Genomic DNA, 72,089 nt, shown 5'->3' with positions numbered 1-72,089 from the left:
GTTTTGCTTCGCAAGTAGATTTTTTGGTGTGTTTTAACCAGAAAGAAAGATTCTGATGAAAAACTTGTAACTTTTTTTCTTGTAAAAATAGTTTTTGCACAGAATAGGGCTGTTAAAGTTAACTAAATATAAAACCATAGATTTTTTTACTTGAAATAAACTGAAATAAGATTACATTTTTTAAAAAATAAATAACTAAACATTATATTTCAGATATTTGTCCATTTCAATGATAATAAAATAGCACTGACACAGAGGCATGAAAGTTATTTTAAACTTGTATGTATTCCTGGAGGTCTATTGCTGCATGGTTATTTGAAATTACCCCAGTAATTGTAAAGATTTTTTATTTATTTATTTATTGTACAAATGCTTGATAAAACATCTGACTACGTTTAGCTTGTCCCTCTCCCCCCTGTAGCATGCTTTGGAAAGGATCTGAAACTTTCTCTTTTCTCTAACTATCTAATTGCTCTTGTGTTCCTAGAAAAACCACACAAACCATGGTTTCTAAGTGATATTTAACATTATAGAGAGAGATAGACAAAGAGTCTGTGTGTGTGCTTTCTGACACGCGTGTGCTCATGTTTAGTGTGTAAGTGTTGGCGCGTGCTGTGTGTGTGTGTGTATGTGTGTTGGGGGTGAGGTGACTGCTGCTCCTGCTGCTGCTCAGCATCTTTTGTCAGGCGTGGCTGGGTTATAGAGTGGGCAGAGCTTTAGCATTCCCCGCTGCAGAGGCAATGCTTACAGCAGCCAGGAGTGACGCACATCGTCCTCACTGGGGAGGATTAGACACTATCAAGCTCACCACACATTAGATGCCTGCACTAACAAAAACCAATGTCAGTATTTAAATCATACTTGGATCAGTACTTCAAAAAAAAAAAAAAAAAAAAAAAAAAAGAGAGATTGTTTATGTGAGTGTTCTTCTATATATTGTTTGGTTTGTATTTCAAAGATGAACACAACAATGTTTATATGTACTGTATGTATTTATTCATCTATTTGTCTATATTTATTTTGTACTGTGTTTATTTAGTTGTCTATGTATGTATTAACATTTTGTGCATTAAAAAAGGTCAAGTGCAGAATCTTTGCAAATATCTTTTGGAAATAACTGGACTACATGGACCTGTAAATATAATTATTTATTTTTATTTAATTAAATATTAGTTGTGTTTCATAATATGTGGCCATTATTTATTTATTTATTTATTTTACTTTTATTTGTCTATGTATGTATTTATAAAAATTGTCAACCCAATGAAAATGTTGACTTTTCATGCTGAATTCACAGGACACTTTATTTATTTTAATATTTTTAAATAATTGGATAAAAAAAAAAAATCATTGTTTCCAATCAGTTTTCAAAAGTTCCAAACCCCAACTATCTTTCATTATTCTAACAAGTAATTTGACATTGAACCACTCATACAATAGAAATATTGTAAAAGTGCCATAGTATTTGCACTTTTTATGGAAATTAACCTAAAATGGCTTAATTACGTTTATCTCTCTGCACATTTAAGCTGCAAACTAAAAAGTATTTTAACTGAAAAAAATCACACTTCACCTTTAAGGTCACAAATCTGTAAAAAATGATGGATAAAAGTCATATTTTGAGGCAGAATAATATTGATAATTATTAACCACCTGTTAAAATTGTAAACCTTTCATAAACAGCTGCATTTTTTTTACGGCCTTCTTTTTTTTTTACTGCACAAAGCTGCTACTGTTCTCATGTAGTGCTTTAACTCTGAGCTCTGAAACTCAATTCTCGAGTGGCTATTTTTAGCGTGGAAAACATCCCTGAAGGGTACTACACTTTTACGATTTTTCATTCATCTCCACCCTGTCAGCTTAAAGTGACCAGTGGTTCCCATGACGTCACCTATGAGTGGCCAACGGGTGGTGTGTGTGTCTGTGATGCCACCAGTCTGCCAAGTAGTGTTGCACTTTTAAAAAGCATCTCATTGCATTGTTCCAACCAACATTTGCTGAACATGTAATCACCCTCATGCACTCCAAGATGTAGATGAGTTTGTTTCTTCATCAGAGATTTGGAGGAGTTTAGCATTCCATCACTTGCTCACCAATGTATCCTCTGCAGTGGATGGGTGCCGTCAGAATGAGAGTCCAAACATCTAATAAAAACATCACAATAATCCACACCACTCCAGTCTATCAATTAATATTTTATGAAGTAAAAATCTTCAACAAATCCATAATTAGGATGTTGGATGAAAAATTGGTCTTGTCTGAAATAGGAGAGAAATATGCACAGATCAAAAAATGTTTGCAAATGAAAATGGTCAAAAATAGTTTTAAAATATGTCAGTGGATTTTGATGTGAGAGGACAACAGAGGGGAAGGACCCTTTCACTGGAGGTTAAGCATTATTCTTGATTATGGACTCATATTTTGTCCAGAAGCAATGGTTTCAAATTAAAACACCTAAATGATGAATTTGTTTCTTGCAAAAGTTTCATAAGAGGTTAACTGATGAACTGGAGTCATTTTGATAACTTATGAATTATTGTAATGTTTTTATCAGCTGTTTGTTCTCTCATTCTGTGGTCCATTGGTGACTGTGAGCAAATTATAAAATGCTACATTTCTCCAAATCTGTTCCGATGAAGAAACAAACTCATCTACATCTTGGATGGCCTGAGGTTGAATACATTTTCAGAAAATTTGAGTGGATTATTTTTTTTATTTGCATAAGAGTTTCAGTAACTTCATGTTTTGTGTCCATATGTATTTTTGTGATAACCATATGGACATCATAAACTGACTTTATAAATCTAAAGTTGCTGGGGAACCTATTGCTTGAGCTTTATCCAGACATTTTGATTTCATTACCAACTCCTCTAGAATCAAAAGACACTTGAAATGAAGTAAAACATATTTTTTGGGAAACATAAGAAAGGCGTTCACACAACCCAACCCAGCCCAACAATGACTTAGTCACTTTGTTCAAATTAAAGGAAATGATTTTCAGTTTTGGGGCTTTTAATGCTATAAAGATAGCCCTTTTCCAGCCCAGTGTTTTAATATTAAACTAGTTAACTATATATTTCACTGCCTCTACACGGTTGAAGAACTGGAGAGAAAAGCGATGGTTGAGATGTTTGTAGTGTGATTTAAGGTAGCTCTGAGATGACCTGAGATCAGTTTCTGTTTATTCTGGATAGTCTCATGGTGAGGGCTGGCGGCCACCCACATGTGTGACAGATTTAGTTTGAGCTTGTAGGAATCTCTCAAATATGAGGCGAGAAACACCATTATCCAAGGTCCGGTTCTCATCCTTGGGCAGACTTTCATTTAGACATTTACATTATTGACTGTGACTGGATACTTTGTACCATTGCTGGTAAAATCTGTTTTTAAAAAACAATGTGCTTTGATGAGTCTTATTTTCTAAAAATACCTTTTCAATAGACATTAGACAGGGAAGTTGACATATACAGTTTTGCAAATGGAATCTTTTCAATGGGTTGTACAGTCTTAAGGTCCAATTCAGTCTCATGCCAAATCAAAACTATATTATGTTTTGATGAATTGGTGGCTAATTCATATAATTTGTTGATCTTGTTTATACATATGATCTGCTTACGCCCCACTGATGGTTATGGGGTGGACTTTCATGCTTGTGTGGTGGGAAAGCCCTTTACCTTACCTTATAATTATATGTAGATCGTAAGCCAATTGGCTGTCACCATGGGGATATAAAGTGCGATAGACCTGTGCTTTAGGTCAGCGTCATTTGTTGACGTCACTGACGCACCGCAAACACTTTACTGTGGCTGCTTCCGGCATCAGGTGTGGACATTAGAGAGGTAGGAACGCTTGGTGACTTCATAAGATTGTTTTTAAATTTAGTATGCACGCATCATATTCATCATTGGTAGGTCTAACCGGCGTTTCACTAAGTTTGGGTGAGGCTCAATAACAGTAATATTAAATGGTGACATTCTATTTTTTTCCAGGTGCTCGCCATAAAACGTTGGAGAGCGTAAGCTGATTGCTTGATCGCCATACCCTCTCGTATGATTCAAATCAACGGATTCGTTTCTCCTGCAGATCTCGCACTGCTGCTGCGACTGCTAGTTGGGCGCGTTTTCACGATAACATTGCTGTTTTGTGTTGATTTTTGTTTTACCTTTTCTATTTTTTTTTTGTTTTAGTCTTCTTTAGTTATATTTGAATATAAGAGAGATTCTTTGCCCTTTGCATATCCTGATATAGTTTTTTTTTTTATTACTTGGTTTTCTATTTTGCAAAGAGTTATCTTTTTTTGGGGTTCTTTCGCAGTGCATTTATTTCGTGTGGCTTATTTGATTTATCTTATTAAATGCAACTTCATTATTTTTCTTTTGTATTTTTCTAGTTTGTATTTTCTTTTTTTTCTTGCTTGGTTAATTATTGTAACTTGATTGAGATCGGTTTGGTTTATTTTTCCGTAAACTTAACACCAGTTTGCTGTATTTTCCTGCAAGCTGTTAAAACCAGTTTAGTGTATCTTCCTGCAAACTGTTGAGATCAATCTGGTTTATTTTTCTGTAAAGTAATCCATTGTCTTGCTTTTTGCTTTTTTTTTTTTTTTTTAAATATATATTTATATATATATATATTTTTGTAATTTGGGGGCAAATGGGCCTTGTACATTTCTCTTCCAGTTTTGTTAATTCTTATTTTGGGTTGTTTAATTTAAATCAATATATGGCAATTCAGCGCCTTAATTATTCTGTGTGCATTTTTAGTGACTCGTATTAAGATTGCTCTGTTCTTGTGCCACAGGATCTGGGTGCCAAAGGCAGGGAGGCCGGCTCCATTCCCTTCTTAGTGGTTATGTGTTCACAGTGTGCCGTGTCCATCCGTGGAGTATGGTGTGAGTGCGTGTGTTTGCGTGCACTGGTGAAAGGAATGATTTCTCTGCTATAGGCAGCCTAATCTCTGATAGCCTGACCCTGCTGGTAAGCCCCAGTTAGCTGGTGTCTATGTGACCTTTTCAGTGTCAAACCCTTATGATGAGCTGTGCTTGGCTGAGGCCTGATATATTTTAATGCGTGTTTTAAAGTGATTGTAACTTAATAGAGTCAGCTGTTTTGTATCGTCACCCATGTCTCTGAGCGATTATTGATGAACGAACTTGCGTGTCCTTTTAGAGACCCTAAATTCTCTGGGTGTAACTGCCTGAGTGGCCAATTCAGAGGAAATCTCCACCCCAAAGTATGTATGCTTTCTCATGAGATCCAGTTGTAAGGTAGGTCTTATGTCATGTCTAAACATCACAACACGTTTTGAAATTCATATTTAAGTGTTGCATCAGCTTTGTTGCAGCAACGTGCTTCGTTAAAGTCTAGCTTTAGAGTTGCATACTATAACAGACTAGAGGATGCCACATGGAGGACGGCCTTTGGAGTGTAAAAAACTGACTAATGGACTGAAGAGTTTCCTGGACGTAGTGCAGTGAAATCGACCACAATGTAAAAAAAAAAAAAGAAAGCAGACTTGACCCCCAGAGTCACATTTAGGCTCTCAGTGAATATTTTCTTCAGACCAGTTCCAAATTCCCATATAGGCTGCTAATATTTTACCATTGTTTATCAGAACTGAACTATAGCTGATCCTTTTTTGAAGGGCATTCTAAAAGTCTTGGAAATGAATTTAGAAGAACTTTACTATTTGGCAGAGACTTTGGCAGAAATGTTGGGATATTTTAGCTGTATACTGGAACAAATCCATTAGAAAAGTTAGAAAAATAAGACTTTATGCTGTTGGAGGGGAATGTGTTTCTTTACAGATTCCTTGACACATTCATTATGATAAGTTTGGTTTAATGTAAAAAGATTTTGTCGTCAGCCTGGTATTTTTTATTTTTTATTTTTATTTTTTTCTCTGAAATGGCTTAAGTTTTCTGTCCTGTGTCCTGACATATTTTTCTGTGATTTAGGAGCATGCTAACATGCAGATGATCACAGCATCAGCAGACATTTACTCAAAGGCACAAAGCTCTGTTTTCTAAAAAATGTTGATTATACTTTGCTGGGTTGAGGGTACTAAAAGTCATAAACTTTCATGCTTTTCACATTTAGACTTCTCTTTCTTTCAGTGAAATAATGCCTTGGCACAAATCTACTTGGCAAATGTGTTCAACTTTACTTGAATTTCTTCATGCTCTCCATGTACGGTAGGTCAGTAAACATCAATTCTCCATGGATTTACCAGTTTAGTAAGTTCAGAATGGCCACTGCTTGTCATAATGCAATGCTTGCTTCCAAATTTTACCCTTTATTTGTTATGTTGAATGTAAAAAAGAAAAAAAGTGTTATCTGGCACCGTTTTTTTTTACTTCTTTTTGACTAATTATTTGACTGAACTACCAACATTTAAAAGAATAAATTATAATCTATTTAACTTTTTGAAAAAATAACTGTTGAAACAACTGCATGTTTTTTCTATGAAAATAGTAATAGTAAAAAATAGTCTACACTGTGCAGTTTGCACTAAGTAGCATGCTGTCGTTTGCCAAAATAAACAACTGCTTCCCATTATACAGTGCTCTCAACTTGTATTAAACATTATCAACCACCATTTTTAACTACCTTACTCTGATTATTTGACTGTACTACCAAAAATTTTAAGATATTGGAATTAAAAATGGGATTAATTATTTCTCAAAGTAACTGAAACATACATTCACAATCTATTTTTTAAATGAAAGAAAAATGTTAAAATTGTAGGCTAGCACATTAAGTAGCACACTGGTGTTCCACTGCAATACAATGTTTGTTTTTAAAAATGGTCAACTGCTTTCCATGAGCTTGCAATGTGCTCGAGTGTGACACATGCCGCTAAAATGTTATGAGCCAGCATTTTCTTGACTCATTCGATTATGCTACCAATATTCAATTAAAATGGTTTTATTTATTTTTGAGGGAATACTTTTTAAAACGACTGCATACTGTTTCAAATTCCATTATTAAAGAAAATGTCTGATATAGTAGTAACCTGTACTGTAGTATGCACTTAGCAGCATTCTAGTCTTCCATTTCCAATATAACCATCATTTTGAGTTGTTTGAGGGCTGACAGTGTTGTAGACCATGTGAGTGTGGATCTCTGTTTACCCATATCTGTTACAAGTAGACAGCAGAAGATGTGAACATCAGATAATGTGCACAATACCCAGGTGTGCTGCCATGTTTCTGGCAAATCACTCAAGTATATGTTGTGAAACTTTGTTCCAGGCTAGGATTAAGTCATAAACTGTGGTTTTGCATTTTGATGGACAGCTGGTGGGGCAGTTTAGTGATGAGTAGTGGCAGAGGGATCGTTGGGATGAAACCGGGTCTGAATCGAACTAACCTTCCCATAGCGACTTAACGGATCAAAGCGATGACTCATTCATTTCCTCTCTGGATGATTTTTCACTCTCTCTTTCTCAGGGGTGTGTTTGAGGAGTTTTTGTAGTATTAAAAGGCAGTTTACTGGACTCGCTCAGTTTGAAAAGTATTATGAATGCTGTACTTAAGGTTTTTGGCCAAACATTGCATGACTCTGTGCTTGGCCTGTAACTCGTCTTGCTATAGACATTCATGATGATTCAAATCATACAGCCTGTTTAGGACAATGTTGGGTAAAGCATGTCAGACTGGGTAAGTTTGATATCGGATTCTCTGAGCAGGGCAGGCATAAACTGTTCTTCTGTAAAACTACAAGTGTCTGTGCCAACAGAAACGGTCTGAAATCTCCTGCCAGCAGAACAGTTTTATAGGCCTGCTGTTTGGGAGAACGTGAGAATTCACACCAACACATTTTTTTTTTTTTTTGGTTGATTTTGTAGTTCAAATGTCGCCACGAGGATATCTCATTATTGTCACATGACAACTTTCTGAAAACACTGTTAAATCATAATTGCGGTGCGTTTATTATTTCAGGCTTTCTACTTCAAAATGTCATGTTGTTACTTACAGTTTCTATGTAATTCTGTGAAATTTGCTAGAAATTTCTGAGTAAAAAAATTTAAAGTGTTGGTTAGATCAGTAGTTCCCAGTTGGTTTTGTCTCAGAACTCAGATTTTACATTGAAAATCAAGTGACAACATAGTAGCCTACTATGATTATTAAGAATACAAAAACTTTTTTTTTTTTTAATATAATCACAAACTCCATAGGCCCAATAATATTCAAAATCATTAATATGGCATATGCTAAGAAAGAAAGTTTTCTTTAAGAAACTTAGTTTTCTAAATGTCTCATGATGGTATCATACTCTCGAAAGTCAATAATTCCCTTCACAAAACACATTGCGGTCTGCACAAACCAGGTTTATCCTGGCTGGAGTTAACCCCTATTTAATAGAGCCTAGGTCATATTTTCTTTTATTATGAGTAGTTTTGTTTATGGTTTTAGTGGAGAAGGGCATTTCAGATGAATATGCACTCAAAACCATGGAGATTGACTGGCCTTTGATGTCACCAACTAACATAAGATATGGAATGCAATGCTTTCTTCTTTCTATTAGCTTATTTGATTAGCTATTTAATTTTTTGCCATCCATACATTGATAATACAGTTGGATGGATGTTTTTTTTTTTACATTTAGCACTATTTTGGGGCCATGTCTCACCAGTTAAAAACCTACAAAAGCAAACAAAAATCTCCTGAGAATTACAAATGTATCAATTTGAACTGACAAGCCCTAACAATATGCAAAAGTATTCCCATCACTAAGAAAATGTTTCTAAATGTCTGTTAAAAAAAAAGAGATCTCTTTCTAAACTGAATTTTTAGTGCCCTCAGCAGACAATAATTTAACATTGTGGTCGGCTCAAACCATGTTTATCCTTGCTGACGTGAACCCATATTTAGTGTAGTCTAGGTCTGATTTTCTTTTACTTTGCAAAGATTTGTTCTTTGTTTTGGATGAGGATGAGGGCATGCCATGCAACCTGTCCATGTTGACATTCACCTATTTTAATTTATTTTTGCCATTTATGCATGATTATAAAGTTAGTTTTTAAGTCTTAACAGTTGAGAATATGCAACTTGCTGCAAAATATTATTTATTATGCATTATTTCATGACTTATTGCACTAAATATGTACAATAGTCAGTCCAAGGTCTAAGTGTGTTACTGAAAGACATTTTATGAAAGACAAGCAACAGTGTTATTTGGTATCATTGCAATACTACTATTAGTAGTATCATTATAGTAGTATTATAGTTTTACATTTAAATAAAAATTTTTGGGGTTTAGTGATTTTGTTGTATGTTTTTATTTATTTATTAATTTTATGTATTTTTTTCTTTTTTTAAATGAGGTTTTTTACGGTTTTAATTTGTTAACAATAACCCTGGTATAAATTTCATTATCAGTTTACATGAATATTTGGCTCTCATTACATCTCTCTCTATAATAGAAGAACAAACTATCCCTATAAAAAATGAAACCATATTCAGTGCTTATGAAGTGAAGCAGTGCATAGGAGCAGTATTTGCCATTTAAACATTATCACTGGCACTTTTCAAAAGAAATTCAATATTTGTTTAATCTGTTATGCTTTCACAGTTGCCTATCACTCTAGGTACGCTTATTAAAATAGTTTATTTTCTCTAGATGTGGTCCTTGTTTTGCATTTAGAACCAGTGCTTTTTGAAGAGAGCTGTAAAAAAATATAAAAAATATAGAACTATTTTCTATTATCTGAAGAAATGAAATGCATGCACCATTGCTCGACAGATTTAATTTGAAGTAACAGAAACATTCTAAGCGCTTCTTGGCAACAAAATCACATTCCTTGCATAAATGCAAGGTTTATTCAACAGCCCCCTTAAGGCAAAATTGACTGATTAAGATAAAGATGAAATATTTTCTGTCTTTAAATGAAATATTTTGTGTACTGCTTTCAGCTTTCTCAATCTTGGCTAGGTGTTTCTTTTTCTGCTTTTCATTTTCACCAAAAACAAACATGAGGTCTGAGGTTCCGCCATCGTCACAACATGCTTTGAAAGAAGATGAGGTGGGATCATCAAGAGCAAGCAATTTTTCCCAGGAGATATTAATCCAGACTAAGGTGTCCTTAAACGTTCTGAGCACCAACTACTATAAATGCACATTCATAAACCTTTGAAAAAAAGCACAATGAAAGAAACCAGAAAAATGACGCTCTCTTGCCAGAGAAGAAACCACACAAGTCCTGCTTCATGATGGAATTTAAGCATACCTTGGCAGGACAGTTGCTAATAGAGCCTGGCTCCCTCGACACATAGCGGCCCCCTCTGTTCTGGCTTTGCACTCTTCAGCATACTCGAGAGACGCCAGTGTAAGCGCACATAAATACGACGGCCCTCTGATTGCGGCTTGGGCCCACCGTTGAGCTGAAACATGTTGTGTAGCTAATCCTCCTCTCTGAATTATAGCGCTGGCATGCTTGTGCTATTAGCCAGGCCTGATGACAGCTGGGAATGTGACAGCATTTCAGGTTAATGTTCCAGGCGCCCATGTCACGTCGCTGGGATGGTGAGTGTCATTGAATGACAAAGAGCAGGGGGGTGTGGGGATGAGACTGTTTTGGCATGAATCTGTCAGCTTTTATGTTGCTGCCGCTCACTGACATGGTTGTAGCGGAGCAGAGGAGATATTCTGAGACATTTTATAAAAGCAAATAGGATTCATAAAACATTTTCAGCACACTATGTATCATGTTCAGCCTTGACAATAATGTATACACAGTAAAAATGTGAGTAATGTTTACAGAAAAACGCACTACACTGTGAAAAATGTCCACCATCCACTTCCACCTAGTTCGTTTTCCACCATAAAATAAGTATAACCTTACAACTTCTAATTGAGTTGAATCTTTTATAACTTGAATATTATATAAAAATTTTAAAGTTGAAATTGCTTTAGTATGTCATATGCCATGAATTACTGATCATATATTTTTTTTACATTGGACAGTAGTTATTGGTTAACCGTAAATTACCTTGGCATGTAAATTATAAAGCTATAAATGGTTTAACATTGCATAATATGTATAATCTTACTGTAAACACTGATAAATGTATGGTTTTTTTGGAAATAAAAATGGTCAATTACTGTATAATGTATAATTCAAAATTGTAAGAGGAAGTCCCTGCTTGAGTGACCCATCACACTATATTTTATAAAAGTAAATTTATTTCTTCTCTTTTCTTTTATATCAATAGAGTAAATTAGGGTATTTTGTGTTACTTGTCATTTAGTTAACATTTATAGCATTACTTTAGTGTTACACTTTGATGGTATTTATTAGCAAATTTTAAGGTAAAAACAGATTTTTGTACTACAGTAAGTTTGGTTTATTAACATTATATCACTTAATAAAATAAACAGAAGGTAAACAAAATGTCACACTGTAAAACTGGAAATATTGTTACAGTGAATTTCTGACTTACAGATTTTTTTTTTTTTTTTTTACTTTTACAGTGTATGACAGTGTTATTATACAGTAGTTAAGTAACACTTAAATGAGGGCGGGGTATAATAAAGGGGGGTTTTGGTCATTTTGTTTAATTTTATTACCTCATTTGCATTATTTTTGAAGTGAATTAGGTGCATTTACAGTAAATGACTATTATGAGTTGCAATTTATTCTTATTGTTTCTGTAATGTTTTGTACTTAAAGGCCATGTACTAAACAGAGCACTTTGGTTTAATGTGAAGTTCTCTCAGTTATCTTTATCTGAACATTCAGAAAAAATAAATTCTGTATGTCAGTGAAAATAAAGGCAACTCATCCAGTCTAAACATCTTTCTTGGTGTGGGTGATAAATTCAGAGCTGTGTAGCTGCCCCTCAGTTAAATAACTGACATTGGCCAACTTTTCCAGACAAAAACACTCTGAGCAACTGTGGATATGCGATAAAGATAGTAGCCATGTGGACATAGTTCAGAAATTATAATGTGTAACCAGCAAAACTTCCCAAAGCAAACACTGATCTTTAGGAGAGTTTGATGCGACTCAGTCCATTATCTCAGCTCTTGAGTTCATACTTATCTACTGGTCTTCCACAAACTGAGCTCAATTAAGCATTCCTTAATGAATAGATTTGAACCTGATCAGCATATGTGGAATTAAACACGCTTACACCACCGAGTCAGACTGACCTAAATCTCATTCGCTCCAAAGAGAAGCTCCAGCATTTAAGATCTCAGTCATTCTAACACCGATGGGCGTCCTTGTGATGGATGCCAAACATTTGGAGTGGTTTAACCATCCCAGCTAGAATAACTTATGGGGTGCCTATCCGATTCTAACAGAGTGTTTTGGATAGGCCTTATTCCAGATAAATAGCCAAGATAATGGAACACGTTGTTCAGATCTAGTATAAAGCTTGGAAAATCTGTTATGACCTGAAAGGCTTAAATTTTTCATATATAAAAACAATTATAATAATAAATCTATCTATCTATCTATCTATCTATCTATCTATCTATCTATCTATCTATCTATCTATCATTATTTTTCTAGAAATTTGTTTTAGTTTTTTTGCTGTTACCGAATAAACATTTATTATAAATCATTTTGTTTGTTTATTTTTCTGAAAAAAAATTGGTATTTTTTTATGTTATATTATACTATGTTATGATATGTTTTGTTATGTTATAAAACAAATCATATTAACCCACTTTAAATATTAATATTATATTATATTAACTCACTTTATATATACAAATATATATTATATAGAATTAAAGAATTATAGATTTGTTTATTTATTTTTGTAAATATAAAATAATATTTTGTTAAATTAAACAGGTTTATCATTATTATTATTATTATTATTAATAATAATAATAGACAGACAGACAGACAGACAGAATGTAAGGTTATGTATAAAATATATATTTATACTATATACATACATATATATATATATATATATATATATATATATATATATATATATATATATATATATATATATATATATATATATATATATATATATATTTGCATATAAATGACGAATAGCTGCTTCCCATTAAACTGAAAAAAACAAAAACGACAACAACAACATCTTGTTCTGTGACTACACTTTTGTGTCTCTGTGGTGGAATGAATGAGGTGTAGCCAGTTTTAAATGTGAACATGTTTTCCAGAGGTACGAGTGTAGGTGAGCTCAAGGAGTGCAGGTGCAGTTCTGGCGAAGGTTTGCCGTGGTGATTGATGCTGTGCTGGTGTGCATGTGTAAAGTGTCAGTCGTGGCTTTCACTTGGGGGTGGGGGGATTGTCAAGTGTTGTTGTCAAAGTTCTAGGCAGCCAGTCTAGTATAGAGGAAATGAAATCATATACAGTATAAGTGGCGCAGTGGAGCAGTCACCCAACTGAAGTGCTGGATCTGCTTTGGTCAATAAGAAGCAGCTGTGGCCTGATGAACATGAGCCTGTGTTTTGGTGGTTACCAAGGGTGAAATTAATGCATGCTCAGAGGACTGCCTCACGGTCTCTTAAGATTAAATCACAGTTGGGCTGTTTAGAGTTTAAGCATGGTACAGCAAACCCAAAATAAGTTTCTGGCATTTTTGTTGATACACCACATATTTCAATACATTACAATTTTTATTAAACTATTCCATTTTATGTGTGATGTTATACAATTTGCATTTAAAGCAACTGTATGGAGTTATTTTTGCGACTTTGAAGCCCCCTACAGTTTTTGTGGAATTTCATACCATTTGGAAAGAAACAGAAGCCATTCTCAAGTCAGCATCATCAGAATGATTTTGCAACTGATATTTCAAGGTAAAAACGTACATATAGTTGCTTTAAACAACAACATTTAACCTATAATTACCTACAGAATAAACAAATAAGGTTCACTATATAACACTTTACATATTGTACAGTATTAAGCATTAGGTATAATATGTATACTGAACATACTACAAAATGAGCTGGACTTGATTTTATCTGTCAGAAATTGAATAAGTTATAAAAAAAAAAAAAAAAAAAGCTTGCATTGTTGCTAATAAGTGATTGGAGAGAAGTGGAAATTGTCATTCAAAAGAGAAAGTCAATTCCATGATGTAAGATTAAATAAAATAATATGCATCAATGAGTCATTAACAATAAGGCCAGGAACATTTGTTAAGAAAGTTTTGATTTCATGTTGAGTTAAATTCAGAAAAGAAGATTGGTTATATATAAGAGACATTTAGCCATTTTAAAGACTGTGTTTTTTCTTTGTGACTGCATCACTGGCTTTGAGGCAGTATTGGGAGTCTGCTTGTGCATTTTCATGTAGTGTTTGATAATGTGCACTTTCTGACACCAAACTGTACAATGTAAGATCAGCTGTTAGTGATTATTTTCGGCAGTCTTCTGAGTGCACTACAAAAGTATTTTCCCGCCAAACTCTGACACTGTCTGCAATCAAGTGTACGTTATGATTTTCAGAAGAAATATTTAGCAAGAATGAATCACTCATCCTGTTCCATTTTCACAATTGATCATCCTATAAAACTTCTGAGTATTAATAAATTACTCTTTCATTTCTCAAGTTTAGTCATTTTAAGTCTTAGCTGAATAATTCTTTGTAAAGTCACTATTGTCATAATGAAAACAGAGAAGTTACTTTTGCTGGGGACTCATGGCAGTGGATCCGTAACACATATCGATACATATATGAATCACTGTTTGATTGGAATTGTAAAAATAGAATCACTTATTCTTTAGCTTCAGCAGAAACAAATGCAGATGTATTTTGAGACCAAGAGCCAATTCATGAAAATCTAAGTAAGCTAAGTTAAATCTAAAGTAAAAAAAAAAAAAAAATTCCATTGTCCCTAAGTTTTTTTAAGCAGCCCTCAGATATTAAGACCTTATTTTTTCATAAGAAGAAAATGACAGGCTTTGTTTGTATTCTTAAGTAAGTAAATGTGTAATGCATTTTTGTGTGTGTGTGCACTGATGCACTGATGCTCTGCTGAATGCTGCCAAAAAAATTAGGTCCCTATTTTGTCATTTTGTGAATTCTGCCCCATGCTGTAGGCAACTGTCCCACAATTCTCTACCTTGTTTTACTTGCCTGTAGGACCTTTTATCCTGTTGTGCTCCTGCACAGCTTAAGAATCAGTGGAAAAAGAAAACATCCGTTGAGTCAGTAAAAGAAGGTTCCTTTCGTGGGCCTTGCTTGTCAAAATGGGTGTCAGGTTTCCTTGTAAAGTCCTTCCTCTGATCCTCTTCACCTCTGAAAGGCGTTTAAAGAGACAACTGGTTATGCATCTCAATTTGTGCAACGGAACACAATCTCTGTAGAATACTGGAATCTGATTGGTTAATCTTATTGCTGCAGTCAAATATGTTTGTATAATAACTCTAGATTAAACGCTGTCCCCAGTTACTTGTCTCCCCAATCAAACTTTTGTCTTTGTCTTCTCACAAAATAACTTCAACTCAGATTAGTATTTTATGTCCATTTATTTATTTATTTTGTAAGTAGCCATGTAATAAGTGAGAGTCAGTGATCATTATCACAAAATAAACTCCTTCAGGGTGATTCAAAACCCACTGACTGTATATTATCCCATGTTTTACAACTAAACAGTGCCTCGTCAATTACTTAACCACATCTTTCCAACTCATAACTAATCAGCTCGGTGTTAATGTCATCTTTTCTTCATAAGTAGAGCCTTTATCTCTTGTGGACAGAAGAAAAACCTCTAGAGGTAATCATCAGCCAGCATTCTGAGTCAATTAGCTGTGACAGGACCCAGAATAATAGGAAATTACATTAGAGTGGTGAAACGCCACTCCACCACTCTTCTACACTGGACGTTTCTCCTGTATATTTTGTAGCTGATTCGGGAGCCCCAGGCTTTTTATGCACATAAGTAACTTAGCATGCATGGATTCAACAGGCATATGTACTTTATGACCACTTTTTTGCACTTTTTTAAAGTTGTTTTAGATAAAAGTATCTGCTAAATGACTAAATGTAAATGTTCTTTGTTATTTAGTTTCATTTAGGTTTGTTGGAATGGCACTTTCGCTAGAGTGTATCTTCACTTGTCTAGTTAGGACACTACTCTTTGCTGATGGTAGTTGGAGATCAAGGCCAACGCAGGCCAGCTTGTTTTCACAAGGCAGCAGAAACTCCATCTGGATCCAATCGTAGCCCTGAGGTGCCACTAATACAAAGCCTTCTGAGGTTGTGTGCCGCTTTTGGCGTGAAGCCCAACTAGCTGATAAAACCAGATAAGGTTTTGTTCTAGATTAGGGCCAGAGCTCTTATTTTAGACCAAATGGAAAATAGCTCATAGCATGACAGCAGCATGCATTTAAGCTTGGTTTAAAGGTAGTTTTTAAAAACCTAGTTTTGATGGTGCTAACATTAACAACTGTTTGTAGACTGTGTTTACAAAGCTTGAATCTGGTAGATCTCTGCTAACCAAGTTAACTTTTTGTGTTTGCCTATTATACAGTGACTTCCTACCCTGCATTTTTGCTTCAGTTTTCCCACTGTACGACTTTGCCACTCTGGTCCAAACCCAAGCCAAACATCTGCTTTAATGCTGGAGGAAGTCGACAAAGCCTCTTTTCAGGTCTGTAGATCACGTGACTCGATGTGAAACAGTCTTGGATGCCAGATCTCGTCCACCCTTTTCCTCCACAGAGAAGAGGGACAGCAGAGGAAGAGGCATGATTTGTTTTAAATAAAAAGTAATTAGTTTACAATCACCTGCCAACCACCCAACATGGTTGTTAGGCTGAAGAGTGATGTCGCTGATGCTACTCTCCTGTGTTTCTAATTAAGGTGGAGAATTGGCTCCCCGTGAGCAAAGCTTTTTGTCAGCTTTTATCCTGAACTTGGATCAAACAGACGACTGCATTATTAACTTTGAGTCCGACTGAGGGCCGGAAGCCATGGGGGTCTGGTTTCCAGACCTGTGCAAGTGGAAATTGTTTGGTGTGGTCCCTGCTGGTTTACTGAAGGTCTTCTTGGTAGTTCTTCTTGCCTAATGAGCGCAGTTTAGGAATCTCTCTCCAAATATGAGAAACCTCACAAATTTCAGTTCAGACAGGCTCATGCTCTTAAAAATAAAGATTCCCAAATGGTTTTGTTTTTTTGCAGTGATTCAATAGAATAGAAGTTGTCTCAGTATGAAGAACCATTTCTCGCATTAAAAAACTCTTAAAAATAAAGGTTATTTATTGGAATTGATGGTTCCATGAAGAACCTTTAACGTCCATGGAACATTTCAATTAGACAAAAGGAAAAAAAAAATTTATTAAAATTTTCTAAATACTTAGAAAAAGATCATGGTTCTTTGGGAAACCAAAAAAAGGTTCTTCTGTGGCATTCCTGGGTACAAACAACCTTTTAGAATCCTTATTTTAAGGATTGTAAAGAACCTTTTGTGCAACTGAAAAGTTTAATAGATGTTGAAAGTTCTTCATAGAACCATAGATGCCAATAAAAAGCCTATATTTTTAAGAGTTACTGAAGTCTTAAATGGTTTGTATGCATTTTGCATCGGTAATGCAAGAGTTTGTGATCAAATATGTTGGCTATATGTTGTCTAAATATGTTGCATATGCCTCCTTGGAACAGAATGTCCATCCCTAGCAATATTTTTGCTTTTTGAGCCAGTTTTTCGAAGCGTTGGCAGTTTGTACTACAGTTCTTAAAACACATTTGAAACTGTATATTATTTCCTTCAGTGTTTAGTCTTAGACTTACTTTTCACCTCAAGGTGAGCAGACTTAACTATTCACAGATGGCTTTTCTTTTTAGCTTCAATAGAGAAATCTATACAGTAGTTGTTGAAGAAGTGCCTGTAATCTTCATTTTGTTGTCCTCACTGGTTGCAGACACCAAAAATTCAGCATGAGTAGTTTGATTCACAAATTACTATTTTTGAGTTATCGCTTTAAAGTACTGAAAGAATTGTGAATGGAACCAGAAGTGTTAAATGGTATGATTTCTGTCCCCAGTTACATTACTCATTTTCAATGAAGTGAAATTGAAATTGCAAGATGTTAAAATGATAATTGAAACATTTCATGGTTAAATATTAGTCGCATGGTACTACTGTACAATAAAGTACAGTGGCAACAGCCTTCTAGGTCTTATCTCTTAAACCCTATGATTTGTACAAATGGGGGAATAATGCTTGAGTCTCACTCTGTGTCTGGACATTTTTATGCAGCAGAACCTCTGTCCTGTTTACATTCAGCTGGGGGTCCGCTGTGGGTCTGGGATAGAAAACCTGCTGAACAAAGGCTAAACCTACTGTAGCTATCAGTTACGTTTTCCAACCATTTCTTTGCCCCTTTGACACAATGTTTGCATTATTTCATTTTAGAAGACAATAATAAGCATCTGTATTCTAGACAAAAACTATGCTGTTTCATATTTTAATTTGAAAAGACGGATGATGACATATACGTGGAATTACTTTTTTTATTTAAAAGCATTTTTTCCCACTTTGTTAGATATCTATTTTACAATCAAGCAATCCAGTCCTTCCTTGCTTGAAGGTGATTTAAGAGGTCATGACTTCTGATTACCAAGTAAAAAGTTGGGCAATACTGTTTTCTTCACTGTTTTTGTTAAATACCAGTGCACAATTCTCAGTTGGCTTGTTCATGTTACTTATTAGCCTGTTGGCAACAATGTAACTCAGCTGTAAACTCCCACAGATGGATGTTTGGTAGACCGGACTAAACACTAAATAGGGGAACATTGGTAATAGCAGTATACTTTATTCAGGTTAGTTTATATAGGTTTGGCATGGTCACTGTTTTTTGGATCTGGGTGTTGTATTGGTCCAGAAGGATTTTTTTTTACCTCTAAAGTAAACATCAACATTTACATTTACAAAGCTTCACATTTAAAGTATATTAGTGCCTAGTTGTATTTAATATTAAAAAGTAAGATAAAGTTATAGTACAGTAAAATAAATAAATGCATTTCTTATTAATAGTTTTAGTGTATTTACTAAATATTCTATTTCAGAACTTTTACAGTTGTAGGTGTTAATTTAATAAATTAGAAAACTGCAATGCAAGAATGCAAAATTCACATGAGACTTGTTTTAGTCAAATAGTCAAGTAAACAGTAAACATTTGATATCACAAGCTGAGCAAAGACAGTGCATTCAAAAATATTAAATATTATATATAGCATGAACAGTTTTTTTTTTATTTCCCTTGGCTGTATTGAGAGCAATTTGTAGTTCTAATATGTAAAAAAGCCTCTAAATTGATGTTCATCTTTGCGAACCGGCATCACATTTCTTATAGTCTGTGTATTTTGGCCTTAGATCTACCTGCTACTTATTTTCATTTCCATATGAATGCCAAGGGAAAGATATGCCAGAAGTGGCTGGAATCTGTAATAATCAGTCATGATCCAGTGCCAGATAGTAGAGAGTTCATCTTGAAATTAATCAGTGTGTTTGGGGATCGAATGCTGCTAGTGTACTACTTTTGTATACAATCTTAGGATGCTGTGGGGGGTTGCTATGTGTTTGCTAAGGTCTTCTGCTTGGGCGATTGCTGGAAGTCTCTGAAACGGTTCAGGTCTCTATTTTAATTTTTTATTTTTACCAGCTTTTCATCTGCCAAGTCTGATCACTAAAAAAAGAAATGGCACACCTAGCAAGCACCACTAATTATAGTATTTAAGATTAAACGTATCTACTGCATACAAAAATAAATATAAAACACAATGGAATACAACAAGTGCACCAATAAACTCTTAACCATTGAGTGAATGCATAAACAGTCAAAGTTTATTTACACAGTGAACCGTGTTTTGGAGCGATGAGGGAGCAGTGTAATGGTTTCAGACCTCCTCTTCTCCATTCTGTCAGGACTGTGGTATGTGACTTGTAATTAACCGGATGCTGACTGCAAATGATTGATTTTCTGTGGACAGTTTTTGTTGCGAGTGACACAGGTTCTCTGAATTTTGGCAGTGGACCTCTGGGCCCCCCTGCATTGCACATAGACCAATGGAAACATGGACCAGATGGTGATAAGGTGAATCTCACAAAACCAGAAAAGAACATGTTTGGGTCATATTTCACTGTAGAATGAATGAATGAATGAATGAATGAATGAATGAATGAATGAATGAATGAATGAATGAATGAATGTGCATTTGTATGTGCATTGTGCCAATTTTTTTCACAACGAAGCATGTTATTCTGACAAATTGTTATTACTGTAATTAATTAAATAAATAAAAAAAGTTGTGCTGTGAACTGGCTTTCAAGCTGATAATAAATTAATAAATCAATATATATAATAAGATATATATATTTATTATATAATATATCAAAATATATAATAAGAATTGGTAATGGGAATGGTAAACAACTGATCAATGAAATGTGCTTAATTGTCATAAAATATCACAATACAAAATGGATAATGATTGTGAAACAGACCTATTTTTTTCTTTATTTTATGTCTGATAAATTTTTTTATGTGTTTGTATAAATTGAATATTATTATATTTTACATATTATATAATTATTATATAGAGCAGGGGTAGGCAAGTTCGGTCCTAGAGAGCCGCAGTCCTGCACAGTTCAGCTCCAACCCTGAAAAAAAAACCCTCACCTGCCTGTACCTTAGTAATCCTGAATGGATTGATGAGCTTGTTCAGGTGTGTTTGATTAGGGTTGAAGCTGAACTCTCTTGGACCGAACTTGCCTACCCCTGATATAGACCATTTAAAATGCTTCTTATTCATTTATTTATTAATTTATTCATCTTCTTAATGTATATTTTGCTTTTTATATATAGATTTAGCTTCTTTCTCATTCATTCATTAATGCATTTAATTATTATATATTTAATTTTTTTAACTGTTTTCTACTGTTATAATGTTTTCTACTTGTTTAAGTTATTTATTCGTTAATTTTTTTAAATTGTTTATAGGTTTTATTAATCTATTGGTTTTTGGGTATAAAAAATATATATTTTTTATTATTTTTTTCCCTTTTTATTCAAAACAATTCCAAACATGCTTAATATATCAGGAAATATCTTGTTTCTCAAATATGTGTAGGTAAACGCGTTTTGCACCTTTATAGATTGCTATTTGATCAATATATGGAAATGTAGTGTAATCTATTAACTACACATCAAAAACCTGACTTTTTACTTAAGTGCCATATCATGCCATAAAATATTTTTAATACGACTGAATTTGAATTTAATTTAAATTTTAATAACAATATTGTAAGATACTTATTTTAACACTTTCATTTTACAGAGAGTAAAGAACATTTACATTATCAAAAAACATTTTCATTCAGTCTAGCCAGAGTTCAGGCACTCTCAAAAACTCCCATTAAAATCACTGAAGCACTTTACATTATGAAACGAATATCTTACTTACATTCGTACGCACATCTGCACTTTTTGTTGTTTCTGATGAGAGAATTCGCTAAATAATTCAGTCAGCGAGCAAGTCAACAAAACACCGCGTTTCAGTGATGACTCTTCTGGACGTCTCTGATTGGCCATTGCATCCATAAGCGCAACAGAATAGTTTCTGATTGGTTATCATGAATCGTTGTACGAACGCGTCTGTCTCTGGCTCAGCGCCAGCCAGCAAACGCAGATTTGAATTTAGCAGCTGATGCTGTGCACTGAACGATCTAATCACACTGCTGTGATTCTATCAAATATATAAAAAATATTATTCTGCAATTTTTTTTTTTTTCGTTTGGAAGCTGCATTTAAAATCCACTTGGCTCAGAAATCTGAGGGGGCACGTGCCCCCTCACTTCGAATGGGCACGACGCCTCTTGGTGGAGGGGAAAAAAAGGCTTATGGACATGTTATGCATCATCTACCTAACTATACAACTTCTGTTTTGTTTTTTGTTTTCTTTGGATTTTGGGGTGAAATGTGACCTGGACATGTTCTTGACAGGCTTTCGTGAGATTCACCCGATAACTCACCCCCATCACACTTAAATGAATAACATCTTTGCTGACATGGTATCAAGATTTGCCTCACACCCCCTGCAGGGAATTACAAATGAACCACTGAAAAGATACAAACATGGACAGCCGAGCCTGGTGCCCCCTTTTCATATACTGAGAGAGATGCTTGTCAGACAAAGCCTTTTCATGGGGGAGGGGTGCTTTTACCTTTGCCTCAAAATGGAAACAGAAGTTGAGCATGTTTGACTTGTATGGAATTACAGTGCTGGTGTCCCAGTGGACCCTGTGGTCAGGAGCTGAGTTGTAGAGGAGGCAGAGGGGAGGAGGTGGATGGGGAATCATTGAGGCCAAACGCACTCGAACACAAAGAAAAGCTTTCTTCCAAGCCTCTTGCTTTCTTTACTCCTTCGCCTATTAAACCGACTCTCTCCTCCCCAGCACAAATCAGCGAGGACCCTTGGAGTCGGTCAGGAGGCGAAGCTACTGCAGAGGGAGATTGACACACATGCTCGCTAGGTCAATCTGACATAAACAAGTGCTGTGTCAGCAACATCTGCAGATGAGAGACTTATAACAGTGGTGGAGCGTAATCAATCACGAGCTATAGATGTATTTATCATGCCGTTTTAGTCAGGATCCACATGCACGTTTCAGAAAAAGCAATAAATTTGATATTTATATCAACACTTTGCCTTATTTCTTCATAAAAGCTTCAGCTGTGTTGTATTTTATGTGGTAACTCTGCACCTTGGTGCTATTTATGGACATTGCACTGTTTTTCTGTAAACTTTTCCACGGTCGGCAAAGCGTGAGCTCTCTTAAACATGTACTTTATTCTCGTCTGTATTTCTGTTTCTGCCCAGTCAGACCTCTTGAATGCTTTGTGCTGGGTCATTAAAGATGTCAGAGCAGTTTTGAAGTTTTCAGCATGCTGTGATTGGTTGATTGCTGCTTTTAGGGATGGTGATTTGAGCAATCCCCTAAAACTAAATATTAAACTTCAACAAGACTCTATTTGTGTTATAACATGAATGGGTTACACTTTACAGTAAGGTCGCATTAGTTAACATCAGTTGATGCATTAACTATGAACGAGCAATACATTATAATAACTTAATATTAGTTAATACACATACATCTGTTGTTAGTTCATGTTAGCTCAGGTTCATTAAATTACATTAATAGATCTAACTTTTGATTTAAAAAATGCATTAGTAAATGCTGAAATTGACAATAACCAAAATGAATAAAAGCTTTAGAAATATTTTTCATTGTTAGTTTGTTGATAAATTAATGTTAATTGGAATTTTATTATAAAGTGTTACCTATGAATCATACCATAAATTTTTGGTTGATTATAAAATAAGCAAAAAATGTCCAATTTAAGGACCAGGGATTTATTTTGTTTGGTTGATTGATTGATTTTGCTTGTTTGTTTGTTTGGTGTCTGGATTTGTTTGTATGTTTGCTTACCGGATTTCTTTGTTTTTTTTGCTGGTTAGATTTATTTGTTTGCTTGTTTGCTGGTTGGATTAGTTTGTTTGTTTGCTGGTTGGGTTTATTTGTTCGTTTGCTGATTGGATTTATTTGTTTGTTTGCTTGCTGGTTAGATTTGTTTGTTTATTTATTTTTTTGTTTTTTGTTTGCAGGTTTTATTTATTTGTTTGTTTGCTGGTTGGGTTTGTTTGTTTGCTGATTGGATTTATTTGTTTGTTTGCTGATTAGATTTATTTGTTTGTTTGCTGGTTTTATTTATTTGTTTGTTTGCTGGTTTTATTTATTTGTTTGTTTGCTGGTTGGATTTATTTAATGTTTATAATATATTTATGTTTTGTGAACTTATTTTATTCATTTAATTTTTTCATGTATTAATTAAATTATTCATTTGTTTATTTATTATTTATATTTCACGTTTTTAAATTTGTTTGTTTGTTTGCAAGTTTTATTTATTTGTTTGTTTGCTGGTTGGATTTATTTAATGTTTATAATATATTTATGTTTTGTGAACTTATTTTATTCATTTAATTTTTTCATGTATTAATTAAATTATTCATTTGTTTATTTATTATTTATATTTCACGTTTTTATATGCTTTATGTATTCATTAATTAATTTGTTCATATTTAGCATGTTTATTTTATTGATTGATTATTTTAATTTTTATTTATACATTGTTGATTTTATTTGATTTGTTCATGTGGCTGTTATTCTGTTAACATAGTCCACATGACTAAAGTAAAATAAAAGTCCAAATCAAAGATGAAGAAAACATGTACAGTGCAGTATATTGTGAAGGCAGAATTCTTTTAGAAACTTTAGGAAATACAATTTTAAGTCATTATTTCTTTCAAATACCACTGAAGTCAGTAAAATGTACCATTTGTCATCCTTTAACATCAAACAAAACAAAGATTTTGAACTATAGACCATTTTTCTCAATGTCTTTGTTCAGAATCCCACAGGACCACAACTCAAACCAGAGTTAAAACCACCAGACCAACCAACATGGCCATTACCCTTCCCTGCTCCACTGAGACTCCAGCAGAACAGCTGGGAAGTATTATATGGTCATACAACAAATTTAATCTAAGCATGTGTTGTGTTTTTCCATGTTACAAACCTCATTAATTTGTTCATATACCATGTGGGTATGAATATAACACGTCAAAACCAAACTAATGGTATTTGCAGTAACCAAAAGAGCAGTAAGAGCATCAATGACTGACTGTGAGGACTCGATAAACTGGGGGTTTTAGTGAGCTAGAGCGAACATTAACTCCCAGAAAGCATCAGGTTGAACTTCTCATGGCTATATTTTAGTTTAATTGAGGCACAGTCCATTGGGAGCACTTGTTTGCCTATTGCTTTCAAATGCCAAGGGAAAATTTGTGATAGCCTTGAAAATCATAACTCACTCCACTTGCAAACCAGGTGGTTGCAATAGAACTGATATTGACAGACGACATAGTTCACAGAGCCGGACTCAAATAGAAACAGTACTTTGGAGCTTTCTTGCTTCATCTGAAATTGCAATAACACCAGCGATGTTCCTGTTGCAGCAGGTCAGAGCTGAATAGCAGAGCGGTCAACATGGACAGTTCCCTAGAGGACACAGCGAGGGTCTGCTACTCGCATTTTCACAACAGTTTGTTATAACACTTGCCGTAAGGACATGGACCCCCTCTGGGCTACAGGCGACCAACAGAAACTACATGTTTGTGGGTATTCTGGGTAGTAAAAAAGCAGAGAACGTGCTTGTTTTGTTTATTTCATATCCATACGATCCTTCTCTCATCTTTGTCAGATCCGCTGAGTCAGGCCAAGAAAAGTGCTCTGATTCTATGCTGGACGCTGGCCATGGTCGCCGTGTTTGCTTGTTTGCTTAAGAAATCAATTACCTTGGAAACACATCCTGTAATTAATCACAGGATTGAAGGAGCAGTTTGTAGGTCATCTCTCACTCAAATATAATTATTTTATTATATATATATTTTGCTGACACAAGGCAGTTACCCAATCAGCGCACTGGATGTACACCATTTTTACTCAGGAATTAATAGAAGTTTCACAAGTAACTACAAAGAAATAACACATCGAATTAAGTGTGAAGTTTAGAAGTAGAAAGACTGAAATAGAATTTTTATGTAAAACATACACTCGTTATATTTACAGCTGCAGAGGCATCTATAATTAAAGGACATGTTGAACAAAATGAACATTTAAAATATGTTCACATTATAGATCACCCCAAAATCAAAAGAAAAAAAAAATCCATATTACTTGAAGCATATTTTAGGAACATTTTCTTTTTAAAAATTTATTTTGTAGTTATGATATTATTAATTATTGATTACATACACATACATTCTCAGAAGAATATTTTAGCACCATTTTCTTTTCCTATTTTTATTTTATTCTCTTTTTTCATAATTAGTTATACAAAGTGTTTTGAATAATTTGTCTATTTAAATTAAAAGCAGCACAACAAATAACATGTGTGAGTACATTTTATTTTATTTTATTTTTGCCTAACTTTCTTTAAAATAGAGTGTCAATGCAAAAGTGTTTATATGATTATTTTTTTAACAGTGCAGATGTTTTAAATTTTCTTTTTCTATTTTTATTTTATTATTATCATTTTTTCATAATTAATTACATTCTCATCAATTGTCAATGTACAGTATAACAAATATTATTAAAAAAAATTAAATTAAAAGCAGTATAACAAATGATTACATTTTTACATGATTATGCTTTACAACTTATTTTATTTTTGAACAACAATACAAATTGCCTAACTGTCATTAAAATAGAGTGACAATGCTAAAGTGTTTATATGAAAAATTATTTACAGTGCAGATGCATTTGACGCAAAAGAAAAAACAATACATCATACATATAAGTAAAGAATGTTTTAGGACTATTAAGATTGTTTATAAATGATTTAAAATTTCTTACTTCTTTCATTTTGGAATGAAATATGATCCTTGCCTTTGAAATACACTGACACTGACTTGATTCAGATTCAGATTTATTTTATAAAAAAAAAAAAATTACATCTTTAGCATCCATTCTCAATGTATTTTTTTATAATTGATTTCTTCAAAAGAATTTTAAATTGAATTAAGGTTTTACAGTCTTTTAGCTCTTGGTCCAACTTACTCTACACATTAATCCCAACAAAAGAAACACAATGCTGCTTTGCACTCATTCTCACATATGTTTTTTGAAACATTTCTTCGTTTCGGAAATTATAAACACAATCTCGTTTTTGGAACAATCCCTGGATATGCACTGGTGACCTATTATGGCTTATATTATACATAAATTGTGCTGTTTTAAACTCGACCAAATCCTTCAATTTTAGTGCTTTTAGTTTAATGAAGAACTCATTTGTATGGGCCCTGTAATCCACTTTATTCACAATGCGGATAGCTTTTTTTTAAATGATACTTATTGGATTAAGATTGGTTTTATAAGTGTTTCCCCAAACTTCTAGGCCATAGGTCATGTACGGGGGGAGGGAATTCTCCCGTATGTAAAGCATGTTTCACTTTGAAGTAAAACTATAGGCCTGCTCTGTCTGTTCAACTTTTAGGGTTATTAATCTGTGTTTTCATTTATTCTTCTTCATACTGTGCCTCTACAAACCCAGAAATGTATGAGGGCCACCTACTGCACAGAAACCATCTTAAAGTGTGTCATAAAAACAAGCCACACAGCAGATTGCTGATATAATGCGCTGAAGAAAATGGTCCTGTTGAATTAGACCAGCGTCTTATTAGAGAACTGCAGCATGTTGAAGCAGGGCTGCTGAGTTGAAACATGCTTGGAGATGTCCAATAAAGCGGCACTGCCTCCAGAACTCCAGCTGTGGTCTTCTGTAATGGGCATATAAAGAAAGCCTTTATTAAAACATGCCACAGTATATGCACTGTCAGTCAAGAAAAGGCCAGACTCTTGTGCCCTTGTATATTTATCCTGATCTAGTTCACATCGTCATGATGTTATCCTGATATTGGCAAAACAAACAGATGAGGTCGAGGAGTTTGTTTATAGAAATTAATTCTGTCATGGAGGGTTTGAATCACACAGAAGGAGGTGGATAATGAATGATAATGCATTTGGATAAATCACCTTTGTTGAGACATCAGCTGATATAATACTTTAGAATCCTTGAATCATAACTCTACATAATTATTGATATTTTTGGCAATAAACAGTCTTGGCTTAAATAATGGACCACCCACAGTCCGTTCACTGACCGTCTGATGCATATTGTGCAAAAAGTTGCTTACTGAAATATGATTGGCTGACAACTTCTAGGGTGTTTTTTTATTTTCTGGAGTCTCTTATTATCAATCTAGATTAAACACTTACAGTTTGTGTGGTGAAAATTACTTTGTGTGTGTGTTTTGTGAGTTTTGAATGTGAAAATGCTGTAAAAGTGTCAAAAGAAACCTCCAGGAAGTGACATCATTTTTGGGATGGCAAAACAACAGTGAAATGATTATCTGGTAAATTGTTCCATTCTGTTTTATATATATATATATAAATAATGTAATGTATAATAGTGTAAATAATTAGCTCATAATGAATATAGTTAGAGTATCTGAGCTTGAACAGAGTGTATTTCAGATTATGCGGTACACTTTTTTACAGCATAAACATTTTTTTTTTTAAACCGTTATTGTATACACTATTGTACTGTTTAAAAGTTTGTGGTTGTTAAGATTGATTTTCTCTCTTTTTTTTAAAGAAATCTCACTATAGCTGCATGTTTTTAAATCAAAAATGCAGTGAAAAGAGTAATATTAAGAAAAATTTCTATCACAGCAATGAATTACACATTTATAATATACAATATTATAATATAATATATAATTTAACGTGTATATTTCTGTGATGGCATAGCTGATTTTTCAGCTATGACTGGTCGATATTTTTGTGGAACCCATGATGCATTTTTCAGCATTTGATGCGTTTTAAGAGCAGCATTTGTTTGACATTTTGTCTGCACTGTTACTTCAGTGAAAGTATTCATATCGTTTAAACAAGAAAAGGCTTGTGAACATAAGTGTATACTGTATAAGAGTAATGACGCTCCTATGGAAGCAGCTGGTTCTCTCTGCTGACTCTGAGCCTGTATAAACACACAGGAAACGGTGAAGTTATACTTAGTAGTTGGCTGTGGGCCTCCTCAGACAATACAACTCAAATTAGCACCTATGACTTTCTATTTAATCCTCATACTGTCTTCCAAAATTAGATTCTCCAGGCCCATTCCAGGGATCTACTGAACCGAAGCTTTTACCTTCAAATTTAACACGCAAGCAGAAAGAGAGACACGTTCCTTATCCTTCACAACCGCTCTGACTGACTGAATCTGCTGGGCAGACCGTCAGAGACAGGAAAATAAACATCCCGAAAGCTGAAACATTCAACTATCAGAAGACATAGAGACTTTCCAGATTTTTGCCTCATTTCTCTTTGTTTCTTTGATGTACTTGCAGTGGAAATTAGGAACACACTTTTGGGCTTTTCACAGATGAATTAGTTAAATCGTTTTGAGAACTAGGTTAACTTGTTCAATATTCTCGATATTCAGATTTGACTCAGTTGACCCACTCGTTGTGTAAATTAGATCACAGCACTGATCTGTTTAGTACACTATTGTCAAAAGTTTGGATTAAATTATTTTTTTATGTTTTTGTAAGATGTCTTTTATACTCGCCAATTACAGTAAAACAATAATACTGTGAAATATTAAAATACATTTGGTATTGTAATATATATAAGTGCAATTTATTCATGTGATGCAAAGTTGAATAAATAAGTGTATTTAAAGGGGAAATGAGGACCTTATTTAACAGGGCTTTCCAACTTTCTTTCCTCCAGAAGTCAATTGGGAGTAACTTGTAGAAGAATGTGATGAATTTCCATTCCCTGCATCTGCATTGTTAACCTAAATCCCTAAAGGCTTGTGACAGGGAGCAGGTAAGAGACCTATAAATCAGCTCCATAACTCCTCTGCCCTCTCTGGTTGCAGGGTTTCCGCTGATAACGTCTTGCAAATGCGCCACTGAATATGACATGCACATTTAAGTTCAATCATTTAAGCCTAGCAAGCCGCTCTGCTGAAATTCATATGTGCTGTCAGAAAGCCTAAAACAACAAAGGGTTAACCCTAATATGGGATAGACTTCAAAAAATGTTGAATAATAAGACGGGGTAATATTTTGCATCAGGTCTAGCTTGTCACATTGGATTGATTAACTATATTTGTTTTAGGTTTCTGGAACGTGCAGCTGAGGTCCCATTACTCTACGGTTACACAGTTGACATAGTAGAGGTAGCGTCACTGGGAATTCATAAAAATGGAGCCTAGAAAATTGAGATTGCAGCACCAACATCAAAGGCTATAGTTGTGTGTAAGCGTTTAAAAATGATTTGTGCAGTTAGTATGTGGTTACAAAACAATTAATCACTAGTTTTGTTCACTTGCAGAACAGAAAAGGGCATTAAAATGTATCCTTGGTCATTATATACAGTATACTGTTCAAATATTAGCCAACACCTTTGGTGGCAAAATAGGGATGGTAAAAAAATTCAACTGGATTTGATTTTAAAAGAGCTTCCATTTTCCATACTGTCGACCAAAACATTCCGTAATAATTTAAGACATCTGTTGGTCATCATGAGCAGGATATTTACCCCAACATGAGAATTACTGGAACGTAACACACTTGTGGATGTGGTGTCTGAATAATCGGCACACACAAATCATGTATCTTCAAGTCTTGTGATCGTGTTGCACACACCAAATTGCTCTCAGAGCTTCTATTTTGAGGGAAATGCAGGTTGTCGGCGATTAATTATAGTCAAGATTATTGTAACCTGGAAAAAGTGAGTTTCGAGAAATTCTGGGAATAAAGAAGCAAATTCCTGTGATCGTGTTTTGGTGATTTATATGTGGAATTAAAAGTCTGAAAATAGTTTTCAAGCGTAATTTATTTTGGCTTCAGGTGGACATGTATCATATACCGATAATGAATTAGAGGATTTAGAAAAATTGTCAGCAGTTTTGTAGGTGTTTGTGAGGAACATATGAACTTGAAGCTTGTTCATGCTTAGTCTGCCACACACAAGTGACCTGTGACCGTGAGGTCGTGGTGTCCAGCCCTCCATGGATTTTATCACAGAGCCCTCAGGGTAAAGACACTTCCCTGTAATTGGAGTAAGAAAGTCTTTGGGAAAATCGCAGGCTAAAGTATTGTGTGAGGCATAAACATGTATTTGGAAGTCGTAAAATTCTTGGCAACACAAGCTGATATTTTTAGATTCCATTACAGACAAAACTGTATTAGAATATAAAATCTGGCATGCAAAAAAAAAAAAAGTTTTTTAGCAGTATTTTTTTTTTTTTGCAGAATTTTGCTGTTGAAATGAAAACAGTTTGAGATTTAGTTGAGATTAAATAGAGAGTTTTAATTCAGGAAGTTTTCTGAAATCTGCATGTTCTCTTTTTTGTTTGTTTCATTTTAAATTTATGACTCATCCTCCTTATTTATAAAATTGATACTTTATAAGCAGATGTATTTATAATCAGTGCTTAATTTGTAAATTGCGAGGTGCCGGAACAAAGCGGGGTAACGGATCCGGCATGTGATTACAGGAGGGAGAGGTAATGGAACATTCGCGCAATCGCATTGATGGTTTGAGTGATTTTTAAGAGCGTGCATCAGTTGCATTTGGGGTCTGTTAGGTCATGAAAATTCCATGCAATTTTAAAACAACAATTTCCAGGCCTAAAAACGTTTTGAAAAAGTTGTGGAATTTTATTTTTCAAATCTCTGTGTAATAGTTATATTTAATCAGGTTTTAATAATTCTCGCAGCTTTCAAGTTCACTGTTAAAAATGTATTGTATTTTTACAGGAAAATCCTGGCAACTAATTGCCGTGAATTTACAGCAAGTAATATACAAGAAACATACTGTTGATTTAATACAATACAATTCTGTGTTTATACAGCAGTGCTGCTGTGATTAATACAATAAAATGTTGTATTTTGTATGGTTGTCGTACAATCCTCAACAGTGGTGACAATCCCGAAAAACAGAATTGCAGCAATGCATGCTGGGAGCCATGAACATGTTTTGTATGCTGGCATGAAACATGTCACCATTGTTGTGTTTCATACGCCAAATGTTGATGTCTGTGTGTTTATAAATAACCTCAAACATGTTTTAAACAAAAAGTTAGCAAAGACATTGTTTATACACTTTTAAACATCAGTGTACGAACCACAACAGTGTTCAAATTACTTATTTTTATATCAGTTGGTTCACTTAAACCATTTTAGTGCAGTCAGTAGGTTGCTATTTAAACAGACTTGCTGATCTGCTTTATATATGCAGAAATGTTTTCTGAAAACAACTGCAACTGCTGCAGAAAAAAGTTGAGGGTCAAGAGCACAACTGAAGCAAACCCTGATCTCTATGATGGTGATCTCAAAAACATTTTCAATAAGACATCAACATCTTAACCTCTGTGAATTCTCAATAAGAACTTCTGTAGATGCATGACAGAAATAAAATCATTCTGGTTAGTATTACTATAAGTGAAGCTGGTAATGCTGTTTGTGGAGTTGTGGCTGAAGAAAGTTGTAGTTTGTGTTCTTATTTCTCTTTCTTTCTTGCTTGTTCACAGCAGGTCTTTGAATGACTGAGAAAATGTTGCAGGAACATTTTACTAACCTTAAAAGAACATTATACTAATATGGAAACTGGACTTTTTTATGTTAGAAAGAACATGAAAGTACCAGTTTTAATGCTATCCCACAATGCTTTGTGGTGTCTGTAAAACAATGCTTCTACAGTGTAGTTACAATAATATTACAGGACTATCCTTCAATTTCCCATCATGCATTTGCATTTACAATAAAACCCACGAATACAGTGTATTGTTGTAAAATGTATTGTAAAATTACATCAATTGCTAACAGTGTTTATAATAAGGTAAATCCCTGCATTTATTTAACATAGCTTGTAGGTTTGAATAATAAAATAAATCCACACAAACAAGATTCAATCAGTCATTCGAAACCATAAACTCTCTCAATCTGAGTGGAGGCAGGGGAAGTGATGAGGTTTTGCTTAGAGCTCGAGGATCCATTGGCGTAATGAATTTTTACTGACAAGCTCTTTTAAATACTTATCATTGGTTAAATATTTGTAAAACCCTCTGATTTAAGATAATAATAACAAATTATAATAGAGATATTAATTTTGGATAATTTTTCATGGCACACATCTGTCTGCCATACGGAAACGCCACCCCCGGAGGAGGGAGATCGGCCAAAATGGGGTGCCGGATCCAATTTCGGAGGTGCCGGATCCGGATCCAGCTGGTTCCGGCACAAATTAAGCCCTGTTTATAATACAGGACAAAGCTGCTCGTGAAAACATGCCAAGTCATGGTTCACCACCAAAAAAATAAAATAAAAATACACATATATACATATATCTATACATATATAATGTTAAAATTTGTGGTATTATTTCTTTTTGTTTTATTTTATTTTTTTCATTATTAATAAAATTAAGCAAAATGTTCACATCAGTTATAGCTTAAAATACGTTTAATACATTATTTTATAATTTATATTAGCCCATTTTAACTTTTTTATTTAAATTCATTTAAAGTTTAAATGATCAGTAGAACAAATTATACACATATTAAATACAGTTTGTTTGTAATACTGTGCATGTTATTTTTTATTTAATGGTATTTTATCTCCAAAAAGAGATTTCAACAATGTCTCAAGATGTTCTCAGAATTTCCAGTATACCAATGTGTTCAAACAAAAGTTTGAAGCAAAAAAAAAAAACACTTTAATTTTGTAGCTCTATAATTTTACTGTAAGTCTCTTTTGTATCTATATTTAAGTCTCCCTTTTAGGAACGAGATATGAAACGATGTTAATGCTTGAATGAAAACATTTTCTTCTGGGATCCACAATATGTCTTGGCTACTGCATGCTGCTTATTGTCTGTAATTTGTGTTCTATAATCAGTTTCCAAGGATTTAGTCTTTTATTTACCTGGGCACAGCTTGTGTGGAAGTGACACACACTGGTAAATGTGTGGCCTGATCCTAGAGGCGCAGCTATAAAACAATGGTTAGCTTTAATTGCAATGCATGGGTGGGCCTTCATTATACTTTCACAAATGCACATTAGAGATTGAGAGACAGAGAAAGCAAGCAAGCACATGGCCAACTGTTTGCGAATCTCATGCTGTCTGTGTACTAAAACCTAAATCTGAACCTTCTGTAACATTCCCAGCTGCTCTGGAACATATTTTTGTGTGGCTCTAAACTGGTCCACGTGGAGTATGAGTTGTTGATGCTGCTATTTTGTGATCTTTTATCCCGTGTTTTGATGTTGTAGGAAGTATCTGATGAAAGTGTTATTCAAAAGATGGCCAAAATTGTGTTGCTTGTAAATGAAGAATGAATTAACAGATCATGAAGGTATTTCAGCACTTAAAGCTAGAGTATGTAATTTTTTAATATGTCTCAGCATAAAGTGCAGAGTAAATAAACTAGGTTGCATTTCTGTTTGGTGATGTTATGGCAGAAATTGCAAACTAGATTGTGCCCGAATGAGAGCAAATCCCATACAGACATGTTCCAACATCTAGAAGTAAGCCTTCCTAAAAGGGTGGAAGCTGTTAGAGAGGACTGGCTGCCTATTAATGCCAATAGTTTTGAAATTTAGTGTTTAACAAGGTATTCCAGTATCTTATCTTTTAACATATACTCAATCTTTATTCCTCCCTTCATGGTCTTCTTGTAGTTGATACAACATGTTGAAAAATCATTGGCTTTCTCAAATTAAACTCTTATACTTTAAAAGCGTAAACTATGAGGGTACTCAATTAGCATTTTTTTCCCCCACAAAGAATAAAGACGTTTCTTACTCATTTCATATCAGTGTTCTTGATCTTTAGCAGCAATTTAAGTAATTGAGTATGTTTGACTCCATTAACAATCGTGCACAAAGAAAGGGAAATCTGATTTTCCCCAGAATGCTCTGATATGAGTGAATAAAAAGATGAAGTATTTGTTATTTTGTGCATTTTTTTCCAAAATTAATACAGAAAGAAATCTGTTTGTGTATGCTTGAATTCATGAGGGTTTCTGTTATGGTTATGTTATTTGTGTTTTTTGTTTACAAAAATATTTTACAGTGCTCTATATTAGCATGTGTATGTGTGCTATTTCTAGATAATATTTAGCTTCAGTTTTTATTGGATATAAATTAATTAAGTACACATTACTCATAAATACTGGTTTTAGAAGTTAGCGTGCTCAAATATTTGAGTAAATAAATAGGTTTTCAGGTTACATTTACAACATATACTTGTATGAATTTGATGTATTTTTATTCAATTTTATTGCAAAATCTGTTTTTACTATGTAAAACACTTTGTGAAGCTTCTTTTGGTGCTAAAAAAGTATATTATTTTATTATTATTATAATTAACAAAACTTACTAAGCCTAAATTCTACTTGATTTTATTTATTTATTCGACATGTTTTTGGACATGTTTCTTTCTGCAACTTAAAATGCACTCCTGATAAATGCATGTGCTGATTATTGTTATTATCTAAAGTAAATGTGACTTTTGGTCATATATGCACTTTTGGTCATATTTGCTGAACAAATATTTTGGTCATATATGCACAATTTAGTGTCTGTGGACTAAACTGAGATAAAGCAGAAGCCCAGCAGAGAGAATCTGAATAGTTTTGCACTGTAAGCTTATCTGTGTTTTCTAGGAAGTTCTGAGGAAGTACAGTTATTTGGTTTCACTTGTCCAAGAAGAAAAAAAATCTCATTGTCATCATTTTGCACTCATGATCTGTTTTGTATTTTCCCTTTTATGGTTCTCCTTGTGGGTTGTCGCTGTGGTGCTTTTGTGTGTCAACCCCACATACAGTTCACAGGATACAGTTTCCATACACACTTCTGTATATTACAGTGATTTCTAAGAATTTTTATATTACTTTACAGGGTAATGGATGATTCACAAGGGGGGAAAAGCAACTCAGTGTTTGTGACATACTGCAGTTTATAGTGATTTTACACGTTTGGGAGAATCTGATAAATTAAAATGATTGATTGCGTTCTGGCTAGATGAAATTAATTTTCAGGTCTTTTACTCATATTTTATAATATAGAGGAACAGAATCAATGCAAACTCTCAAATTCTTTACACATAGTTTAAGAAGTTACAGTATTTTACACATTTACAAATGTATAATATACAGAGGGATGATTAACTTACGCAGGAGAAAAAGATCACTATATATACATATATATGTATATATATATATATATATATATATATATATATATATATATATATATATATATATATTCCTCTGTATACAGTAGGTATATATACTGTAGTTTCAGAAGATTCCTCAACAATGTCTCAAATGTGCTTATATTTGTTATATTTTGTTATATTATATTTTGATATGAAACATCTCTCATCAAATCAGACCAAAATATCTGGGCTTTGCAACCCTTAATAATTTTCTAATATTAATCTACGACATTACTATGTAATATTACTGTACTATACTGTACATTTTAAAGGTTTGCGGTGTCATTAAGATATTTTTGAAAGCAAAAAGTAATTTTATTTTCCAAGGATGCATTACATAAATTTATGAAGGATCATGTGACTCTAAAGACTGGAGAAATAGCTGATGACAAATCAGCTTTGGATAATATACAGAAATTATATTTAAAAATATATTAAAATAGAAAACAGTTACTTTAAATTGCACTAATATTTCACAATATTACAGTTTTTGCTGTATTTTTAATCAAATAAATGCAGTCTTGGTGAGCATAAGAGATGTAAAACAAAATAAATTACTAACAACAGTTTCATTTGTGTCAATTTATATTCCTCTTAAAGAAAATGTATTAGAACCATCAAAAAAAAGAAGAGAAAATGATACTAGGAAGGTGACATGTTATTTTAGGGCCTCCAGGACACCTCTTTTGGCCCTCAATAACTGGATGAGGCTCATGAAAACCAGAGACGCCTCATATTTGGAACAATGGAAAAAAAAAACGCAGAGCTGAGGATACTATTGAGTAACCATGTGTTTCAGAAAAATCTCTCGCGTTTGTTTTGTGTGATCCTGAATAAGCATCACGGTTCAATATCTCAGCAGTGCACTCAGACCATTGCTCCAACAGAAGCCAGTTATTTTCTTCTAGACTGTGAAGTCTGATTTAAATAGCAGAACTGAGAATCATATGTGATAGCGATTACAGTAAAGCAGGCACTCATCCCCATCTGGGGGTAAGCGTATCAAGCAATGCTGGGTTGTGTGGTGACTGGCAGTGGAGGAGAGTAGAGGCAGCCGCCAGATGAACAGCCCACAGCGGTTAAGGACTGGGGAACCAGAGGGAATGGTAGGGTGCAGGGGATAATGGTGGAGGGGAGGGAGACCCCCTAATTACACTGTAAACACAGCTGTTGATGGGACTGTAAGTGTAGGGCAGCTATGATTTTCCGCATGTGCCTGGTCGTGTAGCACAGCTGGCAGCGCTCAGAAATGATTTGGTCAAGAGTTCTGGTGTGAGGAAGTTTGGTCGACACACTGCTGGCTAGAAGTTGGAGGAGTTCTTGGTAGTTACAGGCATACTTGAGGTTTTTGGTGGTGTAACTGTCGATAACTGGTGCAAGTGGCAGGTTGTTTGTAGCTTAAGTTTTAAGATGTTTTATCAGCTCAACAATTTTCAATCCATAAAAATGTCTGTATAAATATTAGTATGCTATTAATATTATGCCAGTATTAATGTGCTACCCTGGTACTTATTATTTTATATTATTTAAACATAATATAAATAGATATTGTATAAATAAATTAAAGGCATCTTAATCTATATATGGAATATAAATGTATATGAAAATAAAATGGAAATTATATAATTTATAGTTTTTGTTGTTAATAATAGTAAGTCAATCAATAAATTTCAGTATATAATTTAAATTATTATATTATATTATATTATATTATATTATATTATATTATATTATATTATATTATATTATATTATATTATATTATATTATATTATATATGCATATATATATATATATATATATATATATATATATATATATATATATATATATATATATAAAGTGCATCCAAAAATAAAACTTTTTGTTTACATAATATACTGTATATATTTGTACTGTGTATATTCATTGTATATTAAAATAAACACACATAGAGCATATATTTAGAAAATATTTACATGTATTTACGTATATATTTATATTAATATATTTAATATATAAATGTAACATTTTTCTTAAATCTATACATGCATGTGTGTTTATTTATATATATATATATATATATATATATATATATATATATATATATATATATGTGTGTGTGTGTGTGTGTGTGTGTATATAATTTGTTATATATAAAATTCTATAAAATGTTCATAAATATACATTTATATAAATTATGCGTAATTTTAAATAAAACAATTAATAAGTATATTAGATACAGTTTTATATTAATACATAATAATTGTTAATAATTGTATATATGATTGATCAAAATAATATATAATATTTAAAAATGTGTGTATCATTCTAAGTAATTATATTATATTATATTATATTATATTATATTATATTATATTATATTATATTATATTATATTATATTATATTATATTATATTATATTATATTATATTATATTATATTAAATTTGTATACTTGTATATTTGTATATTTAATATTCCTAATAAACTTTAGTACGGCTGCTGGAGGTGGTAATCTTTTATTTATTTTTTTAATTGAACAGCCATGCAACTACTTTTATTGAGAAAATAAAAGAGCCCAGCGAGTATAATTTGCCCTTTAAGAAACATGTGTTTCTGTTTAATGATTACAGTCTTTAATGCGAGCTGCCACTACACAGCATCTCATCTCTCATGCACCAGAGCTCACTGACTAAGATTAACCGGCTATATCATCAGCTGAGCCTGTCCTCAGTGACCCTTCAAAGCTCCTCTGCCATGCTGCAGCTCCGGCCTCAGGCACAACAGGGCTTTTTATTGGTGAGAAGCCTGTCAAATTGTTCTGACAGACGAGGACTATAGACTGACTGTGGATTAAGGATGAAACGGATGTAATGCTGACACAAAGACGGTCAGGATTTCCCAAATGCAGTTTGCCATAGTCATAACTCTATGAATATCTGTTACAGCTGATGCCTTGCATATAAAGCTCCCGATGTTGAGTTCTTGTCTGAACATGCATGAATGAGCTGGGAGGTGGTAAATTAGGCAAGTCGGGGGTCTGTTTGGTGCCTGAGGTCAACTCAGGGCACTGTTACAGGTGGTTGTGGTGGAACGGAGAACATTACTGAAATGCCTCACATCTCCGCCTTATTCTGCCCCCACAATCTGTGAGTGACAGCAGAAAAGATCTGCTCACGGCCAGCTACGCTTACCTCCATCTGTCTGTCTGTTTCTTTCACACATACGGATACAGACCTTTCATTTCACTCCTCTATGTGGGTACATTCACTTTCCTGAATTTTGATGCAATTTGTCATGGTCTTCAAAACCACAGATGTTTGGTTTACATTCCTCTATTGAAGAACAGCAGGCTGCTTTGCTATTTTCTCTCTCCTTTTTTCGCCCAAAGCCATCCCACTTTTGGAAAGTGTAACAAATAGTTTTTCACAGCTGTAGGGCTTCAAAGGAGTGGAAAAGATAGATCTCTCTGAGATAAACCTGTGAGAAACATTCTTTAAACATTCATCTGAGATCTGTTTTAAAATAGAGGCCATTTACATTTTTTAAAATAGCACACAGTTGGCTGACATTTACGGCAAATGAGAACTATTTTTGTATTTTCTACACAAATTCTCTAATAAGCATAAACATTACAGATAAGTCTAAAAAAGCAGGGTAAGATAGGTGAAAAAAATAAAAAATGAGCTGCACAACTAGGTGAATCTTACCTTCTGGTAATATTTTTACTGTAACAATACTTTCATGACAATTAAGAACATTGTTTACGCAAATATGTTAATAGATCATGACCATTCTGTTTTATGTGTGTGTGTGTGTGTGTGTGTGTGTGTGTGTGTGTGTGTGTATATATATATAGAAATCTATAAATAAAAAGTGATATGTTAGGACATTGTTTACGCATATATATTGCACTGTGTAATGTTAATAAATAATGACCATTGTTTTTTATGTGTGTGTGTGTGTTTGTGTGTGTGTATATATATCTATAAATAAAAAGTGATATGTTAGGAAGTTGTTGTGATTTTTTAATTGATTTTGATTTTGTTTTAAAAAAAATTGTTAGCCTGTTTCTGCCATGATCAAAAAAAAAAACAAAAAAAAACTTATATATGTGTTAGATTATATATTGAATATTGAATTCTCAGATTATATCTTGCAATTGATTTGTTTTCACCACATAATACAATTTTTTAAAGGCAATTGTGACTTTGTTACAGTTACAACTTTTCTGACTTTGAATTCTGACTTTATCTCACAATTCTGAATTTTTCTTATTACAGAAAATAAACTTTGATATATAAATAATTTGCAATATAAATGTATTATCCCTTGCTTTACACTAATGTGAATTGTGGGGTGAAGTGTTTAATTGTCATTAAAATATTATCATAGCAAAATTAAATATTATAAAGAAATAAATAGAAAAATTAAAAACATTAATAAAACACAATTACTGATTGAAAATGTATGTTTTTAGATTAAAATGTGACCTGGACATGTTCTTTACAGACTTTAAGAGATTTTCTGTGAGATACTTTCCTTCTGAGATTTTATGTGTAAATTTATGCGTAGATTTAATAATCTAGCTGTAATCTAACTGAACCTAATTTTTGGAATAATTAGATTTATTGTTTAAAATCATTTAGAATTATTACAAGAACAATTGCACCAAGAAGCCGAACTCTGTGAAGAGAGCTCTCAAAAGCACAAAAACTGCTCTCTTCACCTAAAGTAACCACAATAAAGATCAGATGTGGGACATCAGCCATACTATCAAGAGGCCATATGGTTTCAATCACTGCTGCTTACCATTGTATGACACTGAGATTTCATAATCAACCCTAGTATTCACACACGTGGTCCTGTTGGTTTTTAAGCACAGATGGCTGTGATTCTGTCATCACTGCACTGAAGGGAGGGTTTCTAGAAAGGAGAGAGAGAGAGAGAGAGAGAGAGAGAGAGAGAGTTTGTTGGGGACGTTGGAGTGCGTCAGAACGCACTGGCTCCCCTCGCTCCAAACTCACTGCATCTCCTTTCCAAGAAAACTCCTCTAGATTTCAGGAAGCCTCTTGATTGCTTTGTTTGGATGTACCGACAAATATTACAAACCATTCAAAAGAAATATAGAGGGAGTTTAGATTGCTATATCAGCGCAAAAGGAGGGAAAGCGCCGTTACGCGTCGATTTGAGAGATTTATCCGACACTTTTGGAAGCAGAGCTCAGGACGCGGGTAATGGATCGATAGTGCGAACTTCTGGGAGTGTAAAGAAGCTCCATCTAGACACCGCAAACGCGTAATTCTTGGTGGAATAAAGGCTCGTTACAGAGAATTCATCTGTTATATAGTGTTAGACACCGTTTCAGAACGACGTGCGCTGTGATGGATGGAGCAGTCCTCTTGATATCGATGCTGGTGTTGGTTTTCTCTGGAGATGTATGGAGCGCGTCGTATCCTCAGCGGTATAACCTGTACGCAGGGACCCAGACTCAGACTCAGCCTTTAAACGGGGCGAGAGCAGCGAGCCGACACAGGTAATGACACTTTCAGTTCGTCCAATCAGTCTGCACCCTAATATTCTTAATATGACAACAGAAAGAAATAGTGAGAAAGTCTGTATTGGGAAATAAGTAAGATGAGCCATGTCGCTATAAAGTACCACATTATTAGTTTATGATACCCTTACATTGGTTCCACTTTAATAGATCGATAGATAGATTAACATAGTGACTGATGAATACAATTGATAAATAGATGCCTGTGTGTGTGTGTGTGTGTGTACATATATATTAATAATTATCATTTTTATTACCGTGATGTAAAAAAAAGTTTAAACCCCCAACCCCCCAAAAAAGTACTGGATAATCTCCTTATAAAGCTATTACCTTGGTTCCACGATAGATAGCTAGCTAGCTAGCTAGCTAGATAGATAGATAGATAGATAGATAGATAGATAGATAGATAGATGTTTTGAATTCAGGCAAATACTGTAAAATCCAGTTTATTTAAATTAGATGAATTTTTCAGACAAATCAAACTTTGTTCTCTATCTGCATTACACAGAGGGAGTAACAGCTGACAGAAAGACAAATAGACAGACAGAATACTTTACAAGTCCCGTCAGGGAAGTTACAGATGTTATGCATTTTTCTGTTATCCATTTATTGACGGAAACATAACCTGGGGAGTGGGGGGGGGGGCTTTAAAAAGCAAATGTGCTTTTAAATGTGTGGCACAGATGACTACATGAAAGCAAAAGCCTCCCTTTATCCGACAGTGAAACGACAGGAGGTGCATTGCTGTCCATCCAAACAGCTAATTATTGCTTACTGAATGCAAGGTTGTAATTTTGTGGGACCCCTGGGATTTCCAAAGCCTTTCAGAACATGGTTATACGTGTCACCGCCTTGGTAGTAATTACACTAAAACCACCTTCCTTTACCTCTTTATCTGTCAATCTGTTGTTTCTTCAGTTCAGTGCTCTCTCTCACACACAGCCACACACACCCTCTCTGACATTGTTGTTTTGACTCTGATTGTTGAGGTGTGAACGGGAACGGTTGTCCCAGCTCTGACGTGCAGACCGGGGCTTCCCCCTTCTTCTGACGCAATGCTCTCTTAAGGGTGGACAGACACGCAGGCCAGATGCTAATGGTCAGAGTTTGGAGTCATGAATTGCATCCTGAAATCCATTTAAACAATTAGTAAATAAAGATTCATAATAGAAATTAATGTACAACCAGTTGAGTCCATATAAACACGTTTGGACATATGAATAGCTCTCAAATATAGTCTGTCAGAGTCGTGAGGAAGTGAAGGATGATGTCTATGATGTGAGAACCCTAAGTGCCAGCGGCATGAAGTATGTAGTGAAGTATGTACTGCCTGCTTGAGAAATCTGAGTCGAGTTACTGGGGATTAGCAGCCTGTTTGAACTTTGAGTTACAACAGATGTAAAAAGTATTCTGCGTCTTGTGTATTTATTTTATGGAAAGTGAAAGAGCAGGAGGGAGGGTGAAGAAGTGTGTGATTGAAATCAAGGGAAGAAGTTGTTCATTTTCTTTTAATGCGGAGAACTCATCTTCAGTCTTGTGGCTTTTTCTCCTCTGGGCTTCTAAATGAACCGGTTGATAGATTTTCACTCGTGTTGCTTGCATTGAATGTGCATTTCCAGGGAAAACCGCAACCCTAATCAAATCTATTAAGGAATGTATGCCTCAAATTTAGCAGAATTTTTATGCTAAAAGATTCTGAAAGATGACCTTTGCGAGAACTGGATCTGCAGCTGCCAAATATGCGAGCACCTAAATCATCTCTTTCCTCTAAATTGTACTCATTTGGTAAGGAATGCTGCCAGGTTTTTGCGTGTTGGAATACATCTCCTTATGATCCTATATGATTTCTTTGCGGTGTGTTTATCTACAAAATCTAACACTTTAAGAGGAAACAGCATCTATGAAATTCTAGTCCTTGCCATAAGAAAATGAAACGGAAATGCCGGCTACTATTTGGAAAATATGGTATGTCAGTATAAATTAATACATCAAATTTGGATTAGCTCAACTGGATTAGACCAGTTTTGGTCTGGATCTGAGCCTTGAGGGGTCTAGTTTTGGTCTGGTTCTTGGAGGGTGTGTTCTTGACTCCAACTAAGGTTTTTAGGTGAGATTGTAGTTATTTTTTATCAATCACTGATTTATGTAGTGAAGTGTCATATCAAATCTGATTCACATGTACATCATTTTTTGTGCCACTGTCTGCTACAAAACAATACTCATGATAATCTAATGATTTTATTTTTCACAGCACGGCTTATCTCAGATGGCATTTTACAGTCACATCTCAAATTTGTCATATTTTAAAATTAAACTCACTCAAATCCAGCTTTGTGAAATCATATGTGAACTTTGCACCCCAGCTAAGACGGAATGGAAGAAGTTAATCAGATTTGAATGTAATCTCATTTTCAGCATATACTGTAAATGAATTTTCTTTTATCAAATCTCACATTTTATCTCCAATGCCTCAGTATTTTCCAGGAGTTAGGATGTTGCATTGCAGTGCTGAATGTACAGTGAACTGAGTGAACTGAGTGTTGTGAGACTTGAAAAGTGAACTTGTGAACTTAAAGAAATAGTTCTCACAAAAAGAAAATTTGCTCAGCCTCAGGTCATCCAAGATTAGATTTGGTTCTTCTTCAGAAAAGATTTTTGAGAAATTTACCATTGCATCACTTGCTCACCAATGGATCCTCAGTGAATGGGTGCCGTCAGAATGAGAGTCCACACTAAGATGTTTTTTTTACCCTCAGTAGTTGCTTCTATCTAAAATATGAGTCCTGTATCCATACGGTTGCTCCTGTCTGAATCAGGAGAGAAATATGCACAGATCAAGTACTGTTAACAAGCTTTCACGGTTGGTAAACCGTGATCTCTGGGTTTTGCACTTTGTGGGTGAAGTCTGTGTCCAAAATTAAACCCATGTTTTATTCACGTATTAATCCGCCTACCCCGGTTCCCCCGCCGCCGCGTCTCGTAGATGGGGAACCAACCTATTTGGTTAATCGTATTCTGGACTCGAGACGGAGGGGACGAGGATTCCAGTACTTGGTGGACAGGGAAGGTTATGGTCCGGAGGAGAGGAGTTGGGTACCTGCCAGGGGCATACTGGATCACTTCCTTATTGATGATTACAATCAGCAGGTAGGCCCTTCTGGGAACTCCAGGAGGCGTTCTTAGAGGGGAGGTACTGTCATGGTTGGTAATCCGTGATCTCTGGGTTTTGCACTTTGTGGGTGAAGTCTGTGTGTTACGCGTCAGCACTGATTAGTTTGTGGGCGTCTCCGTTAATTGTCATCAGCAACTGCTGTCACTCATTACTCATCCCTATATATTGGCTTGTCTAGCATCTTGTGTTGGGGCGGCAGTGGCTCAGTGGTTCATGTAGGTTGTCTACAAACCGGAAGGTTGGTGGTTCAATCCCCGGCTCCACCTGACCAAGTGCCGAGGTGTCCTTGAGCAAGACACCTAACCCCAGCTGCTCCCGATGAGCTGGATGGCGCCTTGAATGGCTGACACCGCAGTCGGTGTGTGAATGAGTGTGTGAATGGGTGAATGTGAGGCAACTTGGAAAGCGCTTTGGATGGCCATGTGGTCTGTTGAAAGCGCTATATAAATGCAGTCCATTTACCATTTGTGTTCGTGAGAGCGTTGTTTCATGTTTGTAACCTATGCCTTGCTTTCTTGTGTGTTTCTGCGTTGGATGTCCGTGTCTCCCCGGAACCCTGTCCACTCTACGCAACACCACTTACCTTCGGCTCGCTTCCCCGCAGTTCCTGTGTCACCCTCTCCTGCTGCCAACTCACCTCCGCCTTCAGGATTCGACATTCCTTACCACCATCTTGGACTGTGCATTCCTCCCAGCGTTATTTGTGTCTCAGTTTTGTATTGTCTCATTGTCTTCATTAAATCCCATTAATCTCACACTTGCTTCCTGCCACTCCTTCACCCAGTCGTTACACAAGCGAAAACATTCCAGAACAGTCCTAACTAAATATATTGGTACATTTTGATGTGAGAGGGCAACAGGGGATGGGCTTTTTCACTGGAGGAAGTGGTATTATGGATTAAGCGACTGTTTAAAGTAAAAAAAATGTTTTACTAACTAAGCTAAGCCATAATTGTGGAATTGTTTTGTTGAAACATGCAGCTTTTCACTTCACTAGATGTTAATTGATGAACTAGTGTCATGTGGATTATTGTGATGTTTTTTATCAGCTGTTTGGACTTTCATTCTGATGGCACCCATTCACTGCAGAGGATCCATTGGTGAGAAAGTGATGCAATGCTAAATTTCTCCAAATCTGTTCTGAAGAAGAAACAAATTCATCTACGTCTTGGATGGAAAATGGGTGACCTTTTTTTAAAATATTATTGAATTAACCATCTTTTTAAGATGTATATATCATTTGTGCAATAAATAATGTCCGTGTCTTATAACCATAGGGAGATATATTGAAATGGTTTGGGTTGTTCTGTGGTGTCACAGCATTATAGAAATGAACTCTGCTGATTTGCACATGCAGCCATAAAATTTAGCCCTTTTCTGCCAAACCAGAAGTCAAAAGTCCACGCCTGAATGTTGTGTCCGCTGCTATTCAGGAAATCATGCTGGACAAGCTTTGATGAATGCCCTGAAGACTGGACGCCTACATTCATGTTTGCCATCTTTCATATATTTCTTAAAAACATTTATGCTGACAGACAAACAGACAGTGCTGGCATGCAGCTCTCCAGAGGGTGACTATTAATCTGAAAGGTGCCCGAATAATAAAAAATGTCATAGTCTTGGATTGGCTCCATTATATGTGAATTATTAGAAATAGTTTCCCCCTAATGAGGGTAAGGTCCAGTGAATGGTAATTCCTCAATATCAGGGCCGCAAGCAATCTGTGCCCACAGAACTTGGCAGAAAACTCCTCAGATTTCCACAAAATTAGACTAGCCATCATTCATAAATTTCTACATCGATTGTATGTTCATTCACAGTATCAAACTTTTAATACTGCATTTATGAATCTCAAAGGTGAATCTCACAATCAGAAGGAAAAGAAAAGAGGAAAATGGCATAAAGAAAAAATAAATCTATTATAGTTTATAGTATATATATTATATTATATTATATTATAGCATTTATTGAGAAAGGAAGTAACTATAATGAAAATAGTATATACTGTAGGCCTAATAGATAAAGTAAAAATGTAAAATTAAGTCTGTTATAGTTATTTTTTTTTATCTTTGCATTGTATTGCATTAACTAGAATTATAATTCAAACTAGAATATTTATTTAACTATAAATATCATAATTCAAAATAAGTAATAATAAGTCTATTGTAGTTTTATTTTATTTTATTGTAATGAAAATGTCATAATGAAAAAAGTCAATAGAGAAGAAAAGGAAAATGGCATAAAAAATTAAGTCTACTGTAGTTTTAGACTATTTCATTTTATTTTCTAAACATGTTTTATTTTTATGCAAAATGTAATTTCTTAACCTGGACATTTTTCATGAGATTCACAAAAAAAAAAAAAAAAGAAGAAGAAAAAAAAAAAACCCTGCACACTCACTCATAGAAGTTGCAAGAAGCTGGCCAATTAGCTTGCGATTAGTACTGCTGATATTTGACCATGCAATCTACATCAGACAGTTTGTGGGTGTCTCATCTAATGATGATACTGTGGTTGAGGTTTGCCATTGTCAGTTTATTTCCCAGGCAGAACACCTCTGTAGAGGGACAGTGTTCAAAGCTCTGTTAGTATCACTATGCCCAAAGGCCTGATAAGATACTGACAGAAGAGCGCTCTTAACTGCTTAATGGAAAAGTGGTTTTCATTTGATCTATTTTTGCAATATAATAGACTAAAGGGGGCTGTAAATGAAAGATTGTTTATTAGTCTTTTTATGAGTTTAAATTAACATTTGGGCTTCATTTGTAAGATCTAATCTTTGTCACCCATCTACTTTTCTTGTAACATAACTGCATTTGAATGGGTTAATTGTTCTTAGTCAAAATTCAAACCCATTCAATACCTCTTTGTTGTCTGTAGATCTCATTCATGGATCCATTTGTTCCTTTTTATTCTGTCGTGTCTTATTTGATGCAGTTGCGTCCTTAGTATTTAGTAGCTGTTTCTTTTTGCCTCTTGTCCTGGTATGTCAAGAGGGTTTAAGCGAAGCCCTCTGTGAATGGAAAGTTCCTGACCCTTGACCTGGGCTTTTTAAGATGTGGCAGTGGTTGTGAAGCCAAGAGCTGCCTGAGGCGCTGCCTGTCAGTCTCGGACTCATCCAGACCACCCCACACCACCACATGCAGACAGGAAGCCCTCCCTCAAACAGCAGCCTCCTCACACTAGAGGAACTTCCTGTAGTGGATAATCAGAACTCTGGCCTCGTTCAGAAAAAAACAAACACCTCTTATATGCAAAGTGCTTCCTGTGAACAAGTTTGTGTTTGACAAGGGAAGCAGTTAGTGAATGTTAATGGATGTTTAGACATGCCAAAAAGTCTTTTATGAATGATTGCTTCTGGACGACAAGCTTGAATTGTAGTCGTGGCATATCCTTTGAGTGGTTAGGTTTAAAGCAACGATTCCAGTTCAGTTCTCTTTTAAAATTTCTTTTGACTACTATGTCCCAGCTAACAAAAATATGTTATAAGAATGTGTTGCTAATGTTCCCGTAAAGTTATGAAAACATTACTTCTAAATATGATCTGAACAGCCAAAATTGTATTGGTTATCCCAACATTGCAAGACAACATTAAGGGAATGTACCATTTTATCATTTTGCAAACATTATGGGAATGTTTAAAAAAAAAAGTAGTTATGTTTACTAAAAAATTAGGTTAATTAGATTTATACACTTTTGAAGAAAAACTGGCTTCCTGATATAAGGGTGTTATGAAAAGTCAGTTATTGCTATACAAAAATGAATACTTTTATTTAGCTGGTGTAATAATATTTCTCAATAATATTGTATTTTTAATCAAATAAATGCAGCCTTGTTGCCCAAAAGAGACTTATTTCATAAGCACACAATAATATCTTACTTTGTTTTAAGGACTGTATTAAGACTAATTAAAAAAATCAAGAAATGACTTTCTGCAGTGTAGGTGTTTTTTTTTTTGTTGTTTTTTAAATAATTAACCAAAACGGGTCATTAATTTCACTGAGTACTGTAGAAAATTGAATTTTATCTGATATCATGTACTTTCTGAGAAAGCTTACAGATAATTGTTTTTATCCTTATATCCCCATATCCTCAGTGGAATTCATTTATATGTGAAAATCTGACTGCAAAGTCAATTCTTACAAGGAATAATGAGAGTTCAAAACTGCTGTCTGAAAACTTTGACTACACATAGAGCTTAAATGTGATTGAAGTTAGCTTAGCTAACCATAAAAAATGAGAACATATCTAAAATGTTTCAGAGCCCAGAGAACAGACTAAATCCAAACATGAATGTCTACAGTAAATGTCTTTAGACGAGGCTTCTCTCCTGGCTTGTGTAAGCCACATCTGTGGTGCGTCTGCTCATAAGCATCGTTCCTTCTCCTTTTGCTTTAGTGGAGTTCCAAGCTGAGACGCCTCAGATGTGCCGATGTGGTCAAACCCCTGCAGAAACCGCTTTCCTGTTACGGGAGCGAGTTACAGTGTAACCACAGGAAAACATTTTTCCCACGAGCTTGCCCTTCTAGCATCAAATATGTGGCTTGTTTGTTAAAAAGAGTGACCTGACATTTGCTAGTGCATTACTTATAAGGGTAATCACAACAGTGTGGCTTATCTGGAAATCAGTATGAGAAATAAAATTGTATGTGAACACCAAGAATATCTAAATATTGTCCTGAGCAGATAAAGAGTGGGGTTAAGAGGACATCTGTTAGTGGTGTTGTTGGATGTTGTGGAGGCTGAAGTTTTGTTGCTTATTCTGGCACAGTGTGTGACTTTTCCTACCTCTGCTTTATTTAAGGAGGTCATGAAAAAAGCATTTAGCTCCAGATATTTAATACATTCTGGAAGATTTGAGTCGCAAAGGGAACTTGTAGACATCAGTCTTCTTTATGCACTCCTGATCAAATAAAAGTTGATTTTTCCTTTCCCTCCTATTACACATGATTATGGCTATTATAGCTGTTTCTTAAAGCTGAAGGTTTTTTTGTGTTTAACTTCTCATGCTTTACTTTATCGTAGCTTAATATGCAGAGACAGCTAAGTCATTTCAAGGTGCATTTCCCCAAAAAGTGGCTTTCTGATTTGACTTACAAGCCTCATCAGTGTTTTGCTCTATTTGTGAAGATAACTTCTTATCTCAATACATGGCTTTTATTTGATTTTTCTTTATTATTTTGATGTGAATACTATTGCTCTAAAGTTTGGGATCAGTAAGATTTTTATTTTTCATTTTAAAAGAAATTAATACTTTTATTCAGAAAGGACATCAAAAGTGACAGTTATAATGTTACTATATATATATATATATACAGTTTCCACTAAAATATTAAGCAACAATTTCCAACTTAATATTATAACAAATTACAAAATTAATTTTTTTTCAATTTTATAATATAATTTAAATATAATAATATTTTAAATAAACATTTAAAATATTAAATTACAAATCATTATATGAAATAATATTTTAAAATATTACAGTTTTTGTATAAAGCTGTATAAATGCAGTCTTGATGAGCACAAAACAGTAAAAAAATATTATATATATTGCTTCAACACTGCTAAATAATAAAGATTTAATAATAATGTTACTACTACTATTACTACTACTACTACTAATAAAACATAGTATTATTACTATTAAGCTTTCAATGACAATTATTCAGTTCAAGGCTCTACCTTGAGTATAACTCAAATATGATTAGAGTATGTTTTTTCAAGTGAATATTATGAATATTTGCACTTTCAAGAAAGTATAAAAAAACATTTTTAGTTTTTAATGTTGCATAAGCAGAGAGTTGAGATGTTGCATAACAGAGTGTTTGCTAACAGATGAGTGAGTTTGTGTACAGGCAGCAGTGTAATCTTAAATTGCTGTGCTGGAAAGAAATGCCTCACCGTTTGCAAAAACAGCCGTAATGAGGGCTGTTTCCACATGATACGGCATGATTGCATTTTGGTGGTGTTTGTAAACGGAGCTGGAAACTGTTGGCAACAACAACACAGAACAATTCATGCAGTGCCTAACAATATCAGTATTGTGCCTGTGGGTCAGTTTTGATATTGTATCTCTGTATCAGTTTTAGTGTGGACACAGTTGGGGTGGAACTGGGAGTGGACATGCGTTCCGGCCCGGTGCCTTCTCGGACAGTCAGACGAGCATGTGTCCCCTCCTGGGGAGAGACAAATAAGCAAGGCTGTAAAAACAGGCTGCCCGTGCAGCCACAGCTGCTCTGACCACTTCCTGTTGCAGAGGTCAAAGGTCACGTGTGCGTTGCACTGCCTGGGCAGCATGCAGGGTCACTCAGAGGGGAAGATGTGCGGGTAGAGACAGGAAAGAAGAAAAAGCTAAGCGCGTTATGATTGAGCCTTTGTGTTCAGCACTGAGTGCAGGAAATGAAAATTGCCAGGCTATTAAGTAAAACAAGAGGGAGTTTTATGTCGTTGTGTGTTTTTACGGAGTTCAGTATCAAAAGAATTCCTTCACTGAGAATCATTATCTCTTGATCTCTTTCACTTTCGGTCATCTCTTTCACTCTTTCTTTATTTGTGTAACTTGATAGTGTGTTTCATTATGCATTCAATCTCAAGTATGCAGAGACACGATATTGATGGATGAAAAATTACTTTGTATAATCTCCAAAACCACAATTATCATTTCTGTGCCTTCTTAAAGTAGTAGTTCACCTACAAATGAAAATTGTCATCATTTTCTCACCCTCATGTTGTTCCAAACTCTAATGACAATTCATAGTGTCTGTTGAGCTCCAAAAAGGACAAAAACAAAACAGTATAAAAGTAGTTTATATGGCTTGTGTGCTATATTAAGTCTTCTGAAGTCAAATGATAGCTTTGAGTGAAAAATAGTTTTTAAATTTTAAAATTTGTTTTTACAAATAAATCTTCCCATCTGAATACATTGTCAAAAAGTGACTGAGGCAGCATTTCTGCAAATTGTGTTGACATTGCTTCTTGTACGTTTTGCGACACTTTCAAAGTGAGATGTCCAGTGAGTGGCATCAAAAGTGTTAAGTTTTTTTATCCAAAATGGGTGAAGAAAACTTTTTATTATGTTAGTTGTTGAAATTAAATGTCCGGGGAGTGCCAATAAAAGGTTAATGTTTTATCGAGTTTGAAAATAAAATACTGCCTACAATAAATCTAATAAATAGCGTTAAATAAATCTAATAAATCTAAAGTGTTAACAACAGTAATATGGAGATGAAAAACACATTTGCTTATGCAAACTTTATTGTAGTCTTTGAGCTCTCTTTCATCATGACCAGGTGCGCTAATGAGCAAGTTTATCTCAGAAAAGCCATACACCGTATGGAGCTGATTATGTGATGCAAACAACAAAATGTATTAGTTTACAAATCATGCACTGTGGTAAAAATAACTGCAATCATAATTTGTGTGAAATTAATCAAATTTGTTAGTGTTTTACTGCCACTAGTGGTCATTTCGAATGGATACTGCAGTGAAATGTATGTATAGGTATGTTTTTGGAATTTAGCAAAAATGTTGGTACAGTAGAGGCATTTTGTTTCCAATGAGCCTGGGTTGGAAAAACAGCTTCTGTGAGGTCTGATTCTCACACCAAACCTGTGTTAACAAAAAAAAGTGTTGAAGAAGACATGAAATATAGCACTTAAGTTAGTTGAAAAAGTCCTATTTTAGACTGATATAGAGGCTAGTTGTTGTGACTTTTCCATGAAGCCAAAAGGTGGTTTGGTTGGAGAGATTCCAAGCATGTGAGGACAATCAGAAGCTGAAGTCATTTCTGAAAACATGAGGCAGCTAGTTTTGCATGTCACCTACTGCATCTCTAACATGGTCATACCATAAGAATAAGAACCGTCCATCCTCTGTTAGTAGCCTATACATGTGGTAACCATTGACGTTTTGCTCTATGACTCTGTGTAAACATATCAGTGTTAATCATTAGACCGGGTGGGAGAAGAAACCTCTAAATGGGTGGGGGACATCGTCTTGGCACAAGTTGCAGTATTACAGTTCACATAAGAACCCTTAAGACCCTGAATTGAGGAATATCTGAGGTGACATGAATATATAAGAGTTTCCATGAAACAGGCCAAAACTGAGGGTGATCATATACAGCAGTACTCATACAGAGTTTGGAAAGTTATTGTACACTAGTTTGTAATACCATTTTAAAGTTTGGGGTCAGCGGGTTTTTTTACATATGTCAATGTCAATGTCACCTTTATTTATATAGCGCTTTAAACAAAATACATTGCGTCAAAGCAACTGAACAACATTCATTAGGAAAACAGTGTCAATAATGCAAAAATGCTAGTTAAAGGCAGTTCATCATTGGATTCAGTTATGTCATCTCTGTTCAGTTAAATAGTGTCTGTGCATTTATTTGCAATCAAGTCAACGATATCGCTCTAGATGAAGTGTCCCCAACTAAGCAAGCCAGAGGCGACAGCGGCAAGGAACCGAAACTCCATCGGTGACAGAATGGAGAAAAAAACCTTGGGAGAAACCAGGCTCAGTTGGGGGGCCAGTTCTCCTCTGACCAGACGAAACCAGTAGTTCAATTCCAGGCTGCAGCAAAGTCAGATTGTGCAGAAGAATCATCTGTTTCCTGTGGTCTTGTCCTGGTGCTCCTCTGAGACAAGGTCTTTACAGGGGATCTGTATCTGGGGCTCTAGTTGTCCTGGTCTCCGCTGTCTTTCAGGGATGTAGAGGTCCTTTCTAGGTGCTGATCCACCATCTGGTCTGGATACGTACTGGATCCGGGTGACTGCAGTGACCCTCTGATCTGGACACAGACTGGATCTGGTGGCCACGGTGACCTCGGAACAAGAGAGAAACAGACAAATATTAGCGTAGATGCCATTCTTCTAATGATGTAGCAAGTACATAGGTTGTTATGGGAAGTGTTTCCGGTTCCGGTTTACCTAATTAATGCAGCCTAAAAATCCTTTAACGGATTTGGATAATAAAAGCATATTAGTATGTTATGTGTATGCCAGGTTAAAGAGATGGGTCTTTAATCTAGATTTAAACTGCAAGAGTGTGTCTGCCTCCCGAACAATGTTAGGTAGGTTATTCCAGAGTTTGGGCGCCAAATAGGAAAAGGATCTGCCGCCTGCAGTTGATTTTGATATTCTAGGTATTATCAAATTGCCTGAGTTTTGAGAACGTAGCGGACGTAGAGGATTATAATGTAAAAGGAGCTCATTCAAATACTGAGGTGCTAAACCATTCAGGGCTTTATAAGTAATAAACAATATTTTAAAATCTATGCGATGCTTGATAGGGAGCCAGTGCAGTGTTGACAGGACCGGGCTAATATGGTCATACTTCCTGGTTCTAGTAAGAACTCTTGCTGCTGCATTTTGGACTAGCTGTAGTTTGTTTACTAAGCGTGCAGAACAACCACCCAATAAAGCATTACAATAATCTAACCTTGAGGTCATAAATGCATGGATTAACATTTCTGCATTTGACATTGAGAGCATAGGCCGTAATTTAGATATATTTTTGAGATGGAAAAATGCAGTTTTACAAATGCTAGAAACGTGGCTTTCTAAGGAAAGATTGCGATCAAATAGCACACCTAGGTTCCTAACTGATGACGAAGAATTGACAGAGCAACCATCAAGTCTTAGACAGTGTTCTAGGTTATTACAAGCAGAGTTTTTAGGTCCTATAATTAACACCTCTGTTTTTTCAGAATTTAGCAGTAAGAAATTACTCGTCATCCAGTTTTTTATATCGACTATGCAATCCATTAGTTTTTCAAATTGGTGTGTTTCACCGGGCTGCGAAGAAATATAGAGCTGAGTATCATCAGCATAACAGTGAAAGCTAACACCACGTTTCCTGATGATATCTCCCAAGGGTAACATATAAAGCGTGAAGAGTAGCGGCCCTAGTACTGAGCCTTGAGGTACTCCATACTGCACTTGTGATCGATAGGATACATCTTCATTCACTGCTACGAACTGATGGCGGTCATATAAGTACGATTTAAACCATGCTAATGCACTTCCACTGATGCCAACAAAGTCTATGCAAAAGAATGTTGTGGTCAATTGTGTCAAACGCAGCACTAAGATCCAATAAAACTAATAGAGAGATACACCCACGATCAGATGATAAGAGCAGATCATTTGTAACTCTAAGAAGAGCAGTCTCAGTACTATGATACGGTCTAAATCCTGACTGGAAATCCTCACATATACCATTTTTCTCTAAGAAGGAATATAATTGTGTGGATACCACCTTTTCTAGTATCTTGGACAGAAAAGGGAGATTCGAGATTGGTCTATAATTAACTAGTTCTTTGGGGTCAAGTTGTGGTTTTTTGATGAGAGGCTTAATAACAGCCAGTTTGAAGGTTTTGGGGACATGTCCTAATGACAATGAGGAATTAATAATAGTCAGAAGAGGATCTATGACTTCTGGAAGCACCTCTTTCAGGAGCTTAGATGGTATAGGGTCTAACATACATGTTGTTGGTTTAGATGATTTAACAAGTTTATACAATTCTTCCTCTCCTATAGTAGAGAATGAGTAGAGCTGTTCCTCAGGGGGTCTATAGTGCACTGTCTTATGTGATACTGTAGCTGACGGCTGAATGGTTTGAATAAATAAGCCACTGTATTGAATAAATACCTGGGGTTATGTTTGTTTTCTTCTAAAAGAGAAGAAAAGTAATAGGATCTAGCAGTTTTTAATGCTTTTCTGTAGGATATGTTACTTTCCCGCCAAGCAATACGAAATACCTCTAGTTTTGTTTTCCTCCAGCTGCGCTCCATTTTTCGGGCTGCTCTCTTTAGGGTGCGAGTATGCTCATTATACCATGGTGTCAAACTGTTTTCCTTAACCTTCCTTAAGCGTAAAGGAGCAACTTTATTTAAAGTGCTAGAAAAGAGAGAGTCCATAGTTTCTGTTACATCATCAAGTTGTTCTGAGGTTTTGGATATGCTAAGGAATTTGGATACATCAGGAAGATAAAGCAGTTAAAAAGCAGTCTTTTGTGTTAGAAGTGATGGTTCTTCCATACTTGTAACAAGAAGTAGAATTTACAATTTTGGCTATATGAATTTTGCAAAGAACTAAATAATGATCTGAGATATCATCACTTGGCTGAATAATTTCAACACCATCAACATCAATTCCATGTGACAGTATTAAATCTAGAGTATGATTTCGACAATGAGTAGGTCCTGAAACGTGTTGTCTAACACCAATAGAGTTCAGAATGTCTATAAATGCTGATCCCAATGCATCGTTTTCATTATCAACATGGATATTAAAATCACCAACTATTAAAACTTTATCTGCAGCCAGAACTAACTCGGATGTAAAATCACCAAACTCTTTAATAAAGTCTGTATGGTGCCCTGGTGGCCTGTATACAGTAGCCAGTACAAACATAACAGGGGATTTATCATTAACATTTGTTTCTTTGGATAATGTTATATGAAGTACCATTTCTTCAAACGAGTTATACTTGAAGCCTGCCCTCTGAGAAATCCTGAAAACGTTGTTATAAATTGAAGCAACAACTCCACCTTTGCCTTTTAGACGTGGCTCATGTTTATAACAGTAATCTTGGGGGGTGGACTCATTTAAAATAATGTAATCATCAGGTTTTAGCCAGGTTTCTGTCAAACAGAGTACATCTATATTATGATCAGTGATCATATTATTTACAAAAAGTGTTTTTGTAGAAAGGGATCTGATATTCAATAAGCCAAGCTTTATCATTTGTTTATCCATATTGCTTCTGTTTTTTATTTGTTGAACCTCAATTAAATTGTTAATCTTAACTTGGTTTGGACGTTTTTTGTATTTTCTAGTTCGGGGAACAGACACAGTCTCTATAGTGTGATATCTAGGTGAAAGAGTCTCTATGTGCTGAGAATTAACTGACCTCTGTGACGGGAGGCAGCTAGCAGACGGTCGGTTTAGCCAGTCTGTCTGCTTCCTGACCTGGGCCCCAGTTAGTCAAGTATAAACACTAAGACTATTTGCCATATTTCTAGAGAGAAGAGTTGCGCCACCCCAGGAGGGATGAAGACCATCTCTTTTAAACAGGTCAGGTCTGCCCCAAAAGCTCGTCCAATTGTCTATGAAACCTATGTTATTCTGTGGGCACCACTTAGACATCCAGCCATTGAGTGATGACAATCTGCTATGCATCTCATCACCACGGTAAGCAGGGAGGGGACCAGAGCATATTACAGTGTCTGACATCGTGTTTGCAAGTTCACACACCTCTTTAATGTTATTTTTAGTGATCTCCGACTGGCGAAGTCAAACATCATTAGCGCCGGCATGAATAAAAATCTTACTGTATTTACGTTTAGCATTAGCCAGCACTTTTAAATTTGCCAAGATGTCAGGCGCTCTGGCTCCCGGTAAACATTTGACTATGGTGGCTGGTGTCTCTATATTCACGTTCCGTACAATAGAATCACCAATAACTAGAGCACTTTCATCAGGTTTCTCAGTGGGTGCATCACTGAGTGGGGAGAACCTGTTTAATATTTTGATCGGAACAGAAGAGCGGTGTTTTGACCCACGACTACGCTGCCTCACCGTCACCCAGTTGCCCTGCTGCTGGGGCTCTGTTTCAGGAACCGAACAATGTACAGGAATCCCTGAGCTAGACGCATCCAAAGCCGTATCTAGAGCCCTAACATTCTTACTGTCATCAATTCAAGTTTGGATGCGTGTCTCTAATTCTGTAATCTTCTCTGTCAGCCTAACTATTTCCCTGCATTTATCACATGTGAGTCCCTCATCAGCGACAGAGATAGATAAACTGTACATGTGGCAAGAGGTGCAAGTAACAATGACGGGAGAAGCCATTACTCACCGTGCTTGATGAAATATTCTTACTGCGGTTGTTTGATGAACTTGTGAAAAACTGGAGCGAGGGAGAGGAGAAAAGAAAACAGCGATAGGTTCGAATGAAAACGCTAATGACAAGCTAACGAGTGCTAACGCTTTGCAGGTGTACTGCACTCACGGATATAAAATAAAAGTGAACGATCAAAGTTAATCTGATAAGATTGATCGATAATATCAGAAATATGGTGTGAATTAAGTTATATTTTACCACTTTAAAAAACAGAGAGTGATAGTAAGATAAAGATTCTAGAGAAAAAAATATAATAAAAACAGCTACACGGAGCTACAATTTGCTACAGAAGGCCAACAGGAAGTAGAGAAAACACTGTCCAACAGCGACCTGTGCATATTCATGTACTCAATTTCAGACAGGTTTATCAACACATGAGTGCCATAGGACATGGTTGAACGTGGCAAATGTGCAGTTGGACAAATTTGTCCATATAGTGATTCTCTTGGGAGGTTCAACGATTGTGAGTAGGAAGGCTGATGTTCTTTGATTGAATGTTTCTCCATAACGCTACATTCATCCGACATAATTTCTGTCTTGGGAGAAGCATTTACAGCCTTTATTGAGGGAATGATCGGAATAGACTGTTTTCAGCAGTGCTGATGAACAAGAGATGACTGTATCTTTACACTACATTGGATTAGCTCACTTTTCTGACAGATAGTTAGAGAATAGTGTGTCAGAGAGGTAGGGACAGAAACAGAGAGACAGTGACTTCCAAATCTCATTTATTCACCCTTGAATGGCTCTGAAGATAGTGATGAGGTCTCAAAGGTTTCTGAATGTTTTAGTGATAATTTATAATGTCTTTCGCATTGACTTTTATGCATTTGGCAGATAAAAAGATACATTGCATTTAAGGTACTGTATACATTTTACCAGCTCATGTATTCCTGGAAAATCAAACCCATGACATTGATGTTGCTAGCACCATGCCGTACTGTTTGAGCTACACCATTCCTGCAATTCTCAAAAAACTTCTCAGAAAACAGTGTAAGATTACAGATTATTGGTGCTTAAGGGAGTCATTGTGCCATTCATGATCACGTGATGGAAATGTATTCATTTAAAACCTTACAATGTCCTTCTTTTTTATCTTTTTATGCAAACATCCCACAGTAACTAATTGGAATTGAAACTTTTCTAACATAGTTTATCATCATGTGCACACATTCGAACAACTCATATTTTTTTAAAAGATGCATTAAACTGCAGAGTGGGTCCATTATTTATCTTTATTTTCTTCAAGACTTCTTCTAAGTCTTATATTTCAACACTTTTGAGTGTTTTTACTGCTGCAAAGAGTTTTTGGATCTACTTTCTTACTCTGAGATGTGCTCCTGTTTCAACATATTTAATTTATTTTGTCATGTTTTTAATCTTAGGCGATGATGCAGATGATTTTTTAAAGTACAAGTTTTTTTACAAGTAGTTTGAACTGAAATGTGTGTTGGCAGTGTGTGTACACAACCACCCTATAATGATAAAAATCTGTTTTTTTTAATCTACTAAAATCTTTACTTTCTCAAATCGAGCCAATCTCGAGCCAATCTCTCATGACATCAGATGAGAGCTAAAGTAAATTAAAGTAAACAGTCCCTCAGTGAGCGGCTTGGAAGAGAGGGGCGGGGTCAGCAGAGCTCATTAACATTTAAAGGAAAATGCTACAAAACTGCGTGCTCTGAAAAGAGCTGTTTTTGAAAGGCTTAAAAGGGGTGTTGTTTTACACTACCATTGAGAAATTTTAACCAAACTATGTTACAGAGTTTTCATTAAGACCCTAAAAAATCATATCAACTTGTGGAAAATGGGCATGCGATGACCCCTTTAAGCCATGCCGTTTCTGCATGACTACATTTTAATTTTACTCTTAGTAAATCCATTTATTGTCATTTATTTTTCGAAAAAGAAATTATGTAATGGAAAACCATGAAAACATCCTCATCACATGAATTAATATTACTTTTTGTATATAAGAATCAGCTCTCATTGGTTCAAAGAGAGGCTACACACACCGGGATACGTGTAAAGCTGCCAAATGCACTTTTTTTGTCCGCTTTTCCTGTCTTCTCTCATATTTTCCATTCCTTTTGGAGCTGAAACATGTTGAGAGTCTCTGTAAAGTCAAGAGCAGCATGAGTGTTCGATAGAAGCGAGCCTGAAATGAAAATTCTGCATGACAAATCTGCTAAGAATGTGGATCATTCACGGTTGGCTGTAGCGGCCTGGAAATACTGTGGTCTGGTTCACTCCAATCAACAGTTGAAAAACAAATACTGGTGGGCTAGAGCAACTTTGCAAAATCTTTAAACCTAGAAAGCTGCTTGCATAAACAGCTAACATTACATGCGGTATTGTTATGTGGGCTACGTATTGAGTAATGGATTGCCCACCACTTAACACCATAAATGAGATACAGGTCATTGAAATCAAAACCTTGTTGGGTTACGATTATGGATGGAAGCAGATTTTACTGGACATACAGTGGAAGTTATTAGCTGTAATAAAAGACAACGGGAAATCATTTAGTGAGCATTTTTAATGTATTACCTGTTGAATGGGTCATTTTGGATGGGAAATTGAAGAGATCATGCCATTTTATAAAAATAGCCAATGGGATTTTAGGATAAGGTACTTAATTTACGGGTGATATTTTAGGAGGAGGGACTTTCTCATTCTACAGAGCATTTGATTGGAAAAATATATGTAAGTTTGAAATGTGTCATGAGTATTTATGATCAGTTTTTCCTACTAAAAGTACATTTTGTCAATGTTTAGTAGCACACTAGCATATAGATGAACTCATAACAGATATGAACTGAAAGCTACAAACCTCTCTTTTAGTTCTTTGAAAGGTGATTCTGATTTGTACTTGTTGGACAAAACACTGCATTTTCTTTTGTAATTCATTATAAACATCCTTTCGTTTAGCCAGCATGGATTATATCATGATGTCATGACTCTGATCTAGCACCATCTGTGTTTAATATTGAAGACCAAAACATGAAATTGTGCTGGCAAGATGTGCAAGCATCTCGAGCAGCTGTGGAGGCAGGAAATCCACCGTAGGTTACTGATGAACCATGTGCAATCAAAGCAGGAGTCAGGTGGTAATGGCCAAGAGCGTCCACATGGAAGATGTTGTGGGAGAATTAAGTGGTTTTTCCATGACAAGCCATTTGTTGGCTAGCTTCCTTCTGTTACATAATGCATTTGCAAAAGGAATGGGTCATCTGTTGGTTACTTCTTGGCAGTGACCTTTTAGAGGCAACTGTCAAAAACTAAAAGTAGGATAATATGCATATAGACCAACTTGTAATGCTCTGAAGAATATCAAGATGGACAGCTGTTATCAGTGAATGAGAACTCTTTAGTATTTATAATTTTTAATTTATAAGACAAGATGTGATGTTGAAGATATTTTTAATGCATTATTATTTTTCATTTATTTAAAGAATAATTTAATTTAATTAAATAACATTAATAACTTATTAATGTGTTCTTCTTTTATTTACATTAATATATTTCAATATTAATAAAAAATGTATATAATATATAATATTGATTTTATATAATATTTTTAATTATAATTTGATATAATCAATAAATAATTTATACATAATATTAATATTATGTCATCATTATTATTTATAAATTACAAATAATATTATTTATAAAATACTCACTGTATTTTGTGTGTGTGTGTGTGTGTGTGTGTCTTTGAATTACCACTCTGTATGTAATGTGCTATTTAAATAAACTTGCTTTGCCTTACAGTAATAAGGGTGGGATTTTTGACTAATGAGATTTCACAGTGGGAGGCGCCTCTAAATTAGTAATAAATACTGGTAGATGGAAAAAATGCCCTGTTGCTTGTTACTTGTTGCAGTCATGGCTGATTTTGAGTAAAAGCAGTAGGAAAAAACACCAAAAAAGCATTCATGGAGGGTAATAATTCTGTCTATTAAAATGGTTGATGTCATCTCAAAACCTTTGATTGTTATTTCTGATAAACCGAGAAACCAAAAGTTTTGCATGGGGCCACATTTGTTGGAATCCATACCGAGTTTAATCCTAATGAGAATAACTGATATTCATTGTCTTTTTGGCAGCTGCACACGTGGTGGTCTGGTTTAACATGATTCAGATGTATTGGAGATCACATGAGGCCTCTGAGAAGAAATATGTGGGCTTATTCTGAAGAAACGCAGCATGAGTCAAATGTGCATTGATGGCAATCTTTATTGCAACAGTGTGAGGTGTAACTTAAGCTTAATTCATGAGCGAACAACTGCAGACGAGAAGACAAACCACATCTGTATTATACAGTACACAGCTGACAATCACGTAGTTTGTTGCTCTTACCAGTAGACTAAAACATAACAGGGACTAAAACTAAGATAAGATAAGTGATGCATCCAACTTACTCTGACTGTAGGCAGCATGAAACCCAGCAGATATTTGAATTCCCAGTGCATGCAGCAGAGAGATCATAGCGGCCTGATTTCAGAGCTTGTTGATGTTGGTTTGAGAGACTGGGCTCACTAAGAGAATCAAGAGACTATCTATTTCCAGATTTCTGCTAATTTATGAGGCCAGGGGAAATAAGGACTTCTCAAACTGATTGGGAATCACTGTAAATCTAACAGAGATGCTAGTTTGAGCATACATAAGGGGAATAAGCTCTCTAAATTTGCTCCGCCTTTGGATTGGAGTTCATGTTTTTAAAACTGAACACCTGTGTGTCTCAGTGGTGTAATTTTTTGCATTTAATTTTATAAAGTTCATTCAAGGTCAAATGAGTGCTAATTATATGAAAACAATTTTGAATTGTAATAAAAAGTTGTAAACTGGAAAATACTGTAATTGTAGTAGCAGGACTTTTCAACAGGTCAGACTGGTTTTTGATGCTTTGTTATAAAATCTACCATATCCAAATGCCATGCTAAATTCAATTAGCATTGAACGACCAAACAAGTATGCTAACTATATGTTCATTTCTTTTTACAGAAACTGGTGTGCGTATGTGGTGACCAAGACTGTGAGCTGTGTGGTGGAAGATGGAGTGGAGACTTATGTGAAGCCTGACTATCAGCCTTGTTCCTGGGGTGTTCAGTGCACCCGTGTTGTAGTGTAAGTGTTTCCCTTTTATCCATATTGGACTGTTGTTTTCTCTCTCTAAAATGTTAAATCTCTGATTTATCATACCTTCAATAAATTTTATTATCAGTATATTCAGTATACAGTAGATTTACTGAATAATAAGTGTTGTTTGTGTGCCTGTCAGAGCATCAAGCCCAACAGATGTCTTCTTCAAAACAATAAGTAATCTTCTATTTTATGTTGCTTCATAAAAGGCTATAGCACTGCTGGAAATTGTATCATGGTAGCATGGTAGCTGGTCCAAAATGAAACTATGGTAGCTGGTCCAAAATGCTATTCAGTGCTTCAAGCTGGTACACCATTTTGGTCCAGCAACACACCAGCTACCTAAAGCAGTATTTCTCTGTAACAAGTGGCTAAGACCAGCTAATTACCAGCCTGGGCTACTTAGAAGCCAGCTAGCTTAGTCAAAACAAAATAGTTGCAAAATTGTTGTCTCTATTGGTCAGTTGCATCAGTTGTGTTGCAAAGTTGCAACATAGAGGGACACTTAAGAATGGGCCTCGAGCCCGGGTCTGTAGTGGTGTGTTTTCTGCGTTGTGTCGAAACATAAGACAGACTGCAAATATTCCATCACATCCTGATTTATTCTAGATAGCACAAATGGAAATATATGAGGACTTATGCAGCTTATAAACCAGTGTGCGGCAGCAATGCACGACACTGAGAAAGAGAGAAAATGACAGATATAAAAAATTAAGTGAAGAAAAATAATCAATGATACATATGAGTGTGCATCACAGATGGGCTTTAAATCACAATCATACAAATATATCATGTGAATAAATCTGTAACATGAAATACAGCCCTAACTGAATCACTGCAAAGTGTGCCAACCCCCCAAGTCAGCAGGGTGGCAGGAAACCCCAAATATGGTCATGGCAAATGGAATCACATAATCATTCTAAATACATCCCTGCTAAAAAATCAAATTAAGTACAGAGCTTACAAACACTATCTTAGTAGTCACTAAGTCTCTAGTGTGGATTCTGTGTTCCAATTTAAGAACTTACGAACGACTTGTGCAACCCAACCGTAATGTTTACACAAACAGTATAAATGATGTAACTTGCTAACATAGGCAGCACAATAAACAAAGTCTGTTTTTGCTTGTGGCATGAAACAGGCCTCAATGTTGTGTACCATTTGCTGTATATTATTTAGCTAAATGCTGGTTGTATATTACTTTACCATGTCATCTAAGTACATCCATATTATGTATCTGTTTGTTGATATAAACATGTACCTATCAGACTTCAAATCAGTCAGAGCATTTGAGGTAAAAGCAAGTCAGTTTTTCTGGTCTTTAAATTAGGGGAACCATTATGTACTACACCAACTAACTTCAGCCAGGAAACAGATGTTGAAATCTATCATATCATCATAACATTCATAGAGACTAGAATATATACCACATTACATTTTACTGGAATTATGAGTCAATAAAGTCTAAGACATACTAAAAACATTGTGTTTACAAAGTAAACCTAATGTCAACAAATGCACATAAACAGAATGTAGTTTGAGGATACCGGGATTAGTAAGTGTGGGCATTTGTGAGGTGGTTTCCAGTTGCTGGAAACGTACTGAACTCCAGCTGGAAAAGCTTAATCCAACTCCTTTAGATTCAGCACACACATACACACACACACACACACACAGCAAAATGTATGGAATGAGGTGGCACACCATTCCAAGCTCTACAACCAGCAGGAACCACAGGAATTAGGCTTAAAACCTACTAAAATACCACCACTTATTTTTACACTCACTCGGTAGAGTATGGTGACCCCTTTTTCCCCTCTTTTTCTTCTCACGGGGGTCATGGAACAAACAGAGCATAGAGACAAGAATTAAATGGCTTAAGAACTGTAACCAGAAGTCCTGGGGAAAAAAGAAATGCTGAAATTTTCCTATTCCACCTTTTAATGGTGCTGATGTACAGGTTTAAGGCTGTTTTCAAGGATGTTTTACTATATATTTTTGTTTATTTGAATGACACAGTGAACTTGAGACTTTAAACTACTGGTCATAATTACATCATAAATAAAATGGCTCTGATGAGATTGTCTTATACCACAGTTCTCTCTTAAAAATGTTTTTCAAAACCCTTAACCATAAGTATTACACTTCAGCAGATAGATTTATGGTTTCTGAATGATAAAACATAGAAAAATATCTCATACATTGCATGCCATGTCTAAGTATGTGCACTGTTTATACCATAATCCCGCCTTTCATGAAACAAGTTTATACAGCTGGCCAGCATATGTCTGTGTGGCAACTAGCAAAAGTCATATGAATGTGCTGAGAATAAATTTTGAAACATATATGGTATGTATGTCTTCATCCGTTTTTAGACCTAAAGCTCAATCCAGCGTTTGTTTTTCACGTATATTTCAGTATGTGTTGGTCTCGCTCTGGCAGCGATGAGCAGAAAACTACTTTGTTGACTAAAGAGTGTTACAACACAACATTGTTCTCAGAAGGGATCAGTTTGTTTAAAGTGAGAGACTGTTTGAATATATTAGACAATATACAGAATGATGAATTGTAAGGTAGTGCATGTATCAGGCCTGGATAGTTTTAGTTGTTTGTATTGATTGTATTGATTGATTGTCTCATTGTCTCAGTCCCATGTATTTCACAATTCAAACTAAACATTGCAAGTTAGGAAATACTTTGGACTACTTAGTGTCCAAACTAGTACATTTCAAGTTTTCATTCAAATGTTTTTTGTGTGTTTTATAGGTACAGGACCTATATGAGGCCCAGATACAAGGTGGCTTACAAAATGGTAACAGAAATGGAGTGGAAGTGTTGCCATGGATACAGTGGAGAAGACTGTAATGAGGGACCAAACGGGGGATCTGATACTCAGATCTCAACAAGTAGACCTTGGCCTAGACCACAACCAGGACAAACTGGAACTAATAACGGTCATGGACAGAGCGGAGGAAATGGTAAGCCAATGTATTCTCATGGTCCTCATACTGTACTGCAAATCTTCTCAATAAAATTTTAACTGTATGTTGCACCAAAAAGTCTCTCACTGACTGTTTTTAATTTTGGAGGATACCAAAACCCAGTTGCTCACACAGTTGTCTAAAGATGTCTGACCTTGTTGATGTTCTTGATACTTCTATATCTGCATCTTCTGCATCTTTCAAGCACTGTTAAATATTCAAATATAACTGAGGCATTGTAGAAATCCTCTGAAATATTAAAACTGGCCACTTGAGCAATGTTTTCATTGTCAGAGTTGACAAGACTGTAAATTCTGTGTCTGCCAAACTATTGCTAAACTTTAATTAGCTACTGACTTAAATTCTGTCAGTAACTACGCACCCTCATAACATTCCAAACCCGTAAGACCTTCATTCATCTTCAGAACACAAATTAAAATATTATTTTATGAAATCCGAAAGTTGTCTGACCCTGCATAGACAGCAATAGAACTACCATATTCAAGACCCAGAAACAACAGTGTTCATGTCACATCACTGATTCAACAATCATTTTATGAAGCTATGAGAATACTTTTTGTCCACAATGTGCACATGTATCATGGTACTATCATGAATGCTTGCCAAAGGCTGACACAGAAGAGAAGAAATTGTTGACTAAAGTCATTATTTTTGTTTTCTTTGCTAACAAAAAGTGTTCTCATAGCTTCATAAAATTAAGGTTGAACCACTGATGTCATATAGACTATTTTAATAATGTCCTTACTACATTTCTGGTCCTTAAACATGGAAGTTGCATGTCTATGCAGGGTCAGAAAGCTCTCGTATTTCATAACAAATATCTTAATTTGTGTTTTGAAGATGAATAAAGGTCTTATGGGTTTGGAACAACATGAGGGTGAGTAATTAATGACAGAATTTAAATTTTTGGGTGAACTAGCCCTTTGAAATTACCCTTGTGTTTGATCTTTGCCTAGGGAGAGGTGACAATGACAAGATGAAACAACTGGAGGACAAAATCCAGAAGTTGACCAAAGACCTAACTGACCTGCAGTCAACTCTGCGTGGCATGAATGAAAAATTCCAAGAGGAAATGCGTAAACCAGGTTTTAATAGTGGCAAAGCACCAGCTGATGCAGCCCAGCCTGAAATGAATGAGACCATCCATAACATACAGACCAAGCTTGATCAGTTGGACAACCGTACACAAGCTCATGACAAGACTCTAGTGAGCATCAATAACCACCTTGTGAATGGAAAAGGTGGAGGCAACGATCTAGACAATGGGGGAGTAGGAGGAAGCAGGTTCAACACCTTGAAGGAGGAAATCCTCAGAGAGCTTGAACGTCGAGTGACTCTTTCCTGTTCTGCCTGTCAGTCTGGAGTGGATGACTTGAAACAGCAACAGCAACAAGATCGGGAGAGGATCTTTGCTCTGGAAAAGCAGATTAATGCCATGGATCAGCGTCACCGCCAGACTTTAGATGGTTTACGCAGAGACCTCAGCCGGTCTCAAGGCTGCTGCGACACTGTGACAAACCTCAGTAGACGACTTAATGACATGGACAGGAAAATAAGCTCAACATCAGAGGCCTATGACAAGCTTCAGGATCGTCTGAATAAAGAACTAGGAGGAACTGGAGGTGGTGGAAATTTTGGAGGAACAGGTGGACAAGGACAAGTTCCTTTAATGCCAGAAGAATTTTTCAATGATAATCTAAAAGACCTGGAGAGACGGCTCAACAACACTGTCCAGAAGGCAGAGGAAAACTGTGCTTATATGGAGACTAACATACGGGACTCATTCCAACAAGAGCTCAGAAATATTCGCTATGAAATCAATAATCGTATTCTTGACCAGGAATACAGAATTAATGACATGGACCTTGATATTGGTCTTGTTAAAGAAACTGTATTTGATCTTGATAAGCGCCTATCTCGGCTTGAGAACACAACATCCTTTATAGACAGAAGGTTAAGTGAATGCTCTGGATGCTCAAGCTCAAGTTCTGGGTCTAGTCCAACCGGTGAGAGTCTGAGCCCTGGCGAGACGGTGAAGTCTTTGGAGTGGAGAGTCCTTGCAAATGAAGATGAAATCAAGAGGTTTGACACACGACTCAAGGATCTCTCGGTGTCTGGTGATTCTCTTGAAGATAGGGTCATAAACCTCAGCCATGATGTTCGCAAGATCAAAGCACTGACTGGAGACAATGGGGAACACTTTAACAGAATTGTCATGGAGATTGAGAGCTGCAACGTGTGCAGCACAGTGGAAGATGATGTAAAGAAACTCAAGAACATCACAAACCACTCCATGGACAGATGGCAGAAGGAAATGAATTACATTAAAGGTAAAATTGACTCGGGTTGTGTAGACATTTGCTCCAGTTTGCAGGACGAGATGGATCAATTGAGAAAGGAGGTACAGAAATGCATTGGTCAATGCAAGATCACCCTGAATACTCCTACAGGAACAGAATCAGCAACAGGTCACCTGGATGACCCACAGAAACCACTGGATGGACACAGTGTCATCAGTAGTAATACAGGTGACCTCAGGTCAATTCAGGGAGAACTGTCTGAAGTTATCTTAACCTTCAGCTCCATCAATGACACCCTAAAAGGTCTGGAGCATGTCGTTCAGAAACATGACAGTGTTATCACCGACCTTGGAAACACTAAAGACAAAATCATTTCTGAAATTGACAAGATCCAGCAGGAAATGACAGAGCACATAGAGGATAGCAAGATACGCTTTGACAACGTCGACCGAGATGTACGCCGCTTTGGGAACAATTTTGTGGTCGAGATGGGTGACTGCAAGAGGACTGGCGATGGTCTGGATAAGAGGCTCTCTAAACTCGAAGTGGTTTGTGGTCGGCTTGACTCTGTCTCAGACAATCTCCAGAAGATCAAAGAAGGCCTGAACAAACACGTGTCTAGCCTGTGGAACTGTGTTAGTGGGCTAAATAACACAGTGATCTCACACAGTGGGTTCATTGAGATCCTCCAGAACACACATCTGGATGATATCCACGGCACAATCAAGAGACTCAATTCCTCAATGGTACACATCCTCAAGGAGTTCCAGAGCTTAACTGAGAACGACCTGACAGGTCTGACTTAAGTGCTTAAAGTGAAAGTTTATGTTTTTAACTTACTAACATTGCAGCCTGTAAGAACATATTCTAAATGTCCAGCAACCATAACTAATATAGCTCTTATATTTTAATGGATATCATAGTTGAATGTCTTTGAATTACAATTCAGCAAACCTCTCTTGCTGTCAATCCATTTAACTTCCTTTGGGGAGTGCCCATTCAATTCAAATTCACACACTTTCAATAGGAGATGATTCTCAAAACCCTGATGGATATGAAAAGAGACAAACTCTTTGAATTACTTCTTTTCTGATTATAGGTTTACCTGGACCACCAGGTCCACAAGGAGAAACAGGGCTCCCAGGTCCACAGGGACCCCCAGGTAATGATGGACCCCCAGGTATTCAGGGCTTACCTGGGCCAAAAGGACCTCCTGGTGAGAAAACTTGTTTTTGTTCATTCATTTTGTCATGCTGGTTAAAGTAATGGTAGAAATTTACACCCAAAAATATTTTGTCATTATTAACTTATTCATGGGGCCCTTTGGAGCTTGGCTTAGCATGGATTAAAAAAATTGGAGATGATTGGAATGACATGAGGATGAGTAAATTTCATAATGACAATTTAAATTTTTGGGTGAACTAGATATTTTGTATTATTTGACACTTGTCCCATATTTTAAAATTACTCACATTTTGCGTTCTCCTATTTTCAGGTCTCAGAGGAGAGCGAGGTATGTATTTAATTAGCTTTTCTTTTTTTTAGCAGCCATATCTTAGTCAAACACTGAGGTTATTTTGATGTGTGCCAATGACTGGAATGAAGGCAAGAATTCAGTGAGATATGTGTTGTGTCTGTTTGTGTGAGAGTCAGCTATTTTTCTGTCTTAAGTGTTGTGGCATGTGTTCAGTTGTTATTGGCAGTAATGGGTCAGTAGTTGAGCCAAAGGCCAGCTGCTGATAACTAAAACTGGTTGTGTATATTAGAATATAGGTATGAATTTAGGGTTAGGAACTGGTGATGTCAACAAAAGGGCTTTAAAAAAACTGTTGTGATTCTCATTTCAGGTCTGGCCGGTGCAGATGCCAATATACAACGTCTTTCCTTCTCAGCAGCTCTCACAAATCCAATGGTTACATCCGGAACAATCATTTTTGATAAGATCTTTGTAAATGAAGGAGGCTATTATAATCCACGAACAGGTAATCTTGCCACTGACTATAAACAGTCCATTTCTGCTTCCCAAAATATGAGGAAAGATAGAGTCATGGAAAACTGTATCCATCTTTTTTCTCTTGAATACAGGCATCTTTACTGCACCACTAGATGGACGCTACTTCTTCAGCGCTATCCTGACCGGTCACAAAAATGTGAAGATTGAAGCCGTGCTCTCCAAGTCTAACTATGGCATGGCTCGGGTGGACTCAGCGGGTTACCAACCCGAAGGTTTGGAAAACAAACCCATGGCCGAGGCCAAACCTACACCAGGTTCTCTTGCTGTCTTCAACATCATCCTGCCCCTTCAGGTGGGCGACACAGTCTGCATAGACCTGGTTATGGGCAAACTGGCCCATTCAGTGGAGCCTTTAACTATCTTCAGTGGTATGCTTCTATATGAAGATATGTAGCGGTCTGATTAGAACTGAGACTAATCAGAAGACCAGCAAAACGACGGGGCTAGAAAGAGACACTCTAAATGACACTTATCCACCTGGGGTGCACGTGCTGTGCGTTGATTTTCCTTCAGTATCATTTCCAAATCTACGGATGTTGTTAGACCTCCTATGAACTCTTTGAACAGAGAATTTAGTTTTAATTGGAGGAACTGTTGCCCTTGATATGTAATCCTAACCCGAATTTTGGAGAAGTGTTGTAACAAATACTACTGCAGGTTTGTGCGACCATTGTTGACAATGTTCTTGTTGAAATATTTCCATTTTATATGAATCACAGCCATGAGTTATGAATAATCTCTCATGCACCGAAGACGACCGTGAGGTCTGTTTGACTTCCCATGTATGTCACTGCACAGAAAAGTACTCTTCTGCCAAAGAGCTTGACTCACAGTCAGGGTTATATAGGTTAGGCTGATGAGCGTGGAATTTGGGAGATTTGATGAAAGGAATTCATATTTTTGCTGTGAATGTTTAAATCCAGTGCTCCTTTTTTGTTTTGAGTCAAGGGGTGATCTTTAAAATTATAGTATGTGCCTTAATTTTGATTTTTTCTATTTTTTCTATTGCAAGTGCCAAGTTTTCCAGGAGTAACATCCTGCTTTTGCCAAAGACGCTTTACTTAATTAAATATGTGGTTGGTAATGAATGATTTCAGGAAGCTTTCAATATATTATCCAACCTGACAATAAGTGATGTACATCACTGCTTTCCATGCAAACTCTGCCTCTGGAAAAGAGATGAATGCAGTGAAATCTTCATTCCTCATGCACATGGTTTCCACAGCAGCTTGTCTAACCAACAAAAATGGGCTTTTTGTACATGCATCATCCTGCATTTTGTGATCCTGTTGAAACGTTTACAAAGGCATCAGTTCTACTGGAGTGGAGGACCATTGCATTTCGCTCCATAATTATAATATCATAGCCTGAGTGCTCAATGGAGATTATTATCAAACAGAGTCTGTCCTTAATGTAGTTCAACAAAGTGCCTTTGAAGAATAACAACTCTTAGGATTAAGAGGGTGTCCTTCATCAACCGTTTCTTGCTGTGTGGTCTCGCTTGAATGTTTACTGTACAACAGCCCAAAGAATTTTGAACTACGCGACTTTTGCTTTTTCTTGTTTAAAACATGCTTGTGTAATTTCACAGCACGTTGAGAGAAAAGATCTCTGTGTAACGCTATGAATTTTCAGACTTCATATGGTCAAGAATGTTGAAAATTAAGGCTGCTATCTTTTATGTGTTATTTCATTTATTATTTTTAGTTATAAAGAGATTTCCCAGCTCATAAAATTTAAACTATGGCAGCAACGTAAGCATTAAAACATCTATTTACATGTAAAAGAGACCAGATCTAAGATTTTATAGTTCCCTCTCACAGTTTAACCTGTTACCTTGAATGTGTACATTGGCAACACGTGTGTTTCAAATAAAGATATTTAATTTTACACATTTTACTCTCTGCTGAAGTTAGTTTTATGGGATTTTGTCAAGTATATTGGATTACTGGAAGACATTCCATTTAATTTACCACTGGCATTGTTCAAAACACTAAGCAGACTGTACTGTTCATTGTCTCAAACACAATGAGGAGTGTTCTGGTACTCAAGAACCGTGAGTCTGTTGAATAGAATTCCAGTCAGTGACTGATGGTGAAAGTTTTGCCACTGTCTATGACTTCTTGATTCAACATGGAA

General features: G+C 35.5%; 1 protein-coding gene across 1 annotated transcript; it reads left to right on the top strand.

Moving 5' to 3' along the window:
• The first annotated feature begins 40,802 nt into the window (after positions 1 to 40,802).
• LOC132112488 (EMILIN-1-A-like) lies at positions 40,803 to 71,844 on the top strand. The gene is made up of 8 exons (XM_059519979.1): positions 40,803 to 41,377; positions 62,497 to 62,619; positions 65,401 to 65,612; positions 66,593 to 68,731; positions 69,036 to 69,152; positions 69,432 to 69,449; positions 69,784 to 69,918; positions 70,022 to 71,844. Exons 1-8 carry the CDS (start codon positions 41,226 to 41,228, stop codon positions 70,342 to 70,344), a joined length of 3,219 nt encoding a protein of 1,072 aa, XP_059375962.1. The 5' UTR covers positions 40,803 to 41,225; the 3' UTR covers positions 70,345 to 71,844.
• Positions 71,845 to 72,089: the final 245 nt, after the last annotated feature.

This window comes from Carassius carassius, chromosome 32 (genome assembly GCF_963082965.1).
Source record: "Carassius carassius chromosome 32, fCarCar2.1, whole genome shotgun sequence".
NCBI lineage: Eukaryota > Metazoa > Chordata > Actinopteri > Cypriniformes > Cyprinidae > Carassius > Carassius carassius.
This window is presented reverse-complemented; position numbering and strand designations above follow the sequence as displayed.

Excerpts from the sequence above, each read along its gene's own strand:
- LOC132112488 (XM_059519979.1), top strand. The coding sequence starts at position 41,226 with ATGGATGGAGCAGTCCTCTTGATATCGATGCTGGTGTTGGTTTTCTCT. Across the intron at positions 62,620-65,400 it reads CAGTGCACCCGTGTTGTAGT|GTACAGGACCTATATGAGGC; the intron begins GTAAGTGTTTCC and ends TGTGTTTTATAG. Across the intron at positions 69,919-70,021 it reads CTATTATAATCCACGAACAG|GCATCTTTACTGCACCACTA; the intron begins GTAATCTTGCCA and ends TCTTGAATACAG.